This window comes from Cinclus cinclus, chromosome 1 (assembly GCF_963662255.1).
Source record: "Cinclus cinclus chromosome 1, bCinCin1.1, whole genome shotgun sequence".
Lineage (NCBI taxonomy): Eukaryota > Metazoa > Chordata > Aves > Passeriformes > Cinclidae > Cinclus > Cinclus cinclus.
In genome coordinates this window covers 78,108,477-78,180,565 of record NC_085046.1, presented here as the reverse complement: position 1 = coordinate 78,180,565, position 72,089 = coordinate 78,108,477, and the positions used below count along the sequence as shown (strand labels likewise).

General features: G+C 39.3%; 1 protein-coding gene across 1 annotated transcript; it reads right to left on the bottom strand.

The window, feature by feature from the left end:
• Window positions 1-26,898: 26,898 nt before the first annotated feature.
• Window positions 26,899-58,176, bottom strand: MARCHF11 (membrane associated ring-CH-type finger 11). The gene is made up of 4 exons (XM_062499647.1): window positions 57,913-58,176; window positions 56,818-56,973; window positions 34,249-34,441; window positions 26,899-27,221 (listed from the first exon to the last, which is right to left on the bottom strand). The coding sequence occupies exons 1-4, from the start codon at window positions 58,174-58,176 to the stop codon at window positions 26,899-26,901; spliced, it is 936 nt and encodes a 311-aa protein (XP_062355631.1).
• Window positions 58,177-72,089: the final 13,913 nt, after the last annotated feature.

The window sequence follows — 72,089 nt, the reverse complement described above, 5'->3', positions numbered from 1 at the left end:
TTGTCTATCTTTGATGACTCTTAAAATACAGGTTTTTTAAAACAAGTAAATGGCCATTCTTGAGATGTTTTGTTGCTTCTTCAATATATCCCATTCACACAGTTGCCTCAGCAGACAGACATCAGAGTTTTGGAAAACTTGAATTTCTAGCTTTGAAAATAAATGTAGCTAATGTATCATTTATAATTTAGTTTAATTTAAGCCTTATCAAGTTTTTTCACATCTTAATAGCTTGTCCTATATAGGATCTGTCCCAAGCCTTCATCAGGACAACTCCAAAAATATTTCTAAATATTTAGAACCAATTCTATTTTTCTGCCACCCCAATTTGCCCTAGATGCCTTTTCCTGGTCTGTTGTATGCTGTGAAAATACTTTCAAGAAAAGGGCTTATTTCTGGACTTGAATTATGTTCTGTTTGATTGCTTTATGGTCATGTATCTCATGTGGTATCACAATCGTTGATGGGTCTTTTGTGACAGGACACTGCAGAGTGACTACCTGGATTTCAGCATGGAAATAGAATGGACTAACATGATGTATGTGACATAGCATTTGTCTGAGCCTGCATTTTCATGAGTGATGGCTGCTCTGGGTCTTAAAATACCCACCCATAGCAGTGTCAGTACTTTTGTAGTGATTTATTCCTTAACTGCATGAAGCATCTTCTGTTTTATTTGGCATCAATGACAGGACCAAACTCTAACTACAACACCCGCTTAGGGCAAGGTAGTAGAGTCATGACCTCCATGCTGTCCTTTCCTTTTTTCTTCTGCCCTCATAGAGTTACAGAAGTTCCTGTGACAGTCCTGGGTAATTCAAATTACGGATGTCTCAGTATTAATAGGATGAGTAAGGCCATTTACTTGGCAGGCAATCCAGGTGGTTAACTGAGGGGATTGACTACAGGTTACTCAGTAGCCAAGTATTGCTGATGTTTCTCAGTGGAGGTGGGAAGTCCATGCACAAATATCAGTGTATATGATGCTTTCTGATGCTTTTTCTTAAGGGGATATGTGGAGCTACAAGGTGAATCAGCTGGGGGAAAGTGTTCTGCATAATCAAGCCATTAAAATCCTCTTTGTTAAAGTAATGTAGTAGAAAATCAGGTCTACATCTATCATGATGTATATCATCAGGTCATACTTCAGTGTCACTGCTGGGGCAACACTGCTGGGTTTTTTTTTTCTCTCTAGCATTGTATTCCTGTACCTGAACAGCAGAGAAACTACCCAGACTTTCTGTATCTGTGCCCCAAGTGACTGCAAACTTTTGGTGTTTTGCTTTTTAACCTCCAACAACCTCCTTTCCTCCCTCTCTCTCAGCAGCTAACATACTGGGGAGCCATCCCAATGGCCACCTCTTAGTGGGAACTGGCCAAGATGCCATCTCTGCTGCCATCTCCCCAGTTGGGCTGACAGCTTCTCTCGGTGCTGAAACCTGAATCCCTGCTGTTGTTCCCTCTGAAATGTGGTTGCCTCTCTCTTTTCCTTTCCTTGAGATTTGCTCACCACAAATAGCTCTCCCATCACACGGGCAGGAAAACAGTGGTGTCACCGTCGTGGGACCTGCTGCATTTTCCAGAGAACCAGAAGGAAAGGAAAATTCAAGCAAGGAAGCAAGTGCCTGGCATTTGGCAGTAATCATAGAGCCATGCAGGGTCACTTGATCTCTCAGGACAGAGAAGAATATCCCAGAAATATATCTGCTTAATATACTTCCATTGCTGCCTGGCATGCAATGGAAAACCAGGCAAATGTTTAGCAGCAGTACCTTCTTGTTGCTGGGGCATTCACAGCATTTGCATGGTTGTGTGTGCAGGGGGACCTGCAGTCTTAAAGCAACAACCCTGCTGTCAACATCCTGCCAGTGAAAAGGAAAAAGAAATGTCATCCTTCCCTGTGGTTCCAGGCTGGAGAGGTACAGAAGCTCTGGGCAGTCAGGAGGGACTCTGGAGAGCCTGAGACATGTCAGGGGTTTGGCACACGGGTCACTCCAATGCCATTCCTTAAGTGCTGGAGTTACAAGAGAAAAGTCTGCTTGGCGGGGTATCCATACTGCAGGAATTTTTGAAGCCCTGTCATAAACCCAGGACAGAAATGGGAGAAAGGGGTCGGAAGCTCCTTCTGGAAATGTGCCTTTTGCAGAAGGAGCTTTCTTGGTATCCAACCTGGACAGGTTTTTCTCCAAAGAGTTTACATAGAGAAGGGACTGCTCAAAAGCAGCAAAGAGAGCTGTGACATAGCCAAGGTGACCGTGTCCTGATAAGGGAAGGGGAGGGTGTTGAAGATGCAACAGAGAGACATGTTAAGAGAAACTCCAGGCTCTTAATTTTTGTTTTTATTATTATTTTATTTATTTTTTGTGTAAAATGAGAAGGGAAGGGGCTTTTTTGTTGGTTTGGGTATTTTTTAAGAAGTTGCCTTTTAGAGTTGCTTGGTATTTACCCTTTTTAGGGGAACCTCATCCAGAAACCCTGAGACTGGCTTATCTTCAGATCAGAGGGGTATCTGATTTCTTAACATTGGTCTACTTTTTCTGTAAGGCAAATTAACGAAGACACATGATGGCCTTGCAGCCTGAACTTTGGAGTTCATAAATCTCTGGCAGGTTAGATTTGAGAGCATGACAAAGGAGCCCCCTTTCCTGCCAAAAAATAAGAAAAAGCAAAGGATAATTGCATCAAAATTCCCAATAAAGAGAGCAAGGGAATTCAGGTCTGAAAGCTGAACTGTAAGTGGTAATGTGCAATCTCTTGCTTATAAGGTATTTTCTCCTGTGGGAGTCAAATGTGGTACTGTGAAGCTGAAGGGTAAATTGAAGTTATCATAAAGATTACATTAATTGAGCACATTGCTATAAGGAAGAACCAACACATCTTTTCTACAAGAAATTCAAAGGGTTGATAAGTACAAGGGGGACCTGTCAGGCTGTGGAGCTGAGGGCACCAAAAAGTTTTGAGAATGGTGTCTGGGTCTGGCTTCGCACTGTGAGTTGGGATGCTTTGTCTGGAAAAGACTTAACTGTGGTGAGATGTGACGCACATGACAAAGGTCATGTAATCATGGATGGCTGAATGGATGAAGGGACTGAATGTTTACCATGAATAATAGTGGGGGAAAAAAGAAGTTTGGGGCATCAAGTGAAGCCAGTAGGTAAGAGATCCATGGCAAAGTAGAGTAGTTCTTTGTTTGCCATTTTTTAAAGCCTTAGACCCCTGCCATGGAGTGTTGTGGATGCTAAATGTTCACATCATTTAAGAAGAGACTGGATGAGTTTGCAGAGGAAAAGTGTGTGTGCAGCTATTAAGTACAACAGACAACCTCTGGCTCAGGAAATGCCTGAGGCACCAAGTCTTGGAGCCTGGCAGGCTATGCTGGGAAAATATGCTTGCTCTATTCTTGTGCTTCTCTAGGCGTCTGGTTTTAGCTACAGTCAGCCAGGCTGTTCAGCTACATGGACCTTTTTGTCAGCAGCTGTTTTCATATTTTGGTATCTGCCTCAGCAGATCCGTGACACAGAGCACATACTCAGTTGTTTGCAATGCCCTTATTCAGAGTTGCTCAAGGTTCTCCAAATAATTTCGTCACCTTTTCTGAAATCCTTGTGCTTCAGACTGGAAAACCTAATCCACCCAGGAGCTAAGATTCTCATCTATTGACTCTCATGGAAGTAGGCACTAAAATTTTGCTGAGGGCTTGGTACTCTGCATATTTAAGCCCTTTTGCTGCAGGCTGCAATGAGAGCATGTCTGTATTTCAAAAAGAAAGCAGAGGAAGGAGAGCGTTTTGTGCTCTTTCCACCTCCTGCAGTTTAGGAAGCTGGTCACAGAGACACAGATTTTCCAGGTCTCTCTCACTCATCTACAGGGAGAAATCTGGAAAACAAGAAACCTCTTGATTTCTGTGAGACTGCATCTTTGTGATCAAGACCAGAATTTGCCCAGAGCCTCTGCTCAGTCAAAGAAGTTTGAGCATGTCTGCTTCCCTTTAATTTTTAGCAAGGCCTGCCATGTGTCTGACACAAGCAGCTGTATCAGGACAGTTGACCACTCAGGTCAAACTGTCTGTGATGTTTGGCATCAGAATTAAATCTCCCTTAGATGCCTAGAAGGCAGGATGCTACCAATGAATATACACTTAACAGAAACTGTACTGTCACCAAGTGCCAGCTCATAGGTTTCCCAAACTCATCTGGAGAAATTATCTCCAAAGCAGCAACACAGAGTCCCTTCTCTGCTCCTTCAAACCCTTTGCCTACTTCTGGCCCTGGGCCCACACAAATACCCAAACACAGCGAGGAATATAAATTTGCAAGGGTCTCAGCTTTCATAATATGACTAAGTTGTTTTGATTTAAGCGTGCTCCTCTTGCCAAGATTGGAAAAAATTAGTCTATTTTCCTCATGGCTGAATGTCAAGGTACACTCAGGTTTTCAGACAAATGCCCCAAATGCACCCATGTAAATGCACAACTGAACCAAAGCCTGAATGTTGGAGAACTTAACTCTTTCTTAAATAATTTTTTGGGGAAACATGGAGAAAAATAGGAAACTATGGCAGTATGAGAGGATCAAGTCCTTGCTTTGAACAAGGACTGAAGTCACCCATGGTATACCAATGGTATATAACAAGAGTGCATGCAGAATTACTGTGCTGACCTTGGAATATTGAGGCACTATTTGAAACACCCATGGGCTTCACTTAATTTTCTCAACAGAATTTGCCTACAGGGTGGCAATATTTCACGTGTTTAAGAACTTTACTTAATTTGCCCATTTAGTGCATGAAGAAAAGGTAGAAAAAAATACCACTAATATTTGACTATATTCTGATTCTTCTCTAGGGTCACTGATAGCTACTTCTTATTGTATAATTTCAGATGCTTTTCTTTTTTAATAAGGTGTTCTGCCAGTTATACCCTTACGGATTAATGTAAATGCAGACTCATACTGGGGAAAATCATATCAGTGCAGAGCAGCTGTTTGCAGGGAGACTTGTCACTGTGAAGAAATTTACACATTTTTGGATCTGTGACACCTTTGCAGGTTTACATTCATTCCTTATTTACATTAATGAAGGCCAGAGTTTTGGGAAAAGTGTTACACCAAAGGCTCCATTTAGTTAACAAAACAGAGGTACTGGATGCCATTAGAGATGCACAAGGGTATCCAAAACATCCAGGGAAGTCTGGTTGGGATGACAGCCCCTGAGGAAGATTTGTGCCCTTTTCCACTGGCAGAGGGAGGCCAGGCAGATGCCATCAGGCACCTCAAATGCCTTTAGTTTTCCTTCCTTGGGCAAAGATGCTTCCAAAACTTATCGGGAAAATGTGGCTAAGGTCAGACAGGCTGGGCCACAAACACACAAAAAATAAACCACAAATGATTGACTGTGCAGGCAAGGGTAGAAATGACTGTCATGTGAGGATATGATCATTTTGTATTGCTCCCTGCCACAATTTTTGTATAAATATTTATTCTTGAAGAAAGGACAGTTTGGTCTTCCTTTTCAAAACCAAAATGTTTCTGATGTTTATAAATAAAAGAAAAAATGAAAAAAAAAGAGAGAAAATTTGAGACATCTTAGCTCTTACTGCCTGGGCTTTACTGAAGGTATCAGGGAATTGAAAGGTGAAGACATCTCAAGCTGTGCCACTGGTTTCACCCCCAGCTGAAGGAGCAGGGATGTAGAGTCACAGTCTGGAAGTCACTGAGAACATCCTAATACCTAAAATAGTTGTGAGGATATAACCCTGCTCTTCTTTGGTTCTACCATTAGCTGCTGAAGGAACAGCCACTCACGGGGCCCGAGGGCTGTGGGAGCCCACACGGAACCAGCCACAGTTCATGGTTACAGCAGGGCTCCACTCCAGCACCGAGCAGGGGATGGTGTGTAGGGGATGGTGTGTAGGGGATGGTGAGCAGGGGATGGTGTGTAGGGGATGGTGTGTAGGGGATGGTGTGTAGGGGATGGTGTGTAGGGGATGGTGAACAGGGGATGGTGTGTAGGGGATGGTGAGCAGGGGATGGTGTGTAGGGGATGATGTGTAGGGGATGGTGTGTAGGGGATGGTGAGCAGGGGATGGTGTGTAGGGGATGGTGTGTAGGGGATGGCGAGCAGGGGATGATGTGTAGGGGATGGTGAGCAGGGGATGATGTGTAGGGGATGGTGTGTAGGGGATGGTGAGCAGGGGATGATGTGTAGGGGATGGTGTGTAGGGGATGGTGAGCAGGGGATGGTGTGTAGGGGATGGTGTGTAGGGGATGGTGTGTAGGGGATGGTGAACAGGGGATGGTGTGTAGGGGATGGTGTGTAGGGGATGGTGAGCAGGGGATGATGTGTAGGGGATGGTGTGTAGGGGATGGTGAGCAGGGGATGATGTGTAGGGGATGGTGTGTAGGGGATGGTGAGCAGGGGATGGTGTGTAGGGGATGGTGTGTAGGGGATGGTGTGTAGGGGATGGTGAACAGGGGATGGTGTGTAGGGGATGGCGAGCAGGGGATGATGTGTAGGGGATGGTGAGCAGCTTGCTGTGCATGGCCATGGGTACTCTGACCCATGGGTGTCAGGCAACCTCTGCAGGGCTTGTTCCAGAGCCTGGTGTGGTACAGCCCTACCTCATCCCATGTCTGGGAACGGAGACCTCCACATGGTGAACTGCAGGAGGTCTTTGTGTCCCCTCCTTCCTCTCTTTCCTCTTCTGCACATCCCAGGTGAGTGGGGATCAGAGGGATACAGGGATGAAAACCTGAAGCCCAGCTGATTTCTTGAAGTAGGGACTGCAGCACAGGTTCCAGCAGCTGGATAACATCTGCAGCACTCTCAGACATAAGCTTACCTTCAAGTGGTTGCAAGTGTTATCCTGGGTTTCTATTCCTGCATGATGTTCTACAAGGTAATGGCAATTTACACAGCTGCCTGATTTTCAGTACTAAATAATTTGCTATTAAATACCTTCTTTGTTCTGTCTGTTGTTTATTCCCTAGGTATGTTTGCTTTATTGGGTTTTTCCTACCTCATTTTCCCTGTTTTTGTGGTGGCTTTTACACCCTGCATACTTAATTTTGATTTAAAATGTTCTGTCCACCTAGGAGATGCCCTGAAGATCTCTCAGAAATCCTTCCTTTTTTCTTTTTTCTTTTTCTCCTTTTTTTTCTTTTTATTTTTTACTCAAACAGCCTAACTAGGAACATTTTACTATAAAGCATTAACTGCATATATAAAAGAGGAGTTAGAGCCTTGCTTTCCATTATTTCAGACTATTAAATGCTGAAAACTATCCCCCCAATGTTATCCCCCAAATGATTTTTTTTTTTTTGGTAGCTAAAACAGTTGATAGATCCTTTGCAAGTAAAGGCTGGTTTGTGTGGAAAAATCTGGCAACTGATGACAGCATGAACTTAATTTAGATTTGTGCATGAACGTTTTACTGCAGAAGAGTCATCCTGGATCATTACCCAAGTTGAACGATTCATGTGAAAATGATAAATGTTTCTGTTGACTTTCAGTGTTTGGGATACTCGTTGAAGGCAGTATCAACTCGCATTGCTAACCAACATTGCCCATTAAAATAAGAGGTAGGAGTGCCTTTTTAAACTTCATATCATGCAGAAATTTATCCTGGTTTATTTTGTAAGAAGGTGTTAATTGGTTTATTCTGCAGGGCAAATTTCCCATCTTTCCTTCTTCATCCTTTCTAATAAGATTAAATTCTCTTAATGAACAATGTGATTAAAATTATATTTCACTTAAGTAATAGATATTACCCTAAATAAAGCCACATATTGTCACAACAGTGTTACGTTAAAAGCTAAGGTACATATAACTGTCCATTCTTATAAATCACTAGGAAAAATAATATCAACCATGAAGAGATACTTTATATTTAAAATACTGAATTATACAAGTGCCAAATAGCAAATATAATAGATAGAAGAAGTATTCTTGTTGCATGGTGCCTAAATGTTCATGGCAATTTTGACAATTTGACTCTTTGTATTTCTTTTGTCTTGCAAAATTGATCTGAGGACATTCTGTTGCCTGTGACTTGCTGAGAAAAGCAGTGCCTCTGAGGAACTTTGGAAGAAGGAAGACTTCTTCCAAAGACCTGCTGTTTGGAGACAGTGGTCCTTGAGCAGATCCTTGCAGTCTGAAAAACTTTCCTCTGCTGCAGAGGGCATACAGTGGTTCACTGGAATTCTTCGGCTTTTCAAGGAAAGGAGTACCTGGGTTTTGTCAAATTCACTCAAGACAAGGTTTGGGTGAGAACCTGGGAAGCTCAGTTCCAAATTGATGAAGTTTGTGGTTCTGTAATGTAAATAATTAAACATTTTTGAAGCACACAAAGTTTTACAGTTGTGGGGGCTCATACTTCATTGCTTACCCAGTGCAAAAGCAGTGTATTCAGTACATGCCTTCAACTTCATCATGTTCTCTGAGTAGTGGCATTACCTTATGTCACCACTCTGGATTTCCCTGGAATGTTCTTGTGTTCCCTCATAGCCTGACGAGATTCAGAATACTGAGGACTCTCTTGTACTGAGACATGTAGTTACTTCTTGGCTTACTATTATTGATAACATCTGTCTCAGTACTATAATTTAGTTCTCTGCTACACTGGCAGCCAAGAAATGTGGTGTTTCAGGATCAAAAATATTGCTGGGTTTGTTCTTGAAGTTTTTTTCTTTCAGATGAAACTATTTAATTCCCCATGAATTGTGAAATTAGATCAGTGTCACTGACACGGAACCAAAATATTTTCGAAATTATTATTATTTTTTTTAAATGCTGAAGTTTTCATTTTGGCTTGGATAAAACCTGTGTTATGTTCCCTTCCTTCCAAGTCTGACCTGTCTCCTGACCAGCCTGACCAGTTTCCCTCCAAAAAATGTCTCCATTCACTCTTTGAACAAAACCACTAAAAAACAATTCAGTAAAATGATAACAGCTTCCAAATAAAACATTTGGAGTTCATCAGCATGAATCACTTTACTGGGTTTAGTGTGATTCATTTGGATGTATAGCTCTACACTGTGAGCACTTTTAAAATTTGCTTTTTCTTAAATGAGGATAAAACAAAATTTGAAACCTGGAGTGTTTTAGGGAAAAATTCGTTTGCAGGTTTGTGCTGGCTTTTTCCAGGAATCATGGCTTGCTGGGCTCAACCACTCAGTTTTCCCTCTTGCATGAATGGCATCCACACCCCACTCCTCTCACCTGGACAAGTACAGAGTTATCCATAAATGGCTCTTGCAGGATGGTTATGGGCTAATTACAGGCAATGATTGGAAAAGGGATCAAACCACTGTCAGATTTTACATCTTCCTGCAGAACGGAATTTTTTTTTCCTGGGGGAAAACCCCAACAAACAAACAAACAAACAGAAAGCCCCAATAAACACAGCTAGCTGACAACTCTGCTTTCATACTTCTTTTCAGTTCCCCCTGTGGTCCTGGTCTCCTGCTAGGCTAGTACTGAGCTGCCCTCTCTACAGTTCCCCATCATCCTGGCTTCTCCTGGAACTGGCTAGTAAAACCAGCTCATTTAATGCGAATGTCCCGGAGTGAAAATAAAATCCCAGTGTGATAAAACCGAGAGAAGGAGCACAGGCTGAATGAAACCCGCCAGCGCTGCAGCCCGGAATTCCCCGGGCCGGGGCTCAGCAAGGAGCGGCTGCTCGCTGGGACAAGGGCTCCATCTGCGGGAAAGGACCCGCAGCCATCCCTGCCCCGGGGATCTTACCTTCCGCAGCTAAGAGGAAAGCCCTCAGGGTTTCTCCTTCTCCAAATGCACTGTGAATTACTGTTGGCCTAAGACGCATTGTCTACAAATCCCATACAGGAAAACTAGCTCTGAGTTCATGTTCCAGCAGTGAGCAGAACAAGCCTGACTGCAGCAGTGATGCTGGTGGATTTTCAGTTTTCTGTCATGGTAAGTAACTGCATCTTTAGGGCTGGCCTGGAACCAGTACTTACGTAGGTTATCTGAGAATTTAATGTGTGAGAGCAAACTAAGAATGCTTCTGTTCTCGTTTTTCCTCTCCAATCTGCAAAGCACAGGCATTTGGTATCATACCTGTGAGAAGGAACATGTTTTCTGTGCATGACTCCTGCCATGGCTGAATCTGTTCCAACAGCACTTGGCAAAGGTGGCAGCTGGCATTCCTAGATAGTTTTACAATGGGAGAGCAGCTGAATGTTGATGCTCCTGGAAATGCCTAGCAGGATGAACATTTTCTCACAGCAATTCTTCATAACAATCCAGCAGGCAGTTCCCTGTTACTGCTTTTGCTGCTTTTTTTTTTTTTAACTACGTCATGCAATTTTTCTGTGAGCTGTCATCTTCTGAGTTAACACATGGCTAAGTGTAAACCCTCTGTTCAGAAAAGGAGACGTAGCTTACTAGTAGCTGTGGTATCTTCTGTCATTATAAAAACAATGTTGGTTTACTTCTGGGGACAGAGGCTTCCATTCCATAGTTGTTATCTGTTATTTCTCTCATCAGCTAATGAAGAGTCCCATCATGACCATTATTGTTGCATGATCTTTATGGCATTTACTTTTTTCTGTAGAAGATCCAAGCTCAGCTCCTTGTTGATAAAAGGGAGAATATTTTGTTCAAGGTCCCTGCATATGTCTTGCATTTTGCAGTCTAGGCTTTACAGGGTACCCACTTGGCTTGTGAAAATTATTCCTTTGGGCCTTAGAGGCTATGAATCCAGTGATTTCACATGGGAGTCATCCTATAGCTTGGCAAATGGGTAAGTAGGAGCCTAAGGTCCACTGACTCGGGGTGAAACATGAAACAGTCCTGTAATTTGCTCTGTCTCAGTCTGTGTTACTTATTTGTCAGAAAAAGAACAAACCTATCATGTCAGAGTCCACACACAGCCACAGGCAGCAAAATCCAGAGCCAGCACAACTGTTCACACACAAAGTGTCCAGTTTCCAAACCACATCCTCTCTTAGCCAGCTCTGTGCCAGCTGAGTAGAGCCAGCCCTCAACACTCAGGCAGACTCCTTTTCCAGAAGGCCATGCTGCTCCTCCTTCTCATCCAGTTTCTGGGGCAGACTTCCACATGTACATGGAGGGACCAAGCCTGGGTTTGCTCTGGGGACTGTGTGAAGGGCTGCAGCACATCTTGAATTTCCACCCAGATATTCCTCTGAGTGCATTTGGTGACTTACTCAAGAGATGGATACCGAAGAGAGGATTTCCAGGTCTTTGTTTCAACTGATTTTTAGTCCTTAAAGTAGATAATATATTTCTACCAAAAATAAAATTTAAATCCTGGTAAGCAGCCATGGTAGATGTAAAAAAGTGGTAGCTTTTTACCTGAAGTATTAGCAGGAATCTCTTGTGCCTTAACAGCAATTATTTTAACTCCATGGATTATTGCATCTGACCAAAAGGTGTCTCCCGATTATTAATCACAAGCAATTCACTCTGACTGTAACAGGAGAAGGTCTTCCCTTGCTAGAGCAAGTCAGTTTCTGAATTATACTGTGTATTCTTTTCTGCTTTAAGTTTTCTTATGAGGCCCATAACAGAGAAGGTAGGAAATCCTTTTGCTGGTGTTCCTCTGTAGAGATAACTGCTGGCTTCCCTTGTAAAACCTCAAGGCTATCACCATCAGCAGCGTCACTGCACCATTTCCCCCTCAGTGTTACTGAAGTAAACATTTCCATAATAGGTATCCCAAAAGCTCTCTAGGGAAGAAAAGTATGTATTGTAACGTGGGAAGGTTTCCTCTGCTTGCTTTCAGTACTGTTAACAGACATGTCCTTGCTGTGCTCTGATTAATTACCCTGCTTTTATCATGATTAGCACATTTAGCATTAGGCTGGCCAGCTGTCAAGCTAAGGCAATTGTCATAGCAAACAAGTTCTCACTGCCTTTGTGATTTTTCATCTCTAACTGATCATCCCAAGAAGATACAAGTCTTTCAGCCCTGTGTATTCAGGGCACAAAATATCTCATCCCCATGCAGCTAATGGTTCCAGCTTAATTAAACTAATGCGAAGAGGGCATTGCACAACAGCAGAGTTCAGGGGTTTTTTGTTTTTTTTTTAATGAACAAACTGCATGCAATTTAGATAGTGGGCTTTCTTATGCATCCAAATTCATTTATGTCCTGCTCTAGAGGAGAAAACACCCATTGGACAAATTTGGTATCACTTTGCCTACTTCTGAAATGCAACAGAAATTAGCAATTCAGGGGAGAGGGGAGCTGTTTTTTACAGGTCTTTGCATCATCATTTATTGCTTCATTCTCACAATAGAGAGAGCAGACACTGCTGACATCCAGAAGAATCACCTTGGAAAAAAATAAAACTTATCTTTCTCTTTTCTTGATTATGGGGAATTAATTTTATGTCTTAACTGAGACAATCCTGCTGTGATTTGACAAAGTCTAAATCTACATTAGTTCTAGCCCCTGTATTATGCACCAGTTTGGCACACATATGCTTTCCTTTACTTTATGGACCACCTCACCTGATGTTGCTTCTCTATGCTGCTTCTATGGTTTTTGCCACTGCCAATAATGATGGAATTCTTTTCAGACAAAATAGCTGTGGCATGTGTAAGATATTGTGGTTTATCAAGGTTAGTTTCTTTGTCAGATTTCAGGGATAAGCAAATATGGGCATGTACACTGGGAACCCAGTCCAGATTTTATGAGGAACCCCTTAATCATCAAGTAACTTTATCTGCTTGCAGACTGCAAAGCTTGAGCTTTGGTTCAGAAATAACATTACTGAATGGAGCGCCTTTGTGCTCCTGTCATTCTCCTGTCATTCTCCTGTCACCTGTAGCAAAACTCCTCTCTACATCACCTGGAACTCACAGGTCTGTTTGAAACAGTTTTCAGCGACAGGGAAGGAAGGCCACAGCACATCTCTTATCACATTGTCATCCATTGCTGTCTGCTAGTTTTTCTCTTCCTCTACTGAAATGTGAGCTCCATCAGGATGAATCAGTCTCTGACCACTATGCAAGAAAAAATAATAGACCTACAATACCAGAACAGCAATTACAATCTATGTCTAGTAGTGTTGACTTCTAGAGATTTCATGTAGGTAAGTTCAAACAGCCTAGAAAGCATAGCATTGTTGATGTAGCACAAGTATTTCACTATCTCTGAGTAGCTGGTATATGGGTGGCTGGATTTTTTTGCAATTGTTTCTTGGTAAATGTTGTTAAGATCCAAGTTCATTGCAGTAAGGTCAATTGATGCCTTCTCTAACATTTACATGTTTTTTTTCCTAAGTAAGCCTCACAGGAGCCTTATCTGGGTTAAATAAGCCAGAGTTGTGCTCTGTCAGCACTGAAATTCACTTTTTTTCATTTTTAAATATGCCACCATTCAGGTTTTTCAATCTTTTAGCTTCCTTCAAAACAATAGCCAGCTGGTGGATCTTCAGTATGCACATAGAGACATTTTTGTGGTGTGCTTTTGTTCTTGTTTTCTCATAACCAGGGTCTGACTCTGAGCTCAGGGTCTTAGAGGTGGGTTTCTGTATTTCTTTTTCCAGATACCATCAAGGCTGACTTATCCAACTTGCAGATGAGACCAAGGAAAAGTTAGACTGTAAGTGTCAAGGGTTTTCCCAGAAAAACTGTGGATGTCCCATGCCTGGGAGTGTTCAATGCCACGTTGGATGGGGCTCTGAGCAACCTAGTGAAAGGTGTCTCTGTCCATGGCAGTGGGATTGGAACTAGATGACCTTTAAGGTCCCTTCCAGCCCAAACTGGTCTATATTTTTTTTTCTCATGCTTTTGCTGTGTATGCTGTAGCATTCTCAGGTTTCTGGGTTAAATAGCATTATTGATTGCTTTTGTGTAACAGCAGCATGTCTGGCTTTAACTTTGCAGAGGAAACTTCTCCATCACTGCTGATGCTGAGACAGTAGGTACAACGTTAGTCCAAGACTGATAGCCCAGAGCAAATGTGGCTTCAGAGAAACCAAAGCAGAGGAAGAAAGGCTGCACAGAGGAGGCAAAGTGCTATTGTTTCTATGATTAATAATCACCTACTGCCTGTTCCACTTTACCAAATGCTACTGAAAATAATGATGTACCTTTAGCATAATGAATTTCACCAGCTCATCTGAAAATCTCTTCATCTGGGTATTTTGGCTGTCTTCCACTTTGGCTGAGTAGAACTGTTCTGTCATTGTGAAACCACTTGAGAATTTGAATTGAACAGGACTTCATGTAAGCAGAGAGGCCAAAACTAAAATGCTACAGGGCCTAAAGTTTCTTTGGAAGATTCTAAGGTCTGGATAATAATTTTTTTCAGAAATATGCCTTATTTTTTTAAAGAAATGCTCTATAAAAATATTTGGGGTTTTCTCCTTACCAAGTCAGTCCCCAAAATCTCAGTCACTGACTTCATATTTTCTTTCTAAATTCTTTCTCAATTGAAATGATGACAGTTGAATGTATGCATTAGAACCAGAGTTTCAATAGATGCATGTGTTACTGCAAATGTTTCCCTTGAAACTGTAAATCTATATTACTGAATCTGCATATATTTTTCTGCACTGTATCTTTATTTATCAAATTGATTGTACTCAAGCCAGTATAAAATTCTGGATTCGTATTTAGTACAAGTTTAGTATTATCTGGACAGTTTTGGGTGAGGATGCCGCCATATTACATTACATTGTTTTTCAGGTAGGCTTTAAAAGGCCCTGCTGATGAGCAGAGGGTCTTTGTGATATGCTATGTATACAGAAAGAAGCTGCATATGAAAAAGACATCTAATAATCTAAAGACTAATCTAACTACATAAAGGGTGAGAGAAATCCATAGACAAACAAAGTGAGTGAAAAGTCTTCATTGGAGCCAGGGTTAAAGCCTAAGTTCTTGTTTGCCTCTGTCCCTTTCCATCAATAACTTTGTTTTTTCTGTGCTACCTTGGCCACTTCCCAACTCAGCTGAAGAGCCTTTGGCCTTTATCTGTGATTTCTTCCACCAGTTGTTTCACATTGTCACTGGCTGGGCTGGGCATGGAAGAAGTGAGGGAATCCTCGGGCAACCTTAGGCTTGAAGTCACTAATGGGGTAAGAAGGCAGTCTGTCCACTGCCAGGGGGGTCAGTATGTCCTTCCTTGCAGAGTGTGCCTGTCTCTGGCTGGTGGCAGTGGCTCAGTCAGATCCAGCAGGAGTGGGCTTTGCGTGCAGTCCTGCTCCTGAGGTCAGGGCTGGTTTTGAGTTCACAGAGTGCGGCATTGGAAGGATGCAGCACCGCAGCCATCACAGCTCCTCACTGCTGCTGCTGCAGCAGAAGGAAAGCACAAGACAATGGGCCTGGGCAAAGGACAGTACAGCTTCTGTCTCCAAGAAATCTGGTCACAGTTAACTTTCCTTTTTCCTTCTAGTGGGACCAGTACATTTGTCCATGCCTGGGACGAGATGAGCAAGGCGTGCTGATGAGAAGGTAAATGCAGAACAGAGAGACGTAGCAAAAGAATGAAGCCTGTTCAGCTGAATTGTGCAGTGTGTGGTTGTGTTTTCAGTGCACGTAAGGGGACAGCTGCTGGCCTCTGATGGTTTTTGTAGAGGATGATGTGTCTCAGCTCTTGAGGTTGCTGTTCATGAGTTGTTCATGAGTTGAGTTCATGTCAGCTGGGGAAGCAGGCAAATGCTGACACACAGCTCCCTAAATACAGCATTCAATCCATCTGGGGGCTGCTTGGGAAGAGGCTGACCCCAACAATTCCCACTGACAGAGTGACAGAGCAGAACTGAATAGTAGTTTGACCTAAATGGTGAATTTAGGGCTGTCCTGTTGTGGGAAGAATGCACTTTCACTGTGTGAGGTATGAGGTTTTGCTTGAGTGACAGGTTAGAAACTGTGGCAGAAATCATGAGAATTTGGGAAGAGGATAGGAAAACTAATTTATCCTTATTAATGGCTGGAAATGGTGGATAGGTCATCAAGGGCTGTTACTTACAGAGAATGTGTTTGCAATTTTTTAAAAGTGTTTTAATTGATGAACAAAATGAAGTATGCTTTTCTCTGCTGGAGTAAATGAGGGGGTTTATTAAATATGTAATACCCAAATTAATATCCTACAAAGGTGATAAACACTTGATGTGAGGATAAATATTGAACAGGCCTCTCAGATACTATTGTTTCATGGACAAATGCCAAGTTGTCATCAGTTGCAAAGTGGGATGTGGATAAATTACCTTAATGTATGGAAGTGAGTGAGTGATAGGCCAGATGTGTTTAAAGGGAACAAATGTTCCACCCCAGTGTGCACTGAATGTAGCTTGAAATGTATTGCTAATGCCAGCCCATGTACTGAAGACCTTCCATTTCAAAGTGTAAAAACTCATTCAGAAGTTCATGAATACAAGCTGAATTTGCCCAGGATGAGAGATAGTAAAGTCTAACAAGTAACACGACCCAGATGGAGCCAGTCTGTGCCTGGATGATAGATGTCCTTGTCCAGTGGATTGGGGTATATTGCACAAAACATATCATACTAACATTATTTGTGCCTTTTCTGGATTTAGTTGCCTTCTTTATTAGAGACATGAAAGAGTTTTATTCAAGGATGCTTCTGGACAGGAGAAATGCAGCTGACACTGACTTTCTGTCCCTGAACCAGACTCAAGCTACTATTTTTGACCAGTTGCGTTAGAAAAACAAATCCAAATGTGTCTGTGCACCTGCACAAAGGAGTTTGTATGTTTGTGTCCAGTGGTAAAACTGTCTTTCTTACTTGGGTTCCTGTGTGGTGTCTGGGCTTTTATATGCTATATTATTGTAGATAATAACAACAAAAAGGGCTACGTACCTGCTTTCCATTGCAACCAAATAGTTCTAAAATAAGCATTTATATTTATATTTATATTTACATTTACATTTACATTTACATTTACATTATATTTATATTTATATTTATATTTATATTTATATTTATATTTATATTTATATTTATTTACAGAGCTCTCAGTGTCATGTCATACTAATCTGCCCCAAGGGATCTATTAACAAGAACTTGAGCTACTCTTGCTTTCTGGTGGCAGGTCATAAGAGGGGAGAAGTACTCTTTCCTCAAGAACTAGTGCTGACCAGGCCTGAAAAATAGGGCTTTTGGATAAATGATTCAACATAATTTTTGCTTTCAGAAGTTTGGCTGTTCCTTTTCCAGCTTCATGTAAGACAAAGCAAGGTTTTGGGCTGGGAAGGAGCAGTGGACACTGAAGAAAGCCTTTTGTGTCACTATGCCATCATTGTCCAAGTCCCTTTCATTCACCTTAACTCTTCTTCCTCTGGTGACCTTGGTGCCATTTCTGGTGACCATTGGTGCCATGGTCTCTGCCCGTGACTGATCCTGAATTCTGGCATTCGGATGGACTTGCAAGCATGGATCTAGTTCAATACAGTTTGTTTGGTCTGGTGTTAAAACAAGTTCTGTGGTTGGCTCCAGTTAGCTGCTTCCTGTTGAAAATGTCATTTTATGAGGCTTTTATGAATTTTTGGCCAGCTGAGAGGTATTCTGTTGTTCAGAGGACAGTACCTCAAGCCCACTGCTTCTAAACTAGTGGAGCAAAGAGTAACATGTCAGGGTCATATTCAGGTGGAGTTTGTACATGAGGAGCCTCCAGGGGGAAGGATAGCTTTGGTCTGTCAGGAGAGAACTCATTAAGCAGGAGGATGTTCGTGGGTTTCTACAAGCCTGCAGGATAGCTGTCTGGCCACAGCAGGAGGAAATTATGCTAATGATTGTTTTTTTCCTGAAATCTGCAGGTGATCTTTGAAAGGTGTTATGCTTCTCAGAGGCCTGTTTCCTAGTGTTTCCTTTTTAATTTTTTGCCATGTGACTGCTTTTAATGTATGCATCACCTTTAATACAGACTGTGGTTGCACTTTACAGTGCATTATAAATATCTCAAATGTAGGGGGAGTGTTAGTACCCACCTGACAATTTTCTGAATGTATAAGGAACCAAAACCTGTTTTCTAGTTTTAATACATAAAATCCAATTACTGGTTTTAAAATATATTTTTTGTGTCCTCTTTAAGGTAGTCAGTTCAGTCCTGAACACTACTTTATCTTATATAAGAGGTATTTCTAGGAACTGATAACTCCCTAGGGTTTTCTAAGTGTTGTGAGGTTTATTAATTTTTTTTTTTTTTTTACTTAAGGCAAACGAGAAAGATGAAATGTTTTGAAGATCATCTTCATTCCTTTTAGCAAGACCTGCTAACCGTTCATGTTTTTCAATCATTAGCAACTCTTCCTATTCCTTGGTACATAATTTACGGTCTTGAAGATCTGACAGATAATAAATTATTTTTAAATTCAATCCACGAAAAATCTTCAGTTCTTTTTAAAACACCAGTATAGGTTTCAGAGGGAGAACTGTGCTTTGCAGTATGGTAGCATCCACTTGTATTGTCCTATACTCTGCTGTACACAGACTGGAGCTAGATTTCAGTACTGGTAATCATTCCATTCATATGTAATTTACTGAATAGAAATGCAATAAACTAAGACATTCTGTAGTTAAAAAACACCCAAATATTTTGAAGCAACTAGTATGAAAAATCAACAATAAAATCAAATATACCCTTTTCTCAAAGTTTCTTTTGCAGTGGAGTCCAAGTTGCAAATTAATTCCTGAGGATCCATCAACAGTTTGCTTTGCACTCATGATGGGTTCCATGATACCTTATGAATAGAGTAAAAAATTCCTGTGGCTTTAAAAATCCACTGTGACTTTGTCTGGAGTATCATCAGAGTGGAAGAGCTCAGTAAATGGCCTGCCTATATCTTTGCAGTGTTGTTTGAATTACTGAATTTGATTTATACACCAGAGCAGGTTAATACTGATGATGCCTAGCTGCTAGAGGAGAATATGTGGAAAGTTTAGCTTTAACCATTACATGATTTCTTTTAACAATAAGTTGAATTTTCAATATAATTCCAAAGGAAAGATACAAGAACCCATTTTGTGGTCTGAGGAGCTGTTTTCCGGACCTCCCATCATATTAGCTTTCTGTGGTCAAAAAACTCTTTATGAAGCATATTTTTCTTTGTTTCTATCAATTTTCTTATAGATATTCAAAAGAATTACTGAGTTTTTCCAGTCTAGGGAGTGATGCTCAGTTTAACTCTCTAAACTATATGCCTCTAACAGTAATCTATTTGTTATGGGCTGGGTTGTTTGGGTTATTTTACTTTAAACATTTTTAAACCTTAGGTATACAGTAATGACTGGAAATAGTTTTTCCTTGAGAGTCTTGTTGTGTTTCACCACTACAGTTTTGGGATAGTGATCGTCAGTTTAAGAGCCTACATTTCTATTCTTGAGTGAGCAGAATCTGGTTCTTCCTTGCTTTCAAGGTTATATGAATGTTAGGGCTGTTCCCTGCACAATTCTTGCTATTTCAACTGTGTCCCAAAAGAGTAACTCAAAAGTTGCCCTTATGCTGCCTATAGTTAAGCTGATTTCCTATCAGTGGTGATTAATGCAAGGAAAATGGAAAAAAATGTGACTTCCCAGAGGTAGTAGTACAAACCTTTATTTTGTGCAACATCTTGATTCTCTCTCCCTGTGATTTTATGAACCAAACAGGATGGTGACTGAAATGCAGGTTTGACATGCAATCTGACTTCCAGTACTTTTCCTTGGTCTGGAACTGCAGGCAAGACCTCACCCTATATTATATCTGGTCCTAGGGTTTAAGTAAATGGTGATTTTTCTGGTGTCCATTAAATGTCTCTTATTTAATTACATTAGTTATAAAAAAAGTTTGATTGTTTGGAGGAGGCAGAAAATTCTTCAGAAGAGGAGATGTATGCACTTTGTGTCCATAGAAATTAGCATAGAAGGGGAAGGTGTCGTGGATTAGGAATGGTTCTCCCCAGTTCACTGCCCTCACTGGGACACTCCAAACCATGCACTGCTTTGGAGAAGAGAATTGGAGGCACAGTAGGTAAAGATCATGGGTTGAGATCACAACAATTTACTGGAAACAACAATGGGATAAGAAATGAACAGTAACAGCTACAATACTAAAGGCAGAGGGTGCAAGAACATAAATGATTCACACGCAACCCCCTACCAACAGCAGACAATATCTGACATCTCCTTCCACCATGCTTGCTTGACCAGGAGGAATCACTCCTTCCCAGAAGAGAGAGGAAGCTGGGGTGGTACAAAATAGCCTCCACATCCTGGCCACTCCTCTCCCAATATGCAAAAATTAGCCCTGTCCTGGTCAGAACCAGGACAGAAGGGTACTACTCCCAGACTTCTGATACCACTAGTGTCAATTACTTTCATAAATTCAGGCTGGATTTTTTTGTCGCTGTTTTTCTTGGTGGTTCTTCCACTTATTCAGTGTGGCACACTCAGGAAAGACAAGAAGGAAAGTCAGGCAGGGAGGATAAGAAGGAGGGATGCCCAAGGCTTCAAGGAGCAGGTGGAATGTGTGGAGTTCTGTGGGACAGCTGAGGGTCTGGTGGGAGCATGTGAGTCAGAACCAAGTGAAGAGAAGGAAGGGCAGCAGCATGGTGGGGCACATTACTGTCCATGGGGTCAGGCTGAGGGAGGGAACTCACTTAACACCTTTGAGGGAGCCCAGGGAGGGCAGAGCCAGGTGCTCCGTGAACCTCCCTGTCACTGCTGGAGGGGCAGCATGTCAGGACACATGCAGGACTGTGTTTCTGGATGGTGTCAGGGACAACTTCTTGATACAGGGCCTGGTTGGACCATCCCATGGGATCACACTGATAGATCTGCTGTCCTTTTCGAGGCGACACCAGCAGGGGAGGTGGGGACCCACGGCAGCCTTAGCCATTGTGAGTGTGAAAGAGAGGAGATGAAGATCCTGAGGTGGGGGAGGGAGGAGAATGGCAGAGCCTGAATGTGGGGCACCAGGCGAGCATCTTATCCAGGACATAGGCTGCTGAGATCACACAAGAGCAGATCTGAAGGGTGAAAGAGTTGAGGGGAACTGCCATGGCTCTATGGACTACATGCAAATGGTTCATCCTGATACCTGGGAAAACAAGCAGGTATATCAGCAGCCCCGCTCGGCTAAGCCAAGAACTCGTGAGAGAGCTCCTCTGGAAAATGGCCACAAAAAAGAGTCAGAAACAGGGCCAGGCTACAGAGGAGGGCTTTAGAAACATTAGCCAGGCTTTCAAGGATGTGGCTGGGAAAGCCAAGCTCAGCTGGAAGTGGGAGGGCAAGACAAAGATCTTCATCCTCTGTGTGAGCAGTAGAAAGCTGAACAAAGAGCTGTGTGCTCACTGCTCAGTGGGGAGAGTGATTTTGTGGCAGCAGACGCAGAGAAGACCAATGTACCTAATGCCTTCTTTACCTTTGTCTTCACCACCAAGTTCTTTCCTCTTCTAATGCTTTGCAGAGCCCTGAGCAGTGCAGTGCAGAAAAGGCATGAAGAAACTGAAAAAATTCAGCAGAGCCCTTGCCCTGTGTGGGGAGACTGAGGAATCAGGTCTTATTCAGCCTTGAGAAGGGATGGCTTCAGGGATGGCCCAACAGCAGTGAGGGGTTATCAAGGACACAGAGCCACTCACTTCCCAGTGGGGCTGTATGGGAGAATGAGAGACAGTGGGGGTGAGCTGTAACAGGAGGAAAGGTGGGATAGAAGGAATTGCTACTCTGGGAACAGTCAAGAGCTGGAGCTGATTGCCCATAGCGGCTGTGCAATTTCCATCCTTGAAGATTTTTAAAACCTGATGGCTCAAAGCCCTGAGCAACCTGGTCTGACCTCAGAGCTGACTCTGCAGCTTGGATTAGATGTCCTCCCATGGGTCCTTGCAGCTTGAATTGTTGTCTGTGATTCATTCCATGAATATTTTAAATCTAGCTTGAACTTCTAGCTAAATTTATTTCTCATCTATTTGTGTCCTTGAGTTCTTCTGCCATCTTAGGCTTGTCCTTTGCCTAAAATAATTTTTATTCTGCAGTATATTAACTGAGAACAATAACATTTGCTCTTGACTTTTGTTAAGCAGAACAAGCCAGGCTCTTCTAATTCTGCACAAACCCCTCCTCCCCTCCCTGTAGTGACTGGAATAGAGTCCCTGCTCCTTTCTCATCCTAATATCCTCTCTATGCACCTGTTCTCATTTTAATTCATCTTCTGGCATGTAAGTGATTACAGCATTGCAAATACTGCACAAATCCAAATACAAGGTCAATGAAAAAATGTTTGTATCCTGCACTAGGCACTCTTACTACTGAAAATATTTTGCAGGACAACACAATTCCATTATTTTTTTAGCAACTGCATCCTGCCTATATTAATCCTGTTGCTGTTTATAATTTCTTGATCTTGTTTTTTGCATATGGAAATACATAAATGCAGTCATATGCAAAATTACTGTGCCATGGAAATTAATGTTGAGTTATCCTACCATTAAAAAGGCTTTTGTGATATTTGCCATAAACATAACTCTTACAAGCAATTTTCATTTATCTTAGTTGTCTAAGTTCACTTATCTTAGTTATCATTTTTTTCACACAGAAGTTAAGTGTTCTAGACCTAGGTGTCTTTCAAATATTTGTGCACAGAAAGCTTGTCCTCTCTTAAATTACTTTTTTTTTTTTTTTCGGTGAGTATTGTTTTCCCCCAGCACCTTACTCATGGGGATGAGAATCAAAAAGATTTCTCTACAATAAAATATTTTAATGTAGTTCTTAATTTAGTTTTTAGGATCGTGTAAAAGACCACTTAAACATTCTTTAAATCCCAGAGATCACATGCACCTAAAAGGTGTGAGAAATAAGTATATAAATCACAGCATACTTTATTATGCTGGTATTGCAAGTGCTTTTTGAGGTACTGTGATCTCAGTTTGGTCAAATGGAGCTGGGGTCCTTCTGGGAAAGCAGCTTTCATTTAAGTAGTAATTAAGAACAAGTATTTCCCAGTGATAGAGCAGGTTTCCTAAATCATAGTTTCATCTTTAATTTCTCCCCAAATTCCTCCTTTGGTAAATGGTTCAAATATAACCTAGAAATGAATTCTCATAGTTTCGCAACAGGATTGCCTGTTGTATGCTGGTAATTTGCCATGCAGGAGATAAATTGGGATTTTGAGATAGCATTTCATTGTTCGTGGCTTATATACTGCTTTTCATATGAATTGGTTAGGGAGTAGCAAGGCATCTGTAGATTTAGTAAATTTAACATTGAGCTTGTGAGATTGTGACACAGAATGCTGGGCCCTGTGTAGAGTTCATTGGATAAATATTTATGAATATAGAAGGAGCTTTTAAGCGCCAATGCTTAAATTATTTCTATCTCCCTTCCAAGTGTAGTTACAGAGGCCTCCTGTGTATGGTCTTGGTACGTAAGCCTCTTATAAAAGGAAGGCATGCACTGATTTCTGCACCATCCTGTTGATTTGTGAGAGGGAATTTTCCAGCCTCAGCACTACATCTCCTGCACAAAATAAAACTTTTCAGCTGTTGGATAAACTTATTTTGAAACAGAATAATGTTTATCTGTGTACTGGATGCAGGTGCCCAGGGGGTAGGTGGGGGTGTGAGCCGCAGAGGTTACCTCAGTGAGGAGAGGCGGGGGCTGCCCCAAGCCAAACACAGTCTGTCCCAAGCAGAGATTGTCCTGTGACCCTGGAGAGGTCCTGATGGAGCAGGTACTTCCCTGTAAACCTTGGAGACACCATGGTGCAGCAGATATCCACGCTGTAGCCCCTGGGAGACACGTCTCTAAGGAACTGCAGCCAATGGAGAAGCCCAAGGCTGGAGCAGAGAAGTGTGAGGAGCAGAAAGGAGCAGCAGACAGGAACTGTTATAGACTGACTGCAGATCCCCATTCCTCATCTCCCTGCACTGCACAGTGGTGAGAAGGTAGAAGAGTTGTGAGTGAAGGGTTGAAACTAAGCCTGGGAAGAGGAGAGGTAGGTGGATGGAAGGTGGTTTATGTTTTATCTTTGTTTCTCAACACCCAACTTGATTTTAGTTGGGAATAAATTAAAATAATTTTCCCTGTGCTGTCTCTTCTTTTGCTTGACCCAGAAGCTGGTTAGTGATGCCCTTGTCTTTGTCTTAACCCACAAGATTTTTCATGTTATTTTTCTCTCTTCTGTTGAGAAAGGTGATAGAGAAGCTGGGTGGGGATCTGACAGCCACACAAGGTCAACCCAACACTCCATCCTTGACTCAGTTCCCTTCAACATCTTCATTCATGACTTGGACACAAGACTCAAAGGAGCACTAAATATGTTTGCTGATGACAGTAAATTGGGGGGAGATGTTGATGCCCTTGGGGGCAGGGAGACCCTGCAGAGAGACCTCGACTAAGTAGAGAGATGTTTAATCATGAACTATATGAAGTTCAACATGATCAAGCACTGTATTATGTACTTCAGATGGGGCAATCCTGGATATGTGTACAGGCTGGGGAATGACATGCTGGAGAGCAGCACTATGAAAAGGGCCCTGGGGGTGCTGGTCCATGGCAAGTTGACCATGATCCAGCAGTGCCCTGGCAGCCAGGAGGGCCAAGCCTGTCCTGGGCGACATCCGGGACAGCATCACAGCCGGGCAAGGGAGGGGATTGTCCTGCTCTGCTCTGAGCTGGGACGGCCTGGAGACAGTTTTGGGTGCCACAATATAAGAAAGACATTAAGCTGTTAAAGAGCATCCAAGAGGCCCAAACAAGGATGGTGAAGGGTCTGGAGGGGAAGTTGTATGAGGAGCAACTGAGCTCATTTGGTCTGTTCAGCCTGGAGAAGAGGAGACTGAGGGGAACTGTTGTCTTCAAAATCCTCATGAGGGGAAGCAGAGGGGCAATGTGCTGGTTAAAGTGGTGGTTACTGCAATTGTATTTAATAGCAGGGCATCTGGCATGATGTAAATGCTATGGAATAAGGGATTGAATGTGCTGGGTTTGGCTGGAGTAGAATTAAATGTCTTCACAGTGACTGGTACAGTGTGTTTTGGATTTGTGCAGAGCACATAGAGATGTTTTTGTTATGGCTGAACAGGGCCCACACAGAGCCAAGGCCTCTTCTGCTTTCCGTACTGCCCTGCTGGTGAGGAAGGTGAGGGTTGTTGGGAGTTTGGGAAGAGACACAACAGGACAGGTGACCCAAACGGCCCAAAGAGATATCCCAGGCAGCGTGACATCATGTGCAGTATATAAAGTGGGGGGAAGGAGGACAAAAGGGAGGGAAGTTTGGAGTGATGACTTTTGTCTTTCCAAGTAACCTCTAGGTATGACAAGGCCCAGCTCTCCTGGAGATGGCTGGACATATGCCTGCCCACGGGAAGTGGTGAATGAATTCCCTGTTTTAATTTGTTTGTGTGTGTGGCTTTTGTTTTCCCTCATAAACTGTCTTTATCTCAACCCATGAGTTTTCTGGCTTTTACCCTTCTGATTCTCTCCCAAGTCCCACTGGTGGGGGACTGAGCAAGTGGCTGCCGAGGGTTTGGCTGCTGGCTGGGGTGAAACCACGGCACACTGGTACTGTTTCACTCTCATGACCAGCAACAGGATTCGAGGAAAAGCCCTGAAGCTGAGTCAGGAGAGGTTTAGACTGAGTATCGGGAAAAGGTTTTTCACCAGAGGTGAACTGAGCACTGGAACAGGTTCCCCAGGGAAGTGGTCACAGAACCAGCCAGAGTTCAAGAAGTGTGTGGACAATGCTTTCAGGACTAGATGTGACTCTAGGGGTCTCCTGTGCAGGGCCAGGAGCTGGACTTGATGTTCCTGATGGGTTCTTTCCAAATCAGCATATTCTGTGATTCTACAAAACTGTTTTGAGTAAGCTGGTGCTCTCAGACTAATTTCAGCCTTACTTTTCTACCTCAGTCTTCAACAGGCTTATTAGTCAGTTAAAAGTTATTTCCATTTCCAATACCATTTGATTAAGTTCTATTAGAATTTTTGCCATGGAACAGAAACAAGAGAAGCAAACATCACAGCATTGATATATCATGATATGGACTCATTTTTAATGTGATGATTTGTTCCCTGGCAAATTAAGGTTCTGTATTCTTTATACTTCAGTTTCTATAAGGATTTATTATTATTCCAGAAGTTGCAATGTACCTTTTTTTGGGTTTGATTTTTTTTTTAAAGGGATGTCAATGACTGGTAATTAGAATGCTACTAAAAATTCACACATTGCTAATTCCAGCAGCGCTACTCAGAAGGTAGCATCACTTTCGTGCACAGGCACAGCACCAGCACTCTGCAGATCTTAAGAGACTCAAGAGGCAGTGCAAGACTCTTCCCCTGCCTGTGTCATACTTGCATCTGATATCTTGCATGGGCATCTGGGAGACCTAAAAGGAAAAATTTCCCATCTTGCTTTAGGTTTTGTAGAACACCGACTGGACCTCCTGCTTAACTGTAAAGGAAAATATATCCCTCAGTTGCTTTCATGCACCTGAACTGAGATACAAACAACAGGAAAATAAAGACAGAAAAGGAAGAATATTTGACTTGTGTCAACATTCTTATTCTTTTTGGAAGAATGTTGTCCAGTTTAATCCTCATGAAAGTGGAAAAAAGTAACAGTAGTGGATTAAAGCCAGAGTTTAAGAAAATACATTTAAATTTATCTTTTTACTTAAAAATGAGTTTCCTCATCATTCAAAGACCTAAGAGTTAAGCTATGTTACATACACCTCAGGTACAAATTGAGAAAAGATTCAATAAATCAGACTATATAAAAAGCAAGAGACTTTTTTTCCCCAGAAAAATGTATTTGTGTTTTATCTGATCATATAAAAAACATTAAATTTAAAAAAAAAAGTGTATATATTTTTTCAAGTGTTTATGGTTTCACCATTCATCATAACTACATTCCGAAGTCCTGTAACACCAGGGCACATTATCCTTATCTCTGCAGCACAGGAGCACAATCTCTACACTGAGGTCACTCTCATCACTACTTCCCCAGAGCAGTTATCCTCTGATGAATCCTCCTGAGGTCTCATGCGGTTGAACAGGTGTAACAACACATAGCCACACTGAAATCTTGGTGAGGTTAACTGTGTTGGATGGACTAAACTTCTGTTCCTAAATGCAGTCAGTGGCAGCCACAATGTCCTCCCTGCTGAGGATTCTCCTCGATTGCTCTCTTCTATGTCCGTGGCTTTATCATAATTTAACACATCCCAGTGTAGGTTCACAGCCCTCCAGCGCTTAAACACTCGATAAACAGATGCACCTTCATGGACTATCAATCCTAAAAGTAAGAGGGGGGGAAAGAAGCGTTTATTCAAAGTGTGAATGGATACCATCTTGAGAGCAAACAGAGATGTAACACATATGAATGACTCTGGCAATTTTCAGATGCAATTAAATTACTCATACCATTAATAATTCAAACAAACTGTACATATGCAATTTAACTGGTGATTCATTTTTTTGGGGAGGCAGGAACATGCAGAGGAAAAAAAGCTGCTCTGAATGAAAGCTCAACATAACCAATACTGGAATAATCTGACCATGCCTAGCTAAATAAATTATTCAGATATAAGTAAACCAATGCAAAACTGGCAGATTTGGATATTGACTATTTATGCTAGTGCTGCCCTTGTTCATGGTAAGTACTGTTTATTTACTACGATTTGTACTGGTTTAAGTAGACCTTTAAGTAGGCTAGACCTGTAATAAACAGGATAGTCCTAAATTTCTTTTAAGAGTGTTTTGTAGAATTCAGTACAGACACAGACAAATTTAACTGCTTTCACATTCCCAGTTCAACTTAGGAGCACAGAAGATTTATGAAACAGCTGTAAGTATAATGACTTTCCTGTCTTGCTTCTTTAGAACATGATGAAATTAAATGCTATTATTAACTATGATGAGCATGGTAAGGATGATAGACTTTATTCTTGCTCTTCAGTATTCAGTAGGAGAAAGTTGCAAATTATCTTCTTCTTGAGACCCAGAAATCTTCTAAAAAGTCCTTCAAGGAAAACACAGCATTTCTGGAGTTGTCTAGAGACCAATCTGGTTATGAATTTTCATGTAGCTAATATTTATGCCTATTGTATGTGTTCAAGCAACTTATTTAAAGAAATGAAGCTTCTAACTTTTTGTATGTATGTATATGTTAATAATCACACTCTTTATATGTGAGTACTTCAAATATGGATCTACTGGGGAGACACATGGGGCTTCTGCCTTCTTACTAGTTCTTTCCTCAGCCTGGCTAAGGACACTTACACGATTCTGAGCAACACCACCTGTTTTCTCTGGCTCCCTGCTTTGGGAAGAGAGCAATCTGCTTAGCCAAAAACATTTATAAATCTTTTGTCCAGTGTGCTCCTTGCTTAAAATTTTCCTATACATGGCCACACCTATAATATAATGATAATATGATCTATGGTGTCCTTTAGCCCAAGAGATAGTATTCATTTGTTTCTAAACAAGAAAATTTAAGTGTCTGGGGTCCTTTAGCATGATAACTGATACCAGAAAGGAGATGCCCACAGAAAGATGACACAAGCAGAAAGGGTGGTAAAAATATTTAAAAATATAACATGAACAGCAAACTTCACATTCAAGTGCAATGATTTGCAGATAGCAATGCCTACTCTAACACGTTTTTAAAGATCATTACACTGAAGGATGGAAAAACACAAGTATTTCTTTCAGAAGGACATGACAGTGAATGCAGCATCTCTTTCAGGTTGCCTAGAATTCATTGAAGCATCCAATACAGCAAAAGTAGCACAAAACAAACTTAATTAAATAGGAAACATTTCATAACAGAAAGCATTTTAGTGGATTTTTTCTTGATTGCAAGATTTCTATCTTTATCTTCTCAGATATAGATAAAGTAACAGGTCTTTAAAATTTAGCATAATAATAATAATTTAGTCAATACCTAAATGTATGTTCAAGACTGGGTTGATTGTATAAAAGAGAATAAATGTATTTGATCCCGTACAGAATCTACAAACCAAATTATTCATGGTTGTACTACTGTGACAAAGATTCACCCTTTCATGTTCTTTTGGATTTCCTATAAAGTTGATAAAGGAGAAGAGAGTAATCTTCCCCAACCTGTTCCTGGAACACAGCATTATTTGGTCCAACTTCTCTCAAGTCTGTGACGAAGCAAAGTTAAAAGAATCTATTTACTTCAAAGTAAAGATAGATGTCTGGACTCCACTAGGACCTGAACAACCTATTTCAGAATAGAGAAGGAAGTATTTGAGAAAGGATCATTGAGGTACATGAAGTACATTCAAACAGTCAAAATATTTTTCAAAAATTACAACAGAAAAAGTTGTAGGATGACTTCTTTCAGGGACCTCTGTTTTACTGTCTTGGGGCTTTCAAGATTTATTGAAATGATGTTTTCAAAGTTTTTAAACATCGGCAAGGATGAGAAATTTTCTTTATAGTGGAAGCTGTCAGTCACATATACTTTAAAAGAGCTACAAAATAAAGGATCAAATATTTCAAGCCTTGGCGTAAAGTTGCCAGATTTGGCAGTACTGAAGGAGAAAAGGAGTACTTTCATAATTCCTCTCATAAAAAGTGTTAGCTCCCTTCTTGATAGAGCTATAGATTGAAAAATACCTACATAGAAGAGGCAAAAGAACTGGGGGAGGGAGGGGAAAGTTCCTGGTACTAACAGTTCCAAGACCACAAACCAGAGGAACTCTAGGTAAGTCTTAAATGCTAGAGATTTTCCAGGTCCAGAGGAGTTCTGATGCTCAAAAATATAAGTATTTAGTCACTGAAGTGGAGCTGTAAGAAAATGGCAAATAATTGCCTTTCTCTTAGGGGTTCCATAGCAATGAATGTAGCTATGATAGAGAAATCAAGAACAAATCCCTGAAGAATGCTGATTTGTTCCAAACACCATGATTTCAACAGCATAGAGGACACAGCTGAACACTTGTAGGGGAAAAATATTTTTTTGACTCAGATAATCCCAATAAGTATTACAATTCACTACTGTTAGCTGTTCAGATGTTCTGTCCAATTAATATCTACAAGGATCAGAGTTTTTGGATGATGGACCTGTCTAAATGTGGTATGGTCCTAAGAAGACTTTACCTTTAGGTTTTATCCCTTAGATAGAGCGATTGCAATGGGATCCAGCCAATAGGATTATGAAGAATCTTAATTTTCTTTTCTTATCTTTTTGCCAAGTACTATTCTATTCTTTCATTCTATTCAAAGGTTTTCTTACCCTTATTCACAAGATACTTGAAATTTTTTACTACTGAAAATCTTTACAAGCAGTCTTATATAATTGTCTTATATAATTCATATCTGATGGTATTAGGTTACAACTTTATCTTATTTATCACACTAATCTTATATATAATCATTTAGGAATGGTCCTCCCAGAAACATCACAAGATTTTATCCAGGAGTAGAACATTGTTTTCAGAAACAGACTTTCCCTCTCCACAAATATCATGTCTTAAAACTATTCTAGGGCTTACAGATATAAAACAAAAAAAGGCAATCAACTGTTCACAGCATTAAAGTGAAACATATCCATGCTAGAAATAGTAATATAATTCTTTATAAACTATTTAGAATTAGATCTAGTGTGGGACAAAAAAAGACTTTCTGAATAAAGACATATAAAGTGCAGCTAGATGTGCTCACTCTAAGTAACTTCAGCCTGTTCCTTTATACTGCCAAGGAGTTACAGGAACGTTGCAAGGCCTCAAGCTCTTTAGCAGGGAAGAAAGAGGCTTTCAGAAGGCAATTAACACCTCGAACTGCCTCCCATCTCTTACTCCCTTGCCACAGTACTACTAGAACCAGTCATGTGTCTACTGCAACTAACAACTGCTTTTCACTGCTGGAAAAGGAACCGGCACTGTTGTTCTGGGATGGCAAGTCGGCTGTTATTATTTGTGAGAGGTTTTGTTCATGTTAGAACCATTTATGGCCAATAGTTATAACTATTTTCCAGTGAAAAATACATAAAACTCTATGACTTTTCTGTTCTCCAAAATAATTTCTAGGTTTAGAAAGTGGAATGGCAAAGGCTTGATATACTGTCCTTCAGTGGGTAGATAAGGGTTTTATATTATTCATTCCTTTCATGAATTCCTATTATTTATTCCCTTTGGTAATCCCTACGTGGATGGTCTGATCCTAGCCCTATCACTGGAATAGCTCTGGGTTTCACAGGCTGTAGTTCTGCTTAACCAGGATGTTTAAAGTTTGCTTTAGGAAAACTTCTACCAATAGCAAATTTCAAAGAGAACAGCTTTACGTTCAGCTTTGATGCAGAAAAATACAAGGTAATGACTTGTAGGGTTAAAACCCACACTGATAACTAAAAACAATCCTATATGTCAGGAAGAATCCTGGTAAAATTCAGACTAGAAGAAAGAGAACAGTGGATACCAATAAAACATATGCACTAGAATAAACAGAACATATTATTCTGGTGTTCTATAATCTTTGGGATTTTTCTTTTGTTGAAATGTAAAAACAAAGAAGTAAAATACAAGTTAAGTGTAATTTACTTAATAAGAGAATGACTGGTGTGCTACATATGATATATAAGTCAGTCATGGCGTAAATGAATTGTTATGTGCATATTTTCAAAGATGCCATAAAAATATGTAAGTACCTTTAGGCAAACTGCTTTTAAAAATTATAGCAAAACATTTCAAAAAGAGCTTCACACTTTTTGTGTGAAGATATCTGCACTTCACAAACAACCAAAAGTATCTGCATTGTTTCTGCAAAGATGTATGGAGGCATAACTGAAGGCAGGTGGAATAAATCTTGGTCATACCACGAGTATCTCAGGCATTATCTTGAAATATGTGGTGCACAGGAGAACCTGTATGTCTGCATAAATTTTTAATTGAAATAAAGAGAGATAAATAAAAATAAATAGTGGGAGTAGAGGTATTCAATCACTGTTAATCTTGTTTGAAACTAAGAGAATGACACGGATGACTAAACACAAAGGAAAGGAGAGGAAATCCTGAGTGAGAACTGTAGCTGGTTGTAAGCAATAAGTTAATGACTTGGGAAGTCATCAGCATAATGGAAAGTGTTTGAGTTTTTTAAAATAATTTAAAAGTAATAACTACATATATCTATTAGAGAATTTTATTGTAAGGTTTAAATTACAATTATCAATCTAAACCCCCACACTTTATCATGAAAGAAAAAGATGAAATTGAATAAGGTTGACTATATTAATAAATACTTCTAAGAGTTACAAGAAGTCCTGATCTTATGAGCTGACAGAACACAAATAACTTGAAATTATTTGTAGAATAAGTGGGTCTGAATTAATCTGGATTATCAAAATTCCTCAATTCCTAACCTTCTTTATACAGCTTTCTGGATTTCCAGATACAGTCTAGTAAAATCCTATCTGCAGTGAATTTTATAACTACAAATCATTGTCCAAATATATTTAATTGTAGTCACTTTTACATTTTCATGTATTATTTTTGATAGTTCTATAAAATATGCATTTATTAAATGGCAGGCAAGTTAGTTTATCTGTGTGTTTGCTTTGCTCCTGCAGGATGCAGTTGAGCCAGAAGCTCCATGTGAGGTACATGTTTGTTCAGCAGCTTCCACTGCAGTGGTGGCTTGAGCCTAGCTGGCTTGAAAGGCAGAAAAAGAGCTGCATGTACCAACCTAAGGAAGGTCACCTTCCACATATTTCCTTCTATGGATAAATAGAGTAATATTTCTGATCACCCACAGACGTTCTTGGCTGACTTTGAGTTTAATCTGGTTTAGGTGTTTTAACAGAAAAACAAATGGGAAAAATGAAAATAATTTGAAGTAACTGATTATTTCCACTAGCTGATGCATACAAAAGTATCTTTTTTTTCACTGGGGAAAAAACCCCAAACAAACTAGAATTCCATGTAAATGAAATGCTTGGAATGCCTGAAGCACATTTTATCTTCCTTTAGTGTATTTTTAAACAAAAGCAAAGCCCTCAATATTGAGTGTTAAGCTGGAAGAGGTGATATTCAGAAGTCAGCATCTAAGAGGACGTGTAGTTGAGTCCTTTTATTCATTTAAAAGATGAGCACTTCTCTAAAGTATGAGATTCTGCTCACTTTTTGGTCTGAGATTTGGATTCACAGAGAAAAGCCTGTGTTACAAAATATTCCAGAGCAGGCTTCTCTAACAAAAATTACAAAATGAACAGAACTGCTGATGTAGCTAAAATAGAAATACTTTTTAGAGTAATGGGATGGTTTCAATAAAAGATGATGTGTCTTTACAGTTGAAGCAAAACCCTTGATATTAGGAATCACTCTGTTTCTTTGTTCCTTACAGAGCAGAATTCAGCACTGTCCTAATTCCCATATATAAGATTCAGATTTACATTTATCTCTCAGAAATGTCAATGCAAACATCAGATGGCATTTGACTTCTGGATTTTCTTGCAATTAAAATTCTGTGAATATGTTTTAATGTAAATCATTATTACTAATTATGTAAATTTAATGATCTAAATTATATAATTATGTAATATTTAATGTAAATTTTCTCTCCAAATAATCATAAATATTCTAACAATCTAATCAGGTTGCTTTACAAAACACTAAATGGATTTCTATTTAAATATTCCTGAGTCCAGTGTATTTTCAGAAATTTCAAGAGTGGTCAATACAGTGTTGCAGTAAAATGTATTTTCTTTTACAAGATTTCAGCTAAATTACTTGGGACTTTTTAATAGTAAAGCAAGTTACTATAGTCAGCACTGTGTGAGTGTTCATAATTGTTTATGATGTGGAAAGAACTCATGCCTGCCTTCCCTGTTCTCCATTTCTAGCACAGTGACCTATGTAAATCTGTGCAACCTGATTTTGAGTGTGCAGTTGGATGGCATCTTCAAGGGCTTCTTTTGTGCTTCATGATGGTACAGTCTAATTCAAACTGGCAACATAAGACAACAGTGTAATTTTACTAATTATTTTAATAATGTCTTTCATATTTTCATCTGTTTAACTCCCTGAACTTTGCTAGTCATTTTATCAAGAAATTTAAACTGATCCTGTTCTCACCACTAAGATTTTGGGAATACCCTGATGAATCTGAGAGTAAAGCTTCTTTGATTTTTTTCTCTCTGCAATATTTGCAACACTGTAAAAAGCAGCACTTGCCAAAGGTATCAGCTGAGAATAAATCTGCAAAGAACTGGAGTGATCAGTTAGAGTGACCAATTAGAAAAATAGAAATAGTCACAGTCTTACACCACAGTCTGTGCTATTTAAAGATTTTGAGCTTACCTATGCACACTAGATCCATAAAACCATACATTCCATAGCAGATTTGAAAAAGGATGTCCTTTCTTTGCCATACTGCATAAGGGCTGAAGGCTGACCATAGAAGCCAAGTCACACTTGCTACTAAGAACAGAGATCCTAGGATTACAGCAACCATCTGCACTTTCTCAACCAGTGTTATAGTAATGCTTTGCCACTAAAAGAGAAACAAAGTTGTATAAGATAAAAATGTTATTGTCCATGGTTGCACATTCAACTCCACCTTTTTTCCTGAAATCAGAAATTATTTTAATATTTACACATATCTTCATAGATATTTACTAATATCCTTAATACTGACATTTATATATCTTTCTCCTATTTCACTTTTAAAGCAAAGCTAATAGTTGCTTCCACTTTTCCTCCAGTGTCATTATCAATACAATCTAGTTGTGAACTTCTGAAGAGTCAACAGTTTTACTTCTGTTTTGAATATGTCGGCAAAAAAAAAAAATAAGTCTTAGGAATGAAACTCAGTCTTTCATCTTTGGAGGACAATGAACAGAATAAAAAAGGAAGAAGTCTTCTTGAAATATATATTTTGTTAGTGTGACAGGTTTCCTTTCCATGCCTCCCTCCTGAAGTGTAAAGCCATTTTCCACTTTCAGGCTTCTCATCAAAGAAGTTACAGACATACCAAGGGAGTTGCCTTTCTCTACATAAACCAGTGTTAACAGCACGAAAAGACTCCTGCAACCTAGTGTGGAAGCAACATGAAAACTCAGGAGGAGCCCTGAATATAGATAGCACAAACATTTGTTTTCAGTGCACCCCAGTTATGTCCATCTGTCCAGGGAAGGCTGTATCTTCCATATGTGAGGTGACTGGTTTATGGTGTGATGAGATTTAAATATAAGAGAGTGTATACTGAGTTCTGTCAAGATAAGAGAAATACAATTCTGTTATAAGAGTCACAAAAACAAAACACAGCATAAGTAACTAATTGTTCTAGATAACCCTTAACATATATAGTTTTCTTGGACATAATTATCTAAATTATTTTGGTAGACTCCCCACTCCAGTCCCATCACTTCTTCCAGGACTGGTGTGAAGAGTTTGTAGACAGCCATCTTTCCTGTTGCTAATTTTGGATACACCTGCCTTCTTCTATAGTTGCAATAGGGAACAAGTGGAAAAAGCTGTCGAAATAAGGGTTTTCTTGCTTCTTTTCCCATCTGGCAATAATTTTTCCTTTTTCCTATTACTTTACTAAAGCCTTATGTTTTTTACAGCTGTTGGGTTCTCAGTAGCATATAATCATAGTTTAAAATAATAATTCAGGTTGCAAGGGGCTGTAGGAGCCCTCTAGTTCCACTTCCTGCTCGAAACATGATCAGAGATGAGATTAGACCAGGCTGCTCAGGGGTTTATTCTGTAACACCTTGAAAACTTCCAAGTATGGAGGCTGTCCAGCCTCTCTGTGCAACCTGCTCCATTTCTTGACAGTACTCAGGCTGAAAAAAGTTTTCCTTCAAAAACATTTTATACTCATTCTGATCCTCTTTTGTCCCACTTACACTCTTCCTTCCCGCCAAGTACCACCATGAAGATCTTAGGTGAGCAGTGGGCACTCTGTCCCTTTCTTTCAACTTTTTCCATTAACTTTTCTACTGTAGCCTACTATGCACAATTGGTGCTGCATTCCTTCTCTTCTTGCAACCTTCTGAATATAAGAGTACTAAAAGATAGATGTATAACAATTTGTAAATTGTCTATCTTGAAATACTGACCTTTTATAGTGAACTCATTAAATGCTTTCTAGCTTTTACACAGAACTTGAGGGTTTGGAATGGGGCTATTAATACTGAATACTACCTTTTTATAGTAAAACAACTATGGATACTAATTTCCTTTGTTAAGTCTTTATTTTATAAAGGTCAAAGAAGGTCATTAACAAGTGATGTGTGACAGAATGGTGTGAGCTTTTCATGACTCAATATTCAGGATTGGAAGTTTAGGACTGAAAGTCATTGAACACTCTTCAGACTCCATAGAGTAATGTTAAACAAAACTATTCTTCATTTCTCAGCTGAAGCTACATAGTGTGACTTGGCAGACAACTGTCAAAAATGCTGTTGGTTATGTATGTCTATCTTCTTTCTTTATCAGTGTGAGACAGATCTGTATTTAATTTCTTTGGAATGCCTGAAATCAAAGTCCATTTACATGAAGTAAAGCTTCAACTGTCACAAAACATTACACTGCCAAATTCACAGTAGCTGGCAATAAATTGAAAATACTTATATAAATGAAATAAACAGCAGATCTGTCACAGTGCAATTTCAGCAATGCAGAAGTTCCTAAACTCACTTCAGTTTATTTTGATTTTTTTAAATTTAGATTGCTCATAGTTAGTCTGCAAAGAGAATAATGAACAAAAGGAAAAGCAATCCAAACATCTGGGATAAGTAATGTAGCATGCAGTCTAATACAAAGCTTATCCCCTATTGTGGTGTTGCCTGAAAAAACAGTGTCTCTTCCTCAATGTCAACCACTCCTACCACCCATTTCATGAGGCTTTTTGTTGTGTTTTCCCAATTCGTTATTTCTAGAAAAGCTTGACCTTGTAAAGTTCTAAGAAATATATCCTCACCTCTTCCTAGCCTTTTCTAAAGAATGTATTTTGCTCTTCACCTGATCTGTCAGGAATGCAAGAAATTGAATCTCTCAACCTCAATAAAGTCAGTAATTCCAAAGATTCAGCACATTAACATGCTATCAAATAACAACAATTACTGAGAAAAAGCATAAACATTCCACAGGTTGTTGTTCATAATTCTTCTGCCTTTAAAAATCAAAGAACACTTCCAAACCTCCCCCCCCCCCAAAAAAAAAAAAAAAACAAGAATCCCAAAATGGGGTTGGATATTTTCTTCTATTACCCAACTACTTTAACCTTTGTGATATTCACTGTCTTTGTTCTACGAAAGAAATTTTAGTCCTCTGCCTCCTTCAGTATGAAGGTCAGCAATAATCAAGATATTCAAAAAGTTTAGGAAATTTTCCTCCCTATTACTGTCATCTGTAAGTTAAGCTAACTGATGACATTCCATAGCAGATGGGTGAGGAAGGACTGTATGTGTAAGATGGAAGATATTTTAGTGGCCTTGAAAATTTTTGTAGAACCACTAACATGCCTCCTTGTGGTTGGCAGGCTGCCATAGGAATCCAGCATCCTTGGAGTGATGGGGTGGGATGGATTGGTGTTCAGCTCTAACATGTGATGAGCCTGGGGACCTCATCTTCTGTCTATATTCATCCTTAGTTCTAATGGCAAGACGACTGTGGATGTTCCTGATGGTTAACTCATCCCAAATGAAATTTCCTCCTCCTTGCCCCTCTCCAATAAGTTTTGTTTTGCAACAGTCTGAGATTGCGTCTTAGGAAATTAGTGTCTTGATTTTTTTCCCATAAATTAGACTGATTTTGAGTACAAATTGTAAAAAAGTGAACAGAGGTTACTGGGACAAGTATATTTTCCACATAATGAAGGTGGTATTCTGTAGTTATGATGTAATTCACACGTGGATATGCTTGGAATGTTCAGTCCTTTCTTAAAACATGACCAGCAATAGTCATTAGACAATGAGATGGACTGCACAGGACTGTATTGTTTGGTTGCTTTGCATTTCATAACAAGGCTTGTGAAGAGGAACTGGAGTTGTGGTCACAACATTTGTTCATGCCTGAAGTCTCACTCACAGCATGGCTAACGTGTATGAGAATCCAACTGAAAGAAAACCAGGAAAAGAAAGCTCTTTCTAAGAGGAATATTCTTTTTATAGCATCAAAAGTCAGTTAAACTTCCTTTGATTTCTCACAGTAATTTTCATTATTGTATTCACTGTTATATTATAATCACTTGACCTTTTTATTTCAAATTAATAGCTTACTTAATGGCATACAACATCACAAAAATAATATAGTAAAAATAATTCAATGATAGTTAACGTTGAGAAATTGCATTCAGAGTATAACAGACTGAATTTAACATTGTAAACTGAATGATCACATTATTAGTCTGTCATGATTTAAATCCATTATTTCCACTAGTGTTTTTCTCATTTTCTTCATGTAACCTCCCTCAAAAGTTTTAATTGCTCATTATTATAAATAATATTATGACCTTCTAATTTGTTTTTTGCTATTTGCTGACTATACATTCCACAATCAGTAACAGTTATGTTAGTTAAATATTTTGCCAAGTTATAAAAGATCTAGACAGGATTTTAGTTCAGCTTCTGTAAAGTACATGACCCTAAAAAATAAATATTATGAGAAAGATTGTAATTTTTGCTCAATAACTAGAAATGGAAAGAAAATGTGAAATATTTTGTATCTAGGTAACTATAATAATACTGTAGGTTTTAGATATAATAATTTGAAAAAACTCATTTAAATTTCTATGAAATAAAATCCCATTTCATATTACTTCCCATCATATGTGTATTGTTATGATGTACCATGCCATCTCAGTTGCCCATGAAAAAAAATGCATTTTATTTTAATTCACAATGATGGCAAAAACTTCCTTGGAAAATGGTGTTTTAAACAAAATATAATTAATGCTTCTGATTTTAATGTAATACTGTCTGCCCTTGAAACCTTTCTAGACTTCTACTGACACTTCATTATGTTTGGTTCTTTTAAAATTTTATTTACCACTGGTCTTCCCTTGACAAATCATTTGGGAGTATACTACATTAATGGTACTCTAGAGTTCAAATTCTGACCCTAGAAACACTGTTCCTCTTTTCTTCTAACGTTTCTGTCAAACAAAAATACAAACATAAGGAAATAATTCCTTATTTTTGAGGTTGAGACTTTCAGAAGTTGAAGAAAACATATTTTTGCTTTGACAGACTAATTGTTAAACAATAAAGTTAATACAGTTATGTGCATGTCCTTACTAACATAAAGATGGATGAAATATTCAAAGGTCTGTCATCTTTGAGATAAATCAATATTAACTTGGCTTTGTTTTAATAATGCCTTGTAAAAGCCCATTATAGAATATATGGCAGAAAAGTGATCTAAAAAGTACTTGTGCTTGTACTTAGAATTCTTTGCATTAAAAACGTCTGCAAAGAAACTATAGGTTTTCCTGCATCCTAAATAAAGAACATATAAAATTTCCTAATGGCCACCCAAATACATATCAGCTTCAACTGTACCAAATTATAATCCAACAAAATTCCTAAAGACAAAGAGCTTTTCCCCACTTTGTTCTCTCAGATACACAGTTTATTATGGACATTGCTCACGGAAACCTCTGAATCCCTTCACTCATTCTGGAATGGATATTTTACATAACAGTAACAATAATGCCTGGCTGTGACTTACTGTAACATAACATGATTAACCTGACGACATACCAAATATGCAACCTCACAAACCTTTTGTTAGATTGCTCTAAGTGCTAGAACCAACTCTCACAATAAAAGAATTCTTTCCTACTGTCATTCATTATTCATTACAGGATTTGTAATCTGCATACATATGTATAAAACTCATAGAGAAGCAAAAGAACACACTGATTTAAGTCCAACAAGTCACTTTTGAAACAGCTGTTCCTTGCTTTATCTTGTTGGTAGTCTATGTGATTAGACAATTAGGATTTCTAAAATGTTTTGCAGTAAGCACACGCTGACTACATGATTCAGTATACAATGATAGTTAACTTACTGACCAGGCTGGACAGAAAATGTGTCGTTTTGAGCACACACACAAACATTAGAAATGTAATTTTTAGATATAGGCTTCTATTTTTATGACTTTTTCTTAAAAGAATCAGTGTCACAAAAATTGCAGCACACCATTAATGGCTGCCTATTTTGATACATTATTAACACATAGAGTGCCTGGAGTCATAATGCCCATTATCTTTTCATCTGGCAGAGAACTCATCAATACTGATAGTTTGGGCTGTATGTAATTTCTCCGTCAGCTTGGAAGGCTGCACCAGTATTTTGCTTGGGACATTCTGAAAACATAACATTTACTATGCAGATCCTGTCCATCTGTGCACCACTCAAGCAATTTAGTTGACAGTTCCTGGAAGTGTTGACTTACTGCATGTACACAACTGATTGAACATCTACCCTACCCTGGGTACATCTTGGATTTCTGGCTGTCCCAAAGCCTGGACATGCTAGTCAATGTACAAAATCTTCACATTCTATTACATTCACCTCTCAAAATCTTACTACTTACTAAGCAGAACAGTTCAACCTTTTATCTTATGATTTTTAAAATTATGTTAGAATCAGGATCTGAGACCACAAGCAGAGCTGTGATGTCAACTGCATTAGTCTTACATTATTCTTTCTCTGAGGAATAATCAGTGTCTTAGCTGATGGCCAAAAAATGAAAGGATTTAGGCAAGACTGTGTGACCAGCTGAGGCAGCTGCCCAGGCAGAGCTCCAGTGAGAATATGCTGACACCCTGGTGCCAGACTGCATAGTGTGCCCTCCTCTTGTGCTAGTAGGGGCCAGCAGCAGGCAAGCAGGCTGAGGAACACTGGGCTAAAGAAAGAGTTCTACCTTCCCTGGGACAGGCCCAAAAGGGCAGACAGAATGCATGTATGAAGGATTCCCTATCCTTTGTCCAACAGACTGCAGTGACCTAAATGACAGGGGACAATGGTGACAAGTTCCTGCCGAGCATAGTAGGCAAATCTCTGCAACTCCCTCCCTGTAGAATTTTGGGTTTTTTAATCATAGGTCAATTTACATGATGTTGAGCCTGCTGGTGACAGGGTGCACTTGTTGCACAGCAGGAAAAGGATCTTTGCACAGGACTTGTCAGGGGTCACTGAAAGAGTTTTAAACTAAACTTGAAGGGAAAAGGGATAAGGCTATGCTCACTAGAGATCAGTCTGGGGGGTAGCACACAGGTGTTGGAGGGGCAGAGTGCTGTGAAGGTCCTTTGGTCTGCCATCTCAGTAGAGGCAGGAATGAAGAGCTATGTGTCAACAATGGCACAAGTTATTGATACAGTAGCACAGAAACACCTGAGAATGGTCATATAAGAATTTGGGCTTCTTCCCCCATTAAAGTGTTGGGATCAATAGCCCAGCTGAAGTGCATCTACACCAATGCATGTGGCATGGGCAACAAACAGGAGGAGCTGGAAGCCATTGGGCAGCAGGAGAACTGCGCCATCATGGAAACATGGTGGGATGATTTGCACAACTGGGGTGCTGCAATGGATGGCTGCAAAATCTTCAGAAGGGATAGGCAAGGAAGGAGAGTTGGCAAGGTAGCCCTGAACATTAGGAGTGTTATAATTGTCTAGAGTTTAATGACTGTGCCAACAGAGTTGAGAGTTCATGGGTAAAGATGAAGGGAAAAGGGTGACAAGGAAGACATCCTGGTGGGAGTTTGTTACAGGCTATCCAAAGAGAATGAAGATACAGATAAAGTATTCTGTAGGAAGCTGGAGGAAGTCTCATGCTTGCTAGCCCTTGTTATCATGGGGGGCATCAACAAACAAGAACAGCTATCTGCTGACATATAACACAGCAAAGAGGAGACAGTCTAGGAGGACTCCTGGAGGAAATGAGAAACATGTAGAGTTAAGTAAATTATTTTCAAGCTAACTTTTAACTCCTGTGATACTAAGTTTAGCTTAGTGGTTCAGCTCATCGGTATTTTGCACATGCCATGGATGTGTATATTTGGTGAAAATGAAATTACCATTCTATGTGAATAAATAGTATTCCTACTGTAAAGTAGGAACTGTTCAATTCCTGTTGCAGCTGTATTGGAAATACTGAATTTCATTACAACCTACTGTACTTTTGATAGCATTATCTGAAAATTAAATATTAATGACTGGAGGAAATTAAAGCCTGCCATGGTTGTTGAAATCTCTGCAACATAAAGACGATCTGTGATCTGCAAAATTAAGCTGAAAGCTTAGTTCAAACATAGACTGTCAAGATATGGTCAGGTCTACATTCCTGGAAGAACACTGAGAGAAAAAACCTTCACAACAATTGCACTGAGGAAGTAAACCTCAGCAAGATCATAAATAAGTGATATGAAGGAGATATTAACAATTTTCATGCCATGTAGCCACTTAGGAGGGTTAACCACTTTTTGCCTATACAGTTCAGTAATTTGCTTTTTGAACATGAATAGACAGTATCAGAAAGTGTTCTGAAGTTGCTTTTTCCTTCTCTCCTGGGAAAAGAACTGTCTGTAAATTCTAGCTAAAACTGTTGACAACTTCGAAATTTAAAAAAAATGCTAAGCATGAGGCTAAGATTGTGCAGTTCATGATGTATTGATGCACTTACCAAATGTATGTAAAAAATTGCTCAGCATGGAGGGCCAGAGCAAGCCTCTTCCACAGAAATACCCTGGACGCTAGTCACTATACAGAGGGATCATCTGTTCTTGATAATTTCTGTTGATGCCTTCTTGTCTATCATGCTGAAAGTATTCAAATATTAATTCTGGTTCCTTTACTGAAACATTTCCTTTGCTAGCTCGACTTTCCAAAAGTGCTGGCTACTCTGTCTCTTTGACTCTGTGAATAAATAAAGAATTTTTGCAACCTGTGCAAAAGGAATAAGAGAGAGTTTATCTTAGAATATTCTACATTTTAATGGTTGGTCCATTCCCTTATGAAAACCTTGCCTCAAACCCATTGTTCACCTGCCTTAAAGCAGGGTTTTAAATTTCACCTCTAAGGATACTATTTTAATAGCTGAGATTTCAGTGTTATTCAAGATATTTAATAGTAGAACTTCTTCCAAGTAATTTATTGGAACACTTCCAGTTCCCATACAATATATAGATGTTCACTGAACCAAAGGGAAAGCAAATGAAATTGATTACTCTATTCACATCATCTCCATAGGGATAAGTAGGGAAATGACTTTAGTATGGTGCAAAGAAAGCGTTAGGAACTATTTCTGACACTGGCATATTTCAGTGGGCTCTGGATGCAATAAAAGAAGCCATGGAAAAGCTTTAATGGAAAAGAACCATAGAAATTCTGTGAAAGAAATTCCATGTAATTGAAATTTCAGAGTTCAAAGTTTCTAGTTCACTGAAAGAGGACTGGAAGAGGACCCTCAGAATGCAGATGCACAAACACATTCGATTGGATAAGCACAGTTTAGTTGTAAAACATAATTTTGTTTAAAGTACATCAGAATTACTGCTTCCCACTATCTGCTTCTAGACACTCTATGAATCCAAAGGCATGCAATCAAGTAACATCACTATGTATTGTCACTGGATCTTGCAGCAACATTAGTCATAATAGTCGAACAATAATTGTGGAACAAAGCAACTCTCCACCTTTAATTAGGAAGATGCACCTTCCCTGTTCAGTCTTCTCACTGTTGCTATATGGCAATGATATGTTTCAGCAGTGAAGGATACAACCTCACCAGAACTCAACTGAGAATACTGGCCTCTGCTCCTCTTGGCCCTGAGCAAAAACTAATTCATAGACTGAAGTCAGAATTTTCTTATGAAAATCTGGAAGATGTTCATGAGAGAAGAAGCAATCCTGATTTCATGTGTTTGTTTTTAAGATGTGAAACAGAGAGTACTTCAGATTTTAAGGGCAACAAAAAGACTTAAAAAATGTATCCTGGATTTGGGTTGTAGCCTTGTCTAATCCCGAAGTAAAATAATTTGTGTCTTGGATGAAGGTTAGAAGGCAGGATGGTAAGAATACCAAGCTATTATATGTTAACATGCAATCATGAAGAAGACAATCCTGGGTTCTGGGTTGCATGAAATCTGGCAGAGTTTGCTTTACAAGCCAATTAGAATGTAATTTCTTAGATTAATAAATCAATTACATTGATTTCATAGTTAATTAAATTAGCAATAAATCTCCACTTAAAGAGAAATAAGTCATAATTATAAAATTTTAGACTGTACAGATGAATATGGTAAATAATACACTGCTTTAAAATTTGGCCTAGTGGAAGCATTAAGTAATTTATTAATTGTTTTATATATCACACATTATGTATAATAACTAGAATTATGTATATGTTATGTATAATAGTTATAGTTTAATAGTTACGTATAATAACTATTAAAAAGACATATAATACATTTGTAAGAATTAGTATAATGTATTCAAGTTAAAATTATTATTAATAAATATTTTATTATTAAGTTGTCATTTAAATATATATTAAACAGCAAAATTTTAATAATGAATTGCATTTGTTTTTTCAGGTACTGCCAAATAATCATAATTACACACTAATACATGCTGTTGTTTGAATCAGTATAAATTTTTTCTAATAGTTTGGGTAGCCATGGTTTTGATCAGTCACTTGCTTATAAGATTCCATTTTTATAAAAACATATAAGATGTAGTGCTTAATTACAGAGAGTGGCAATTACATGTCATCTAATATTATAACTCTATCTGTAAAACAAGAGAATAGCTGTCTTTATAGTATACACAATACCAGAAACTCTTTATTTCTCTCTAACCATATCATGAATGTGTCTAAAATCCCTTGGTGTAATTAAATTAAATTGCACAAAATGCTTTTGAAAATTTTCAGCTGTCTGATTTGTTACACTGTGCATCAGCAATCATAGTGCTGCAAGAAACAATGACTGCAATACCAAAGAATGTAATATCCATTCATATCACTGTGTTTGAAAATTCCCAAGCTATAAATTGTTCTCAGCTTAACGGTGCTTATATGACTTACATATAACCTATGTACCATCTCTTGCAGTACAAACACAGGATTAAATAAAAATACCATAAGTTTCTCTCAAATACCAAAAGCACCAAAAAGAATGGAAGATAAGTACATGCTATTCATGTGCATAACACACTTGTGGAAGAACCATTTACTGTTCTGCAATTGTCACTTTTTAAGTTTGTGACTATAAACACAGGCACATTTTGCTGTTTCTAGGCAACAGTCCCCTCTTTACATTCACTAATTACATATGATGGAGCTATTGGTCTTCTTTTCAAAACAGAAGCTCATAAGATTACTGTCAGCACTGTTTTTGGAGGCCTTATCCAGAGCTCTGATTAAACTAGTTTAGGATATTCTAAGAAAAGCACCTTAGTGGTCCTGTAGGATATAAGCCCTGAAACAATGTTCTATCCACTTGAAAAAAACGAAAGAAATTAAGAAGAAATTCTTTATTCAGAGGATGGTGAAGCACTGCAACAGGTTGAAGGTCAGGTTAGATGGGATCCTAAGCAACCTCATCTATTGAGTGGCATCCCTGCCCCTGGCAGGGGGGATTGGAACTACAGGGTCTTTAAGGTGCCTTCCAACCCAAACCATTCTGTGATCCTGTGATTCTTTTTCATCTCTCTGAATGGATAGAAACAGGGAAGTAGATCTTCAATAGGCCCTGATTCTGTCACTGTAGTCAGACAAAAATTTCTTGATATCCAGAGTTTGTGGGCAAGTCATCCTTACACGGATGATGTCTAACAAAAAATAGGGAAGGTTTCTCCATCTCAGATGGAATTCTCAGTTACTCATTAGACTCTGGGAAACATCAAGCCTGTGAGCTGAGAAAGTGTAGAGCATCTAAAACTGGTGACTGCAGACAGAGCTAATGGAACATGTCTCAGGGCTGTGAAAAAGGTAGTGTAAGATCTTGTGGCTCAAAGCTTTCAAAGAGGTAAGTGGCTCAGACATATGGTAAAGAGAGGACCTAATATCATTCCTTCAGGTAGGTTTGCCTAGTCAGGCCTGGCTGACTTAGTAGCTTATCCAGCACCCAACTCTGAATTACAGAATACTGACTTTGAATCACTATCATAAACTATACAAACAAACAAACAAACAAAACAAACAAAAACCCCCAAACATTAAAATGGCCAGTATATGGACACCAGACAGTTTTTTGCTATGCTGTACTGAAGAGAACTGTTTCTGTTGTATTGGCCTTAACTCATAGAGGATTCTAAGGGAGAAGAGAGATTGAAGGAATGTATCATTTCTCCAGTCAGGGAACGTGGAATGAGGAGTTGAAGGAGAAAGGTTGGTATTTTTTTGTGACTTGGAAAACAAGCCTAAGCAACTTTCCAGTACAACAGCTTTTAAAATAGCACTTCATGAATGCCTACTCATGGTCCACCAAAATAAAGCAGCCCTGACTCTCAACCATGTCCAGTGGTGGAATCCTCATGCAGGAAGCAGAGTTTCTAAGACTTCAGACCAACATCCTTCAGAGATGCTGATAGCCACAGGCAGTCTGAATAGTTGGACTGCTGTATTCCAGCACATGCAGAAGTTTTCTGAAAGTGCTTTTCCTTTAGTAATGAAAATAAACATGAGATGTGCAAACTAACTGTCCTTTTGGAGGCATGCAAATTCATGCATGAATTTGAATTTGTAAATAAAAGTTAGCTTTCTAAAGTAATTTTCTTTTTCTTATCATAAAACATATTCCACAAAACTCTCTTCCCCTACAAGAGGGACAACAGGAAAGACAGGGAGGGAGCCTTTATTGGGGATAATTATTTTTACTTTATTAGTGATAGGACGATGTCTAGCAACTTTAAACTAAAAGACAGTAGGTTTAGATTAGCTATTAGGAAAAAATTCTTTACAGTGAGAGTGGTAAAACAGGTTGCCCAGAGAAGTGATGACAAAAACAGAGAGAGTGACACTGAGACAAAGACATGGCTTATTGCCCACACTTAACATACTCTAATGCAGGACTGTGGGATATAGCACGGCAGAAATTCTGGATGATTTTTATGTAAACAGGTTGGAAGCCTGTATCTCTGAATCCAAACAAGGAAGGAAGAATTTTGAAGGTTATCTTGAGGACCTGATGCATGAGAATTGTACAATGAAGACAAAGACTCACTTGACTACCTGAGACTGCCTTTGACTACCAAAGACTCATGTTGACTACCAAGACATCTAAGAGTACTTAAACTACTGAAAGTGTTTTCTATTCTAAAACAATCTAGACTAGAAGACTGAAGTCCTTAGCTCTTGTAGGTTTAATTGCTGTGGCTAGGTTCACAGCAATTGTATCAGTGACATCTACAAAAGCAGGAGGGAAAGGCCCAGGGGAAAGACAAGCTTTGAAAATGCCAGCAGCCATAAGCTCCTCCCACGGAATGTGGAATAGAGTTTTCACAAAATTCTGAACACAGTCAAGTACATGGCATCAATTCAGAATGGAGAACTCTGACATAGGCACATTTCTGTAGATCAACCAGCAATTTCACATATTTTCTAGATTTTTAACCAAAGCTATAGAAAGGAAAGCCAGTCTAAAGTAGAGAATTTTGAAATCCCAGGGTTATAGGATCATCAAATTTTAAAGTTGCTAAAGATGTCTAAGATCATCAGGTCCAACCATTGACCTAGCACAATTCCATTCAGCACTAAACCACATACCCAAGTGCCACATCCACATGCCTTTTGAACATTTCCAGACTTGGTGATTTCACCATTCCCCTGGGCAGCCTATTTCAATGCCTGACCACTCTTTCAATGAGGCAATTTTTGCTAATGTCCAACCAAAACCTCCCTAGGCACAAATTGATGCCATTTCCTCTTGTCCTATTGCTTGTTCTTCACTTGGGAGTAGAGGCTAAACCCACCTCACTACAATTTCCTCTCAGGTAGTTGTAGAGAGTGATGATGCACCCATGAATGCATTTTTACAAAATGTATTTTAAGGTCCCTCTGTTTATACCGCGTAGTGGAGGATATGAAGATCTTTTCCGTAAGTGTGACAGATATCAGAAAATCATCCATTATTAATCAAATTTATATTTGGTGCAAGCATCCGGCAGACAATGAGATGATATGCAGTATTCTGTAAATGGTGGGTGAGGAGGAAGTGACCCTCCTTATTAAGTCTCAGCAGGATTTAAATTCAGCTTGTATATTCAAATACCATCAAAGTGTCTTTTTTGGAAGGTGATATCGAATTATTTGAGCTTACAGTAGTCACTAAATTGAGATTCTTGTAGTCACTAAAGACAGTGGCTATGTGGAGGAACAGTGCTGCAGGTGCAGGAAAAGGCTGCTAGTGTAAGTGTATCATATTCTATTTGTCTTACTCTGATGTGACTCAGGGAGCTCGCATCAGCTGTTACACCCTGTCCTTCAAGTAAAATTTGTCATATTGCTCTCCTCCTATGAAAGAGCAGCCCTGAAACACATGTGGAATTTAGTCACTCAAGAAGGAACATAAAATGCCGGGAGTAACCACAGGCTCTAGTAGACTGTAAATAGCAGATTGCTCAGATAAAACAATGACAGATACATAAAGGGTTCCATTAAGATGTAGACTCTCTGTCTCTCTGTTCTTGTCCATGGAGCAGAGGGAGCCTCCTGACCATGAAAGAAGAGAAGGCACACTGAAATTTACTCTAATTTTCTTCAGCAACAGTTTCCCGACTGCCAGTTTTATGGAATTTGCTTTTTTCCAAACTCCTTGTAGTGCTTGGAATAATAGTCTTCCTGTGTTAGGAGAGTAGTTAAATACACATAAAGCTAGCTAGCATTTCATCTTGATGGCAAGGTTCATGACTTTGTGAAACTACTAAGGAATTACTTCATTATATCTTTTCTTTGGCCATAAAAGATGAGAAAAATAAATGAGCCTTAGCTTAGGAAATAGGCCTCATCCTCTAATATGGTTTGTGGGGGTAACAGTATGTTATATTCCTGTACTGGGAATATGCTCATCACAGAACTGGAGAAATTTAACGCTTCCCTGGCGGGAAGACACTGCCAGAAAAATATGCGAAAATGGGACACATACACATGAATAGAGTAGAGGGTAAGGAAACAGCATGTGGCCAAGAATGAGAATACTCATTCTCCATGAGCTTCACTGAAATGTAAACAAAAGGAAGAGAAAAAAAAGTAATTAAGAAATAAAAGTAAATAAAAAGGGAAGTTGAAATAAATTGAAACAAGCAGCAAAGAACCCCATGGCAGAAGAGTCATGCAAGCAAAATGCACAATGACGATGCACTGACTCAGACAAGTACTTCAAAGGAACTGAGGCCAAAGTGTTCCTTCACTGCTGCACTGTAGGCATGAAAGCAGGCAGGGGCCATTCTCTGCACACTGCTGAAGCAATAAGAAAGAATCTCCAGAGTGAATACCAAACATCCAATTTGAATCTACACATGAAACAAAAAAAATTAAAAATACAAGTGCAAGAGGTGCAAAAGCTGTCTCCTCAATACAGCAAATTAAGAAAGAAGTAAGTTGGCAGTCTTTGGGATGCCAATCAGTGGGATGAAGTGCTCAGTGAAGTGCTCAATGAAGTGCTCGGTGACTGCCAGTCATTGGGATGAAGTGCTGAAGACTTCAGCAAGAACGGACCAACATCAAAAAACAAGAAGTATGAAAAGTAAATTTCAAAATTAATTTAATAAAACTCTCTTTGACAAATTTCATTTGTGGGTAAAACTACAGGGACACTTCAGAGTTAACACAGTCTCGTAGAGAGGTCAGGATGTATTGGCAGCATGTGGTGCTCAAAGCAGACTACTTGCACTGCTAAATTGATTAGGGTAAGGAATCAGAGACACAAGGTATAAAAGCAGTACACCATCATGTATTAACAATTTTTCATAGTAAGAAAAGAAGTCTGATGAAACAACCACTTCTTGGTTTCAGTATTTTTCCCCTAATCTCTGTTGATAGGAATTAAAGACTTGAATAATCAGGATTTTTGACATACAACAAAAGACAAAAATTTGTACTGCAAAAAACTCGGAAATCTTTCATCACTAAACAAATTTCTAGCAGATCAAGCCATTGGGAAAACACCCAAACAAACAGAAAATTACAAGAAAAGGTAACACAAAGGTTCCTGAACACAGGTCTGACACCGTATCTTAAGCCTTGCATTGTTATTCTTAGCATTTCAAATGACAGCACCTATGTATATGTAGCAACCTTGATTCCCATTCACACCCTTTCCTACTTTTGGATGTTTTTTTATAATGAAGTCTGTTGCAAATGTGTAGTTTATGCTTATATTTCCAACAATAATTCTAATTCAACATATTTCCTCTGAAAAACAGCCTGGCATTGTATCTCATACAAGTCATTCTACCTTATGAAAATCTTAGGCTGAAGGAATCCACTTTTTTTCCTTGAAGTAGTTAACCCACTATTTAATATACCAAGATTATGCTACTCTTTAAGTCTATACTATATGTCTTACCACTAGATCAGGATGTCACTTGTAATTAAAAAATAATTTCCAAGTACCATTCACAGTTTACATTGCACTGCTTTTTCACACTATTCTAGCAGACAAACTGCCTTGAGCACAATATTCACATCTCATAAAATAAAAACAGAAAGCAACTGCTTTTTTTAAGAAGCTACAGAAAATAAGAGTAACAAATGAGGGGCACACACCCACATACTTTTAATACTATTCTTTTTTTCAAGTATGCTCTGCTTTTTAAATTTTGTATTCTCCTTGATTACCTTAGAGTATACTTAGAAGTCTGACAGAACTGCTAAACTGTTTGATTTTCTCTGTAACCCCCCATATTCCTTCCTGATGGCTTCAGCTCCCATTTGATGTCTGCTCTGACTTCTTAGGATGAATTTAATTCCTTCTCATAACTTAGGAATATGCTTCAGTATTTGTAGTCAATATAGTCTTCTGTTATTAGTTCTTCTGTATCCCTACCCAGTTCTGACTGTGATTATATAATCAGTTCCTTTGTTCACCTACAATTCTTCATTATTTCATGACTTTCAGATCATTGCTACTTACAATATTCTTCCATCCCCTGTTCTTTCTCACCTGTCATTAATTATGAATTATATCAATTTTTCAAAAGTTTCTAAAGCTTTGTTCCTCCCTTCCACTGTAATGTCCACTTCATACTCCTTCAGCTCTGTATGCTAACAGCCAAATAAATATTCAGCTCCTAGTATGCCAGCAGTGCACCAGTATCCTGCTCACTTGCTCTGTGAAAAATATGGTCTCTCATCTGAATGACCAACCCAATCTTTTCTCAAGCTAAACTGACTTTTGTCTCCACACCGCTTTGCTGCCTTTATTTGCCAGTTCTGTGCTCTTTTATTTCCAAGTCTCTCTATGCATTAATTACAAGATAACAAAGAAAACACAACATGAAATTTATTATCCCATCAGAATTTTCTCTTTGATGCCTTCTATTTTCTGCATTTCTGTTTTTTAAGTTGGTGGTGAAATTTTTACTCTCCTCTCTTTTATATTCTCTGTACTCTTCACCACTGCCACTTGCTTACCCAATTCTTTTTCAGTATCTCGTTTACCTTCAGATCTTTAACAGAAAGTAGACAGAAAATGTATTTTGCCTTTCCCACCACAGAAAAAAAACCTTCAACTGCCCTCTCCAACAGCTCTGCTATCCTTTTGTTTCTAAACTCATTAAGCATGCTACTTAGAACTGATCATAAGCACCACCTACCCAGTGCAGTCACTGAGATGACTGTATCAGATAAAAAAGGTTTATCTAGTAAAGTAAATTCTCCCTAGAAGTGGCCAAAAGCAGATGCTTAAAAAAAAAAAAGTGTGAGAAGTACAGCTACTATATCTATGCTGATGACTGACATCCAGTTTTCTGTTTCAGATTTCTCTCTCCTGACAAAACTACAGCATTAGTCTCCTTCTGCCACTTTTTACCATTCAATTAGGTTCATTAAAATTTCTAGGATTTTCATGTCCCAGCCTTCCTCAAGCAGTATAGTTTTGTCACTCCAATACATGAATTTGTTCTTGGAGTGATCTTAAATTTATCCAGAATTATCTTAAATTTAAATAAATATTTGGATCCTCCTGTTATCAATATATCTAAAACTTGCATGTTCTTTCTATGTAGCATATCTAAGACTATTCATACATTAAAAATTAATTTTTCATCATCACTTTTGTCTTATGTCTCAATGACTGTAACACATCTTTTAAGCCCATGACAAAAGGTACTTTTCTCAGCAAGTACAAAACTGCTTCAACTGCAGTTGAAGCTTTAACTGCTCTTAAAACACATCCCATTTGAGATGCCAAAACCTGAATTATAGTTAGAAATGGCTAGTGTACCAGGGGTCTCAGTGCCAGGGGTACTGAACCATAGATTTTTCCCTTATCTCTTGTTCAAACTTCTTAGTAAATTATCCAATATTGGAAAAATCCTTTTTTGTCCACTGACATATGGAATAGCATGGAATAATATCTGTCTGGATCTTCAGTACAGGAAGAGACATTAACAGATTGTACTTAGTACATTGTGCAGTTTAGAATACATAATTGGAGATTTCAGCCTTTTCCCTTTCCCCTTCTTAGTTATGCCTAGAGGAACTTAATACTGTCATCCAACTGAGCATAATTGTTAGCAAAAACTTTAACTGAACATTTACTACACAATTTTTTTCTGGACACTGGCCTCCATACTGAAGTATCTGAAGAACTTGACTTTTTCACTTTTTAATGTAACATGCATTCACATACCCACAGTCTGCTACAGAGTTTTGCTCGTGCTTATCTACTTGTTGCCAGTGAGCTTTCTCAAATGAGTGAGGATTACACATTAACAAAATTTGGAAAAGTGAAACTACCTTTTGAAAAGTAGCACTTTATTTTTTTTTCTATTTTAAGAAATCAGGCCTAACAAGTAAGCATTTACTTTTTTAAATTAATTTTGAAATTTTTCTGATACCAGAAAAGGTGTTGAATTAGCATACAATTAGGTTCTAAATTAGCACATCCATAGACTGTAACACTTTTGGAATAGATTCATTCCACCAAAGTACCAGAATATGATGTTTAAATGAACAGGATTTATTTAACAACTAATAACACTATTTTATGACAAACTACACTGTCTAGAAAAAGCTACTCTCTAAATATCTTTACTGCTCACTTATAGAAGTGATAGGTTTTAGCACCAAAGTATACATTCGCAATCTTTGCATGTTTCTATTCCAATTTTAAACATTATTTCTGTATCTTACAAGAGCACTGACATTCTTCAACACACATTCCTACTTAAGTGCAAGTCTAGTGAACTAATCTCCTAACAGCTTAAAAATTGTATAGCACTAATAAAAATAAAACAATGTGCTTATATTTCTTTTAGGACTGTATTTCCTGTACAAATTATAACCTTAAGAAACTAACAGAAAATATTCCTTTTTGCACTTTCTCTTTGTTAATCTCAAATATAACTCTGAATGAGTTTAATTTACAAGTCATACATTTGAAGTTTCTCTCTCCTTTTTAAGTCTTTGCAAAAAAATCCTTGCAAAACTCCCTTGCTAAAGCAGTATTTGTTCCAACTCTCCTCATTACAGTTTGAGGGGCAGTAAAGGAATTTGCTAGTTATTAACATAGCCCTGACTATTATTTGATTAAATTCCACCCTGCCAATGGAGCAAGTCCAGCAACATGAACATGTTTATTCGTTAATGGACTACTGCAAGGTTAAATATATCTTTCTGATATGATCCTAAGAAGGATATTGAAAAATTTCAAATCTCTGTCATACATCAAATCAAATGTCATCAACCTGTTTGTGTGCTCATCTTCCACTGTTAGCCCACAGTTAAATTGGGGTTTTTTTTTAATGTTTTAAGGTTTATTCCTATAACAAAATCTACGTCTTTCCAGGATTAGATTCTTAAAAGTGAATTATGCAGTAACTTCTGAATCTGGAATTGGAAAACTGACACTGGAAGAATTTCTATCAAAACAGAAATATTCTGTTTCTTGAATGTACTGCTCCAGAAGAGGTACCCCTTGGAGATGACTTTGCTTTCCATGAAGCAACAGAAACCACAGAACATGTTAGATATTTAATGGAATATTCACATCTATTCCAATGTTCTGAACGAAAACATAGAAAAATCTCTTCTTTCTTAAGTCTCTACACATTGTTACATTCCTTAAATGCATGAGGTGAAAGCAAACCTGAAGTGCTGTTGTAAATCTGCATAGACCATAGAAAGTAAATAGACCAGGTTTCCACAGACCTGGTGTAGATCTGCATTCATCTGAGTAAAAGCTATTTTTGTTAATAGCACCAGATTTGCCTCCTATGACAGTGCCTACAAAGTTCTAAAAGGTAAAAGACTGGTAGAGACAATTCTGGGAAGATGGACTGAGGTGGACAACTGGTTGTTTAGAGAGTAAACTACTCTTGTCCAAATATTGTATCTAATTTAATGGAAGAAGTCCTGCTTTTTTGGGAACTTTAAAGTACATTCACTGCTTCAGCTGATGATGTTTTAAGTTCTTTCTGTATTGAAATGGTCTCATCCTTAGCTTTTTGTTAAAACTAACCAAAAAGTAAGCTTAAAACTAGCTTTTGCGTAGTGTAGAAAACAACTCAGAACCTGTCCAAAAGTTTAAGCCAAGACAGTTGCTAAAAATGGCCAATATTATTACAGTCAAGAATATGGGGGATTGAGTGTGTGCACTTTAAGACTGATTCCCCTTATAAAATCACAGAGATAATTGCAGTTTGAGACTTCCTTTTAGATTCTGTTACTACAAGAGGAATATTCTATGTAGGAGACTAAGAAAGGTACTACTGTGTTCCCTCAAAGAGATGGGTGATCTTTTGGGTGTCAGGAATTTGACCTCAGGATTGTATGTCTGACTTACTATTTGAGTTGCAACTCCATTAAATCTTTCTGTATGCTATTTTGTCAAGAAAGAATGGACAGTCTTAAATGACTTACCTAAAAAAATGAAAGACAGGGTTAAGAATAAATCAAGTATTAAGCTTTTAAATGAGAAACATGAATCTGGTTTCTTTCCCTCCTCCCCCTGCCTGCCCCCCCAAAAAAAAAGAAAAAAAAAAGAAAACAAGGTGACAACTAATGCAAGGAATGGCATTTAACTTTCATCTTTTTAGTTTCTTTCTACTTCCCTTGTAAGCTTTGCCAAACTTTGCTGACTACTGTGTCATCTACTGACTCTTCTTAGCTTCTTTTTTCTACAGAAACTGAATAGTTGTACTTCAAACTTGGACTTGATTCTGCTGTTCACAAACAGGTATATAATGACTTTTCAGATGTCCTTTAATATCCACGTGGCCTCTGTTTGCAGTCCCAGAGTCCCTCATAAATTCTGTCATATCTGCTATTCTATGTACACATTTTGCCTACCTTAGGACATCTCAAATAGTACTAGATGACTCTTTGCAGGGTACTGTGTTTTTGCCTGTTCATGTCTTTCCTGTTTAACAACAATTTTTAGATACTGTAATTGCAAACTATTGTTATTGCAATCTTTTCAGGAAAAGGATGAGACTGCTGTTGATATATGCAAGAAATAAAGACTTTTTAAAAGGTTAAAAAAAGCCAAAAGGATTAAACCCCATGCCAAACCATGTCTGTGTAGAAACAGAATCTACTGCCTTAATTTTCTGGCGTGCTTTAAAAATCCTTTACTTTTTTACATCATGAAGATTTTATCCAGGAAAGTTTACCAAAACATTTCCTTTGAGGATTTATAAAGGAAAAAAATTGAAGTCCATTGACTCTGAAAGTACATGCCCCTAATCTGAACAGCTGTAAGCAAGTAGTCCGGATACAGTACTCTGTATCCAAGGAATGCTTATCACGTTCACACAACTGCCATTACCATCCAACCATGTCTTTTCTATAAAACTCCAATCAAACAAAGGCACAGTAAAATGACCTGAGTGCTCTGGCCTTTGAGAACTCCATCATCTCTGAACTCTTAGGATCAAAACCAAAAAAAAAAAAAAAAAAGATACAATTATCTTACTGAATGTGTTCCTCAGATGTTATAAAATACAATTTCCAAGATGGAATTTAAAGCTTCTAAAGAATTCTGATATGCAAAGTGGTATTAAGGCTTCCCAAAGAGATCTGCAGGAGCATTGAGTTTCTCCCCCACCTCTCCCTGAACATGCTCCCACTACAATGCTCTAACTTCCAGTTCATGTTCTGATGCAGCTGAAACAGAGGAGTGGAAAATGTTACTGCACACTTCAGCTTCTGAAACAGTCACTGGTGGACAGAACTTTAAGAGTGTTCTACTGCTTGGAATTATGCCAAGTCTGAAAAGTCACCTCCTTTAACATTTTTACAGTAGATGAATACACAGACAACAGAAGCTTTCTTACGCCTCTCCCCTCTGGACCCCAAGCTTGAAGAAAGAATAAAACCAACCTTTGAGTGAGTCTTCAACAAAAAATAAAGACGTTTAAAGTTTAGAAAGTGAATCTGGGACCTCCAAATTTTCTGTCACATCTCAGCATGATTTAACTACTTACAGACTTTACCAACCTCTAATGACCATTTCTACAGCAAGCCAAAAACTAGAAGAACATAACAGAACCAAATCACTACAAATTTTAATATTTAACTGATCTTAAAAAACAACTTCATGTGGGTGCAAGTGCTAGCTGGTGAGGCATATAGGATTTTCTGCTGTATTTTCCAAAAACCTTGGAAGTAAAAGTAAGAATAATTAAAAAAAATACTGATAAGACATAGGTTTGTTTTTTTTTTTTTTTTTAAAAAAAGAACAAATTACCTGACAAGGCTTTTTCATTTTAATGGCTATAACATGGTATCTGTAACAGCAGAGTTCACAGGTCCATGACCCTCTTTCACTTATCCACTTTAACAGGCAAAGCTGATGTGTGTATCGTACTGAGCCATCGCAGCGGCAAGGGTTTAACAATTCACCCTGGAAAGGCAATACAGAAACATCAACTTTAAAGGAACCTTTCACATACAGGTACACTTGATACCAAAATATTTAGGGGTCTGTAACAATGACCTGGTCTCAATGTCACTATGTGGAAAAGCATGTATTTTGGCTATGAAATACTCAAAAATGCGACTGTCTTAAAAATACCTAGCTGCTGCTACTGAGAAAAGCCAGAAAGCTGTTTCATGTACCTGTGTGAAATAACTGAAATATTGCCATGCATTAAACAACAGTACCATTAGCCCTTTCAAATACATCAAAAGCCACCAGAAGTGGTTGGATACATTTCTCCAAGAGCAGCGTGAAGTAATCACTCAGAAAAAAAATGTGTGACATCACAATTCCAAGAGAACCTTGCTCTTGGAGCACGGCTCTCTGCTGTCCAACTAGCCTGCTATCAGCCTAGACCTTGAATAGTGTAACTAAGCACTTCACTCAGTAATTTCTGTATGATATAAATCGGTTATTCTCTTCTTTCCAACTCCAAGACAAGCTATAAAATGCTAGCTACAGGTCCTTTGGTGATATTATGCCCAGTAACGTCACGACAGAGATGATACTTGGAGGTCTTCTCAGCATTACCCGTAAGCTAACACTTATTTTAAAGTCTAACAGAAACCTGAGAAATTCGTACTGTGTAGAGTCCCTCAGAGGTGAACCAGGGAGCGAGAGCGCCAGAGGACACCCAGCGTGCAAGCCAGACACGGCAAAATCCCTGAATTCTCCCAGAGCTCTGCGCCGGCTCAGGTTCGCCCCAGGCGTTCCCCACAACCAGCTCGCACAGCGCCAGCCGGGGAGGGCGATCCTCGCCGGCGAGCGACGCCGAGATCAGCACCAGGGACAGGGCTCGGCCCGGAGCCGGGAGCGCCAAGGCGTGCGGGGTGCCGGCCGCCCGCCCCCGGCGCCTCTCCTCACCTGCTCGGGGCCCTGGAAGCAGATCTTGCAGATGGGGCCGGCACCGCCGGCGTGGCCGCCGCTGCCGCTCTCGCTGCTGCTGCACACCGAGCGCGTCTCGGGCTTGTCGCCGCCGGCGGCCCCGCTCTCCGAGCTCCCGCTCCGGCCCTCGCCCTCCTCGGGGCTGTCCCCGCTGGCCTCCCCCGCCCCAGCCGGCAGCTCCAGCGGGGCGGCTCTCGGCGGGTCCCCGGCAGGGAGCACGACGCTCCCCGAGGCGCAGCTCATGCCCCGGGGCACCCGCTCCCCCGGGGCGGGGACAGCCCGAAGCGGCGGATGGCGGCGGGCAGGGGGCGGCGGGGGCGGCTCTGGGCTGCCGGCGGCCGCGAAGGTGACCCGGCACGGCCGCTCCCTCACGGCCCGGCGCTGTGCGAGCAGCGGCGCGCGGGGCCGCGGGCGGCGGGGCGGGGCGGGCGGCGGGACGGAGGGAGGGAGGGAAGACGGAGAGAGGGAGAGGGAGGGAGAGGGAGGCGCGGGTCCGGCACCGGGCTCCGCCACCGCCGCCCCCGCCCCGCTCCGGGAAAGCCGCCGCCCTCGCCAGCGCCCCAGCGCCTGCCCAGCCGGGGGAAACCGGGGGAAACTCGTCCCCTTTCCGGGACGAAAATTCCTGCGTGCTCTCTCGCCCGCCCCCGGCGTTCCTGCCCTCCCTCAGCACCGGCTTCCCCCGCACCCCTGCCCCGCGGGCACGGCCTTTCCTTCCCCTCCTGGCCCTGCTCCCGGCACGCAGTGCTAAGGGGGCTCCTTAACCACGGGTCCCCAGCGCAGCAGGATGCTGCCCTTCAGGGGACACCGCATCCAGATCTTTCTTCTTTATCGGGGTTTGGCTGCAGGGGGTTGCAGAACGAATATTCAACAGTTGTTTTGGATGTGGAACAGTAGCTCTCCCAGTCTTCTGTGGCTGCTTTTTTGTTCTTCCCCCCACCCCCCTTAATTCATTACATCACCTCATTTTCAAAATTAAATCTGCTAAAAGCATCATGATCAAATACCTTCTAAAAAAAAAAAATCGTCAGCAGTTAGAAATTCTTTAAAGTTTGGCTGGGGCTCCTGAAGGAAAGTAGGTGTGAATTTCAGCATCAAGTATGACACCAGTGCACATTTGATCTCGTGAAGATGACAGCAACAGTCTGTGCAGGGAAGGAGAGAGAAATAAAACCTAAAAAAAAAAAACCAAAAAAAAAAACAAAACACAAAAACCCAAACCAAAAACAATTGTGAAGCCATATGCTTTTCCATATTTAGATCCACATTTAGATCCAAAGTGTGATGAAATCACATGCCTTCCTCATTGGCCTATTCTATGTAGTTTCAAGATGACGGAGTGCCTGATGAGCTCAGCCAGTGCCTTCTCTAGCTCTGTTGTGATAGTAGCGGCTTTCTCGGTGTGGATACTTTATCAGAAGACTGAAGCAGCCCACAGAATCAAAGCAGTACTCCTCAGCCCACAGTCTCATGGCATCATGTGGCTTTCAAGCTCTTCAGAGGGCCTTGTAGAGTATACTGCAAACACCTGGTCTGACCTTTTGGCCTGGCTGGGATCAGCTCAACGATGTGCTGTTGGCAGAAAAGCATCAGACCCGTATTACAGGAGAGTGGCATTCAAACCAGTTGGGAGAAGGTGCTGTTAAAGCAATTTCAGTCCCCCAAGAGCCTGTGTCTATTATGGAGGCCATGCAACAGATGTATTAAGGACAAAGAACACCAGTCCTATTTACAGTATTGCTCTAAAAAAATGCATATTCGGAGGCTGATTTCTTATAGTGGAGCAAGAAATATCATTATAACTTTTCTCATCAGCCACTAATTCCAGTTCTCATGAAAATCTATTTTTCTGGGAGCTCTACATTAGCTAAGTCCATGGTGGCCATTTAGCTTGGTGTTAGAACAAGATGCTAGAGATCCTAAAATTACATTTATTCAACAAGGTGGTTGTTAAGTGGGTAAATAACATGGATTCATCCAGATTTGATAATGTAAAGCAAAAAACAATGACACATTGATAGAGACATTTTGATGAACAGCAGATGCTGTGGAATTAGGAAATTCTCTACATATAATTTTTTTCATAGCAATGTAGTACCTGAAGGGGTTGCCAAAGAGGCTGAACAAAAGTGAAGACAGAGCTAATCAAATAGATTAATTTTAAAGAAAGAAGAGGTAATTTCAAAAAATGATGGGGAAAAAAAGGAAGTGTCAGAACAAACAGATGAGTTGAAAATACTGGGTAGAAGAGAACTAAAGCAAAACCAGAAGGAAAAGATAGTGGAACTAAAGGAGTGGAGTGAGAAATGAATGCTAAAAAGTTACTCAGCCGTATCTGAGTAATACAGCATGTCCTTGCCATTTGCTGTATGTGGAGGTTTATGCCATTTTTTCTCTTCCTTTTGTTTGTCAGTGAAAGTTCAGTAAGCGACATGGCTTTTGGAAAGGCTATAAAAAGAAGATAAAAATGTCAACATAGAAATCAAATTACTTCTTAGTGACAGAAAAAGAGAGAAAGATGTGACTGTACAGAATAATAGAGTGATTTAAGAAGGTCAATCTTTTCTACCTTATCTTCCCCAAAATAAATGTATAACCTGACTCTTAAAATGAAACACATCTCACATGAATCAGAATAATTTTTTTCACACATATGTAATTATCTTGGAGAGCTGATTGTGAGTGGGTATTTCACAGACGGGAGTTTTTAATACATCACCTGTTTGCCTGTCTACCAACAGCTACTGGCACGCTGGCTAAAACAGAATTACAAAGGCTATCGATGCCTGTGCTTCAGAGAGCACAGGAGTTGTTTGGGAGGAGATGCCAATAAAAGAGCAGAAGGGGTGGAGAACATTCTGTAACACAAGCCTCCAACCGAAGCAGTGTTCAGCCTTCTGCTGAGTAAGAGAGGAGGACTGGAGCCAAAATCAAAGATCGAAACAGAAAGAAGAGAAATGTAAAGCAAGAAAGGATAATACACTTCATAACAGCAGTAGTGTAGGTGGTTGGGAGAAAGAAAAAAAAACATAGAAGCTGAAACCAGGAAGAATTTATTTGTGATTAAGACAGTGAAGTGGAGCTTATAGGATTTATACTGAAGCACAGCTTTGCTATGCATTTCTTGAAGAACCTTGAGCAACTGACCTCAGGTGGGCTGAACAGCAGTATCTGGTTGCCTAAGTACAGGCAGCTCTTCACACTCCCAGACATGTGTCCAACAGCCTCCAGAGGAGTGTGGCTGTAACATCTGCCGTCTCTTTGGGAACAGTGGAACATTCAAACCAGCACTAGACTCCCAGATGTGAGGACATCTCCCTTAGTTTGGCTTATTCTCTACATAAAACTGAAACAATAATGATTGCTTTCTCTGTTCTTGTTCCTACCTCTTCTATTATAATATGCAACATTTTAATGGCAGATTGAGGCCATATTTGTGCAGCCTTGATCTTGGCAGAAGTATCTAGGCACTATAACAAGACAAATAATAGGGAACAGTGATAGGATAAAAATAACACTGAAGTAATAAGACTGTGGGACAGTGAAATGAATTGCATTTCCAACAGGCAATGGAACAGGCAGGAGAAATACAACCTCTGGAGGAACAGAACTTATTGCTCCTCTATTTTCCTCTGTTCTGCTTCAGGTACATTCCCTTCTCTGTTATGCCAGCTCCGCACTATGCGATATTTTCCTCCAAATAAAATAATGGAAACTCATACCAATTCTTTTACTTGAGGAGAATCAGCTGTAGGTAGAATATTCAGGAACAAAAAAAATATGAGGAAGGTGTTTGAATTAACGGAGGAGAAATGTTCAAGGAACAAACAGAATAGGGGTATTGTTTGGTTGTTGTTTTTTTTAATATTATATATCAAGATAAAAACTTCATGAAAATCTTTATGCACAGAAGAGGTTACACAGGAATAGGGTATGCAGGTAACAAACTGCTCGAGAGTTATAGGAATGGAAGCGCTGTGTTACTGCACACTGAAAAGCCAAACAATGTTTTTTTTTCTTTTTTCTCAAAAAATTTCCATAACACATTGACCTTTACCATAAATAGAGGAACAGAACAGCTCAATGATGAGTTACTTCCTTTTTGCTGCTTCCTGTACCTCTGAGGAAAACAAGATGATATAGTCCTAAAATATTAATAAGGGAGCAAAGGGAGTAATTTCCAGTGTATTACATTCAAAACAAAATACTTACAAGATAGTAGACAAATAAACCTACTTAAATAATAGTACAGGCACATCATTCTATTTGCTAAATACTTCGTGTATACCCTTTTCACAATGAAACTCAGGTTTGTGGAGATCACCTGTAAACAGAAATAAGGCATTTTGGCTGTAAGCAGATGTTTAATTTTAAATATATTACTTTGTGTGTTTAATGCAACATAAAACACCCTCCTGCATAATAAGGCCATTTGCCACATTTCCTTGTCCAGCTTTATTACACTAAAAGATCCCTGCAGATGGTTAATAGCTGTGCTAGTGACAGTGGATTATTTGCTGGTTCAGTGTGCATGCCAGATTTTTGTTATGAACACACACACTCATCCTGCGGTAGAAGATTTTTACACTTATGCCAATCAATTCAAATCTCATTCAGGCAGAAACCTCTTGTCCAATGAAAATTTTTCTTTTGATACTGCCCTCTTGCATTTTTGGAAATTCATAACTAGTTTCCTATCCAACTCATACATGTTGGGGCTCTGAGTGCATTTCACCATCGTGGAGGAAACATGGAAATTTTTGGAAGTATGAAAACATCCCCTTCCTTCTGTGGCTAGGAATGCTGGGCAAGCCACAGCCCCTTTTTTTGGAGCTGCTTTTAAGCTGAGCCTCTGCTGTTTGGCCCTGACCTGAGCCACACCTCCCACCGTGGAACCTCATCCCCGGGCTTTGGCTGTCCCATTGTCCGAGGGATGCCCTGTCTGCCAGATCCTACCAGCATGCACCTGGAGACCTCTTGGCACTCCTGGAACAGGAGTGTGGTGCACTGACAGATCTCTGTAGGGTTTTTTGTTTGCATTGTCCAAGAAATGGTGGTTGGCATTCTTTTCCTTTCCTTCACTAATTATTTCAGCATACTTTCAGCTGCTTACGTAGATGATGATATAAACTTTCTGAATTTTGATTATAATAAATTTTTCTTCTTGAAATGCTATCATACCATCCATAATTGCCATGATTTTCTGCTGGAATTCCTGTCTTAATTGCCAGTATACTGGTTTTTATCAAAGGCGCTGATTTATTTTTAAAACATTTGAAACTACCTATGATTAAATTTTCTCAACCATGATCTTCCTATGACATATAGTCTCCCTTTTAATCATTAGCTGTTTGGAAGCATTTTCTTAACATTTTCTCTTGTACCAGTTGAGGAGGATGGAAAAAAGGCTTAGCATGGATTCCAGAATGAGGTAATATTTGTTTGCAAATAAATTTAGTTACTCAGTTTATTTTGGAAATAGATCAGCTGTCACGAATTTTAGAGGGCGGCATCAGTGAGTTCTGTTAATTGAAACAGAAATGACAGAATGTCAATTAGCTTTTCCATTAGGCATTATATGACCAAAAGCTACAGCACAAGGCCAAAGTGATTATTTTAGTATCAGATGTACAGATCCTTTTTTATATGTTTGCAGAAAAAAACCCAACTTTAAAAAAAAAAATTGTATTTCCTTGTCTATAAGCATCAGAATGACTGTAATATGCAGTACAAGCATCTATAAAACAAAGTACAGGCAACATCAAACCTTGAGAAATAATGGTGAGACAACAAAAATAATGTAAGAGCTTCCCAAATCCTTATAGTTATCCTTTAGTCCATTCAATATGCCTCCAGCCTATGTCTGATGACTTGAAAAACTGCAAACTGTCCAATGTTTGCAGCAAGGCAATGAAATGTAGTTTCTTCTATGGAAACATGTTCTGGGGGATCCCACCAGGAGCTGAACCCTGATGTGGTCAGCTCCTCAGTACACACAGGACAGGGTGAGAACTTCAAAACAGAGACTTTGTGATGGTGGGAACTGGAGCTTGTCATACTTATACTGTGATGTCAAAACTCAGGTCAAGTTGCCCATTAAGTGAGAATGAAAACTTTTATTGATAAACCAAACCACAAAGGGCAACTACGTAGGTATGTTGATAACATACTTTACTGCTATTTACGTGGTGGAAAAACAAAGGGCATCCACTCAGATCTGAGATGTTTATTCCTGGCTGAAGAAGCACTGCTCAGGTTATTTCTCACACCGCAGGTAGGCCTGGTTTATCTTCAAGGGAGTAGTCTCAATTAAAAATTAAAAATACAAGCTCCTGTTATTTGAACTAAAGAGCAAGTCCTCCACCCTTGATGCAGCAGCAGTTGTTGCAGACAGTGTGCTCTCAGAACGTGTCACAGCTAAGATGAATCAGTGTAACTTACACAATTACCTAATCTATCGTTTTCTGAGAAACTCTGGCAGAAAAAATGCAAGGTGACAGATTTTCCTCTGGTTGGACCAAGTGAGAGCTTTTCAGCTCTGCCAAAAGTGACCTGTGGAAGTTGTTAGTTATTTGTTGTTTAACCACTAAAAAAGAAAACAGCTCCTGCAGATATGAGACTTTCCTTCCTAAATGTTCCAAAACATCAGTGAGATTCAATAGAAGAGCTGGAGTTAGACATAGACTTTATTATTTCAAGGTTGCAAATTGAGTGTGCTTTTCTGTGAAATAATCTGTTGTCCTCTTTATTTGTCTTCCCCCAGCCCTCCCAAAAAGAATTAAAAAAAAAAAGTTATTTCATGAGATGTCCCATATGTACTGGGAGCCAAAGTTCTCCTTCTTGTAATAAATTTGTATGATAATATATAAAAGTCACCACAGGCCACATTGGATTCGATTGGGAAGATGTTACATCACTGAGGAGGATCTCCTGGTTCTTACAAAATCCACTGTGTTTGGCAATTAAATAATTCAGTCAGATTTGTTTTGGAAAGCTAAAGAAACCAGAAATGACATCTTTTGTGCTTCTTAAAGGGGAAACAGTAAAAACTCCATTCTTGCTGATCCCACATTCCTGCCAGATGACTGAGATGTTGGCTAAGTTGGTTATTTAGGGATTTTTTTAGTTCATTTTCTTTCTCTGAAGACCCTTGCAAAAAATGCAAGGTAATGAAGGACCATGTTATCTGCTGTGGGAAAGGAAAAGAAAATGATTGGTGGTAACTCATGAGTGTTTAATCAAGGTCTGAAATCTATAGTAAAGGAAATGTAGGATTTTCTGTACCTTGCTAGGAGGAGATTCCTGGAGGTGGGTGTTGAGTAGGGGTTTATGCAAACTGAAGGATAGTTTTTAGAAAAGATTCTGCACTTATGGCTCTGTGATACTTTGCAAGCAGGGTAGAGCAGAGCAGAGACAGAAAAGGGAACCATGGAAATGCCTACAGTGCAGTAAAATCCAGGGCTGGCCTGTGGCAAGGATCAGTCTCTTTCATTGATGTGACATCCCAACACACCAAGTACACAAAGGGCTGAGCACAAGTCCGTGGGATACCTGCTTCCTTCACTGCACACTGTGTTCGCTGCAGCAAGGCACGCTAAGCATGAGTGTTTCTCACTACCAGATGTAGCTTCACATTTAAGCTTGCAAGGCCACTGAGCTTACTGCAAACTTGAACCTGAGCACTCAGCTGAATAAAATCTCCTGCAGAGATGAAGGCATGTGCTATTGGCATGTGACACTTTTGAAGAACGGTTGGAGGAAAAGGATGGACTGTGGGATTGTGCTACAACCAGTTTGAATCGTCCCCGACTGTTAAAACTGCAAATTATAACTTGTCTCAGTTATACTGGACAGTGTGGAGGCACTGGGGCAGGAGTGGCTTCAGTCTCAGTGGCAGACACTTCAGGGAGAACTTTAAGCATGCTCATCTGAACTCTGTGTCCTCTGGATGCAAGCTATGATTGCATTCACACCGAGCTTGCAGATATGCCACAGGACCTGTAGGAAATCCATGCCTTTCTAGATTAGCAGCTGGAGATCAGGCAGCATACCTAAGGGCATACAAAATGGCACCAAATGTGCACCCAACTACATAAAAGCTTAACCAATCACGTCAGAAATAGGATTGTGGGAAAGTCAGACTGCATTTAAGTGCATTGCAGCCTCTCACGTTTTCTCTAGACTTCTCAAGAACTAAAGCATTACCGCTCCCACTTCTGTTCTGTGACAGTTCCTCTTCTGCCTCTGTCATTTGGGGTGGTGATGGTGGAGAAACAGATACATAGAAAATGCTAAATTGGATGAACAGATCCTGGATACTTCAAAATTTTCCTAGATTAAGCCTACTGCTAATTGTGAATATACAAGCAGTGATCTTGACCCTTTTTCTCCTGGTAACAAACTCTTCTTTCTGGAACAATTGCTTAGAACAGCAAGCAATTACTTTCTTCTGTACATTTGATTACTAATTTCTTACCAGAACAATAAAAAAACAAGTAACTTCTCTTCCAGTCCTCACATTATAATTTTATTCCTGCTGCCAAAGTGTGCCTGGCTGCTGCTTTGTATATTTGATGTTCAGCTGTGGTAGGAAGCCACAAATAGCAGCATGGCATCTTGAGGAGCTGTGCTGCCAAAGGTAAAAGGACCCTGCAGGGAATCTCTTCTCAAGAAGCCATCCTAGCTATTTGGAAAATTTCAAATCATGTTGTGGTGTGGAAGATGCAGAATTAGCTAGAAAAATGTTCTTTTTCCAACCTTCTCCATTGCAGGAAAGAAAGTGGCTTTTGGCCAGCATACACTAAAGAAATGGGTACCCTTTCTCACTGGTTTGAAAGGCTGCCACAGGCTGCTCTGGCTACATCTGTTATATATTTATGGAGGCATGGAGCAGGAGGAAAGTATTATATCATAGATGGCTTTGTTTGTTTCTTTTTTCACCTGCTGTAGTAGATGAGGGATACTTACAAAGCAATCAATCTGTAGGATGCCTCAGGATTAATTAAAAGGCTTTTTTTTTTAATCATCTATAGTAAGCATGTGCCTTTTATACGCAAGAGAGGAAGGGGAGCATCCTGAAATTGCACTTAGTATAAACTAATTGCTACCTTTTATTGAATTAAAATGCATGAATATGCATGGGTGGCTGTGGCTGTCTTCAGGGGCAGCCTTTATAATGTTTCCATGACTGGCTGTGAACTTTTCAAATTCTGCATGTCCCAGAGACTCCTAGCTCTTTTTATCCAAGTGCTGGAAGCATAGCACTACTTGAAAGATAAACCTGGATGTTTAATTAAAATCTAAAGTAAGATATTTGAATACGTTACCTTAAATTTCATCCCTGTATCTATTTTCTTCTCAGAGATGCTTCTCCTGATAGCATCACCTCTTTTGAAATTGGTCTGTCCTTTATTTATAGTACACATTCCCAGCTCTCTCTTGATAATATTGCAATGAATCATTCGGAGGGTGGGGTGAGTTAGACGATTTCATCCAAAGTAAAAACTAATATTCAGTGATTTTAATCTTTTTGTGTCTGGATTGCATTCCTCTGAATCACAGGGAAAAGGAGTTTTGCCATCTTTAATAAGAAATGTTCCCTTGCAAAGCACACCAAATTTGTAATGTTACACAGCTGATGCACGTATGAGAAGTTACCGGGTAACCTTCATTAGCACTTTAAAGCTGTAGGTCCTGAGAACAAAGTTCAGCAGTCCAACTCACTGATCTTTCTGCTTATTTATGTACTTTATCTTCTCATCCCCATATACGTTCACTAGTAACTTTCATATCAGGCAAAAAAAAAAAAAAGCATACATTCTTGTCCAATTGAATGCCATTATTAAATTTTTATCAAATTTGATACTGTGTTCTGAATAAACATGAAACTGCAGCATAAAAATCCCTAGGGGATTCCAAGGCAAGAAAATGAACAGAAGCCTGTGGTAACTTCAGATGTTCATAGGAACACAGGTCTCAACAAAACCAGAAAAGATTAAGAGTCCAAATGATGAAATGTCCTGCTTCCTGCAATGGTCTGTAATTAACTTGCAAAGAAAGTTTCACGTGGCATATTTCCATACTGAGTCAAGCCTACCTGAAATTTATGTTCAAATCATAGTTGCAGGGGTGTTCAGCTTGAGCCCTAAAGTATTTGATTTGCTTTTCTAAATCATTCTATTGTGAGTTTGCTCTTCTTATTGCCCCCACACACTGCTCCTTTAATCTCATCTTTGATACTTAGGAGAGAAGTCAATCAAAAAAATAAGATTCCTTTAGCTAAGTTTTTCCACATTATTTTCCCATATTTATTTATTTATTTTCATTAATACTCTGGCTTTACTATAAGATGTTAAAAATTCTAGTGACATAGAGCTCAATTTCTGTACTTTTTCTCAAGGGATCTTCGTTGTAATCTATATCACTACTATTACCGCCTTAAGTAATAACTAAAAGAGGTCATGTTCTAGGTTAATAGCCTGCAGCTGCAATGAAGAGAAGTCTGCAGTACTAAATGCAGCTACCCAAATAAACTAGATATAGTTTATTTGTATTTATTTATAATGCTATCCAGTGATGGGAAGTATTTTCACACAGATGTTGACATTAATCTGAAGTGCCAGTTCATTTCACTCTGAGTTTATTGTATTTGCAGCTACACTGAAAAAAAAAGAAATAAGGTTTGGAAACAAGTTGACCAAATAATTCTTTCAAACTGAGGAGTTTCTGAAGGTGTCCAGCTGGAGAGAAAGGTGTCCAAAGCAATGATTTACAAGGGGTTTTCAGTCACCTTGACAGTCTTCACTTCAGATGCTTTTACACTCACTGTCGAAACTGACTTTTGAAGACTTAACCTGTATGTTTGATGGAAAATAAATCACAAAATCCCACACTGACTTCAACAATACTTTCAGATTTTTAATAAGGACACTGACAGTGTCCAAAGTTATGTTCTGCTCAGTACTTGTAGAGTTCAGTAGTCAGTTTCAATTCTCTTTCCTGTCAAACCTAATAGTCAAATATCTGCATAAATCTGCTCAGCTATCAGGAGGGGGCTTACAGTGAGAACTTGAATCAAAGGATTGTCCTCCTATATCTAACATGCTCAGTCCAAACAGACTCACAGTCTCTACCTTGCACATTCAGAATTCATTATTATAACTCAAATACTGTTTGCAGCCAGCTGACGGGTCTGTCTTGTTCTTTTTCTCTCCTTACAGAAATTGTTTAAAAGACACAAAACTATGATTGTCTTCCACCAAAAAAAAAAATAAATCTAAAAATCACCCGAATTTTGAAATTGGCATTATCCTCTTTGGCAAAGGTTGGTCAGGAGCAAACACTACAAGAGCCTGTTTTTGTGGCATGCTAAGTAATCAAGCAAGCAAGGATGGAGACTAACACAATAGATGAGGTTTTATTCAAGTACAGATGAGCATTCTTATTGTCTGAGAAGTTCAGAAATGCAGCAGAGAGAATAAGATATCAAGAGTATAATTTTCCTGGGTAAAGCACACAAAATTGAAGTGGATTAAAATAATTGTATCTGGCACAGAAATTAACACATATGGCATTGCAAACTCCCCTTGCCCCCAAGATCCTAGTGTAATCTTATTTATATGAGTACATTCTGGTTGTACAAATGAGCCTGTCAATTTCCAAAACTTTCACCATATGGAAAGGATCACTTAGAACTACAGATGTTGCACAGAGCACAGATGATTAGAATGACAGAGTGCATATTTTGAAAGTTAAAGGTGCAATGGTGGCGTTTCCAAAGTACCCTCTGTTTGGTATGCATCAGTCCATGAAAAAAATGAAACTCAGTGTGGTTCCATGTACCTTCTCCATCATCAGACAGCTGATTGACTTACTACTGTTAATCAGCTTGGTTAGTGAAGTGGTCAGTGCCAAGGCAAGCATGGCACCTTTATATCCTAGGACACATCTTCAACTGGCTGATGAAATTTCAGTGCTCTTTTGACAATTCATGGATAATAGGTGGCATTTAATCCAATAGGAAGAGTAAACATGTTAAGAGCTTTAAAAAGACAGGAAGAAAATGCAACCAATCAGCAAAGCTTCTGTTTCTGGAAACAGAAGTAATACAACAAGTAACTATCAGACTACCTGGAGGATAACTCACAGAGAGTAAAAAACAATGTAATTTTGTGTATTTGAGAATAGATTATATCAGAATAATCCACTTTTATTCTATAATGGGTAACAGATGCTGCAGACAAAGGAAAAGCAATTGCTATTGTATGATTTTGCTTTAGAAAGGCTTTTGATGGTGGTGGTCATGACATTCATCTTAGCAAACTAGAACACATGATGTAAATGAGTCTAGAAGAGAACAGTCACAACCCACATTGGAAAGAGAGACAGAGACTTCTGAGGTGCACAGTCAGTTTTTAAATAACAAACTAGGAGAAAAGCATGCTGAAAATATACAGGTAAGACACTGACTATGGTAACATCCATTTTAAGTGTCTGCTTTAATACTCACAGATGTGAACAAATACATCTCAGACACTCTTAAAGGTTCATTAACTCAATGCCCTAACCATAAAAACAAGACAAATATAAACTAATGCAAAGTCCCTGTATATGCCTCTGTTTCAGTTTCTCATTTTTTATGAGCTGTTTAAAGTCCCTTAAAGGATTTCTAGAGCTGACAGCTTCTAATGTACTCATGGATTTTCCAAGGCTCTCATCAACACGCTTGTAGTCTTAAGCTGACACCAAACAGCATTATTGAAATCTGCAGTGTAATCGTGTGTATTTATTTTTGTTTAATTTTAAACCTCCTGCCCAATGCTTTCACTGAAGTAATTTAAACCTTTTCATACACTGTGAGTAATAGAGGCATGACTTACCTCAGGCAGAGGCACTGGAGTTACTGTTACTTACCCCAGACTGGCAAGGAGAGAACATCCTTTGTGTTGTTTTTGTTCAACCTTTCAAGAAACCTAAGTTCACGCCTGATGGCAAATATCTTACTATCAGCTAAGATTAGCCCAAATTTTTCAATCTCACTGTTTGCATTTCCTACTCTTGTGCCTCACAGTTCTTGATCCAGTGTTTGTTCAGATCTAGCTGTTACTGTTCTATGCTGCAGCTGCCCTCCTCTCCTGCCTGCCCTCCTGGGTCTTTGCAAAGGAAACCAGACATACAGGTCAGGAAAGATATCACCCATGGCTCATCCTAACAGGGAATGGGGTTCCTCCTGAGGAGTTCACCTTGTATACCTGCCCCACCTTGTCAGCACCAGTCTTTGTGAAGTGATGTAAGCACTGCTTGCCACATGAGACAGCATGGTCTGTATGGCTGGAAGCCTTTCATCAGCTACAGAGAACAGTCCCTGCAGTGTAGCCAGACCCATAGCTTTTGCTCACAACACACAGATTTGCCACATTTACTCTGTGGAGGATTTCTTGGCATGTTTTGTACCTTGGCTTCATTGTACATCTAGATTAAACCTAAGAAATGTGCCTCACAATGGCACAAGTACTTCTGTACATCCCCTGGAAATGTCCTGTTTCACAATGCTAAGCTGGTGTACAAAAGAGCGGCTGTGCAGCTGCACATTATAATTTCTTGCAAGTAATTTCAGCAGCGCTGTACAATGGACTTTGAGCTGAGCCTCAGCCCAGTGTTTTGCTGCTCTGCCAGACTATGTGAGGCAGACATTCACATCAGTAATGCTTTGCCAGAGGCTGATATAACTCAATGTAATTTCATAAACCTTGAATTATGACAATACGTGGCAGATGTAGGACTGGTCCTGTTTATATTCGCCATAACTTTTAGCTAAGTACTAACAAACCACCATCATAATATCAAAATTTTACATTCCAGAATTTCTTTCCTGCTTGTAGGAATACAGTGTTATAATAATTATAACAATATTAAATAATGAATAAATAATATTTTTATTTTAAAAAATGCTAAATTTTTGCCACTACTTCAATTAGTAGATACTTTTCTAACAATGGTCCTCTTTGGCTTCATTTTCTGATTTTCTGTTAATATTTACAGAAACAATATGATTCAACAGGCTTAGGAATGTTAGATCACCCAAATCACTATAATTGCTAAGAAACCTAAGTTTATTAGAAAAATTATAATCAAGATTTGGTATCAATATAGAATTTCTC

Bases quoted from the DNA above. Each gene is read 5' to 3' on its own strand.
- MARCHF11 (XM_062499647.1), bottom strand. From the start codon at position 58,176: ATGAGCTGCGCCTCGGGGAGCGTCGTGCTCCCTGCCGGGGACCCGCCG. The intron at 56,974-57,912 runs GTGAGGAGAGGC...TTGCCTTTCCAG, and splicing joins GCTTCCAGGGCCCCGAGCAG to GGTGAATTGTTAAACCCTTG. The intron at 27,222-34,248 runs GTAAGCTCAAAA...TCTTACTTTTAG, and splicing joins TATGGATCTAGTGTGCATAG to GATTGATAGTCCATGAAGGT.